Source organism: Eublepharis macularius, chromosome 2, assembly GCF_028583425.1.
Source record: "Eublepharis macularius isolate TG4126 chromosome 2, MPM_Emac_v1.0, whole genome shotgun sequence".
Classification (NCBI taxonomy): Eukaryota; Metazoa; Chordata; class Lepidosauria; order Squamata; family Eublepharidae; genus Eublepharis; species Eublepharis macularius.
The window spans coordinates 16,614,010-16,686,098 of NC_072791.1; the positions used below are offsets into that span (position 1 = coordinate 16,614,010).

The 72,089-nt window shown below is 45.5% G+C and overlaps 1 protein-coding gene and 1 long non-coding RNA gene across 2 annotated transcripts; both read right to left on the reverse strand.

The window, feature by feature from the left end:
• Positions 1-30,088: 30,088 nt before the first annotated feature.
• LOC129323790 (uncharacterized) lies at positions 30,089-34,200 on the reverse strand. Its single transcript, XR_008596487.1, has 3 exons — positions 34,127-34,200; positions 30,407-30,561; positions 30,089-30,299 (listed from the first exon to the last, which is right to left on the reverse strand). It is a non-coding gene; the product is annotated as an uncharacterized LOC129323790 (long non-coding RNA).
• An 11,797-nt stretch (positions 34,201-45,997) lies between these two features.
• LOC129325036 (40S ribosomal protein S12-like) lies at positions 45,998-46,396 on the reverse strand. The gene has a single exon (XM_054972535.1). The coding sequence runs from the start codon at positions 46,394-46,396 to the stop codon at positions 45,998-46,000; it is 399 nt and encodes a 132-aa protein (XP_054828510.1).
• Positions 46,397-72,089: the final 25,693 nt, after the last annotated feature.

Genomic DNA, 72,089 nt, shown 5'->3' on the forward strand with positions numbered 1-72,089 from the left:
TGCCTGTCCCCTTCACCCAGCCAGGATCAGGAATGGAGCAGGTGGCAATATTCGCCCCCTGCCTTTACCCAGCAGGGATCAGGAGTGGAAGAGGTAGCAATGCCCAACCCTCACCTTCACCTGGCCAGGATCAGGCACAGAGCAGGTGGCAATGCCCACCCTCCTTCACCAGCTGGGATCAGGAGCCCCGCATGAGGCAATGCTCGCTCTCCCTGCACCTGGCCAGGATCAGGAGAGAAGCAGGAGGTAATGCCTGCCTCCCTTCACCCGATCAGGATCAGGTGTGGAGCAGCTGGCAATGCCTGCCCCCCCCCCATCTTCACCTGCCTGGGATCAGGAGTGGAGGAGGTGGCAATGCCCGCCCCCTGCCTTCACTTGGCTGGGATCAGGCACGAAGCAGGCATTAATGCCCCCCTTGCCTGGTTGGGGTCAGCACGGAGCAGGCAGCAATGCCTCCCTGTTCACCCAGCTGGAATCAGGTGTGAAGCAGCCAGCAATGCCCATTCTCCCTTCACTCAGTCAGGATCAGGCATGGAGCAGCTGGCAATGCCCACCCACCCACCCACCTACCTTCACGTGGCTGGGATCAGTCACAGAGGCGGAGGCAATGCCTGCTTGCCCACTCGCCCTTTTCTAGAGCCCATTGTATTTTTCCCCACAAAGGGCTTTGTTGCTCGTAAACATATAATTCAATATTTTAAATATATACCATCAGAAAATCATCAAACATCAAGCAGGTAAGTACCAAATGTACCATCAAAGAATCTTAACACGCTCCTATAAACAAATGGTACATCAAAAATTAATGTTATCTGCATACATTTCTTAAAAGCACAGTGCGTTTAGTATACAGTTATTAACTGCAGGAAAGTCCAAGGTAGTCATGCCAAAGTTTTGCAGAACATAAAGTCCTTTTGTTGCAGGTCTGGCCAATGCCTTCCACCTGGGAATCAGAGGGACCGGTGCTGTGGCACAGTTGCACTCGGCTTTGCCTTTGTTTTGCCTTTGCTTTGCGTGACACAGAGCTGGCTTGCTTCCTGTGTTGCTCTAATCTTCTTCAGAAGTGTCAAACTTTATACAAGGTGTGTTACTTTCCACCGAGTTTTTTCATACTTGTTGCTGCTACCATTAGACCACCTCAAGAACTACAAAAAATTCCGGTGTACAGGAACTACAAGGTTCCACAATCTCTCAAAAATAATTTTTTATATTTATATTTTTTAAGTGCAAAATTCTAATATCATGCAAACAATAATCAGTACATATAACAACAAGGTCAATCAATATTCGTCCTAAACCAACTGGTAAAGTTCATCAATATGCATCCAAGTCCAACTGGTAAAGCTGTTTTGACATTTGTGTGATATACTGGAACTCTTACCTTCTCTGGTTGGATGATGATAAGTTTTGATTGCAATGCTCATGGATTGAGGAACTTTACCAGTTGGATTGGAATGAATATTGATTGACCTTGTTGTTATATGTACTGATTATTGTTTGCACAATATTAAAAATATAAATATATATTTTTGAGAAATTGTGGAACCTTGTAGTTCCTGTACACAGGAGTTTTTTTGTAGTTCTTGACTCATGTATCTGGTGGTGCCCATTCAGGTTTAGTCTTGTACCATTAGACCACCTGGCAATGGCTCTGGCAGCACCGCTGAGCTACAGAGTTGGTCATCTTCCACTCCAGTTGGTGAGTTGTTGGCTGTACCATGGTGGGGGATGGCCAGTTGGCTGCCCGTTCTGCTCTGTTCATCTGCTGGTGCCAGTAGAGGCAGGGACCAGGAATCTCCAACAGCTACTATAGTATTACTGTAAAACGACTCCTTTCATTTTTAATGACATCTAAATGAGGCAGGAAAATGTTGCCCATTTTCGGCTCCGCTTCCCAAGGCAACAGCTTCATTTCGCTTCATGGTAAGGCAACGAATACAATGGTTGAGATGCCTTCCGACAGTACGATTTTGTCGAAATCTCTCTCAGCTAAGTGGTATTGAGCGAGGGAGGGCCGGACTGTCAGCTGGCATCCTTCAATGATGATCCAATGAAATTACCCTCATCAATTTACACTAGCTACGGCCCGGACCTGCGTTTCCTGAACAGAAGGTTTGCAGTCACATGTCAGGGATGCTTTGATTTAACGCATTGCAAATAAAAACCAACAGGACCTGTGGTTCTATTAGAGCTGCATTTCCTGCTAATAGACTGGAGGTGTTTGGATATGTTGCTTGTAACGGAGAAGCAAAAGCCACACATCCTTAGGGTAATGAAAAGAGAGCTGGGGGGAAATCTAATTTTGCCTTTGTTGTTCAAAAGGCCATTTCTGGGGGGCAATAATTGCATTTTGACTGTATCGGAACATATGGCAACATGACTTGATCTTATCAAGGGTGGCATTAATGATTTTTGCAACCCTGGGCTATGGTGCCAGGACCGGGAATGAAATAAGGATGGCCCAGGGAACACAATCTAAAAATTGCCCAGTTTAACCTCTTTGGTGCTCTTTCCGTTAGCAGGAAAGTTTGTGATATGTAAGATATGAAGATAGCCATAATTTGGGGGTTGGCTCTTTTTTTTGTATTCCATATTTTTTTAATCTGTGATTTGTAAGCCACCTTGAGCCACGAGGCAAGGTGAGATATAAATATTTTAGTCCGGCGCACTGGAATGTGGCAATGACAGGTGTGTGGTGGACTGAGTAAGTAGAACATTCACTAGGGTGTGTGAGTATGCACAGGTGCATGAAACACTGCTGACTGCAGTGTACTATACAGTGCCTGTTGAAAGTCCTTTCTACTGCTGGCGGTAATTAAAAGAGATGGGAGGACTTACGGCACAGTAATCCACACCAGACCCAGTTAAGGAGGCAATTTGTTTGCTCTAAAACACTGTGGAAGGGGTTTGGCAAAATGATAACTCCAGGTCCTCCCAGTTCTTCCCACTGGAAGAGTGGCAAGGTCTGCCTGTCACCACTCATCACTCAATCGCACTTCATGACGTGCGGCTGAAAGTGTAAATTAATTGATTCCCAGGTGTGAATTGAAATCTGTTGCGTCTGACTTAATGTTAAGGGGAGTGAAAACTCTGGGATGGCTCAGTCACACTGGAAAAAAACATTGCTCCATCTCTGCCGGCATGTACGTGCAGAACTGCTCCTGCGAGCGACTGTCTCATAGGCTAGAAGAGGGAAAGAGCCATGCACACATTAATGAGGGCTCTGGTTTGAATGTCATTATCGAAAAGAAGAATGGCAGTGCAATGGATGTTTTATACGTAGCTGGCTTATTCTCCCTTTTTAAAATTTATTGCATCAATATCGTGCCTTTTGATTCAAGAGGTCCCATAATGCCCTTCTGGCCTACCCTCCAAGGTACTTAGGGCACCATATGTGGCCCAGCTTCTTTAAGGGCTGAAGAAGACAGACAGAGATTGGCTTATTTGAGGTCATTCCCATAAGCTTCACAGTAAAAGCCAGGGCTCTCCAGTCCCCTAGACTATGCCATAGAATGAGAAGTTTAAGGCACACTGCAGCCATGCATTAAACTGGGCAGTATTAAGGAGGGCCCCTATTAGGGTTGCTAGAAGTACCTTGACAAACAATGGAAGATTTTGAGAGTGGTGCCTGGGGAGGGTGGAGTTTGGGGAGAACATAGGCTAGGCCCCACCCTATGGATCGGTCTGCCTGAGGAGGTCAGGAGAACTCCCATGCTCTTGGCTTTCCACAAACAATGAAAAACCCGAATGACTCAAAAAGGCTTTCTACTCAGATAGGAGGGCGGTATTGTAGGGAAGGTGTCTCAGATGTTTCGCTTATGAGCTAGGAAACATAGACTTCACCATTATGTTGCCTTACATATTATCTGTTGCTTTAAATAGGTACTCTTATATACTATTTGTGCTTCATGTTGTCTAATGTGAGTCCGAGAATTGATTACATTCTGTTTCAGCAGTTCTTCAACCCCATTTTGGATCCTTGCTAATGCTATGTCTTTGTAAACCCTATGACATTGTTTATGAAAATGTCCTTGACACTGTATGGAAATGCCTGCCCTTGTCCTTTCTACTGATTGTACTAATCTCACACAATGTAATCTGCCTTGAGTCTCAGTGAGAAAGGCAGACTATACATGACATAAACAAACAGACAGACAGACAGACATTAAATCATTTCTGGGGGACACTCTAGGTATTTCCCCAATCTCTGTAATAGAGGTAATAGAGACAGAAGGATATTCCTAGAGCATCTCTATGGGTGCCATTTTTCAGCCATTTTTCTCCCAATCTTTAGGTTCTCAAGGGCAGGGGACTGGGTCTGAGGGTGGGCAAATGTCATGTTAGGTGCCTGTCAGTTCTCCCTTCTAGGGACACACTTTGTACAGAAACTATTTATTTATTTGTTAGCCGCCTTTCCTCCAAAGGTGCTCCAGGCAGGTTACAGAAAGTCCCTCAAGCTTTTCCTCGGTTAAAAAAAAAAATCGGTTGCCAGGTCCAAAAGTGAATGTCTTCACAATAATGTTGTGGCTCTTAACTAGACATGGGCATGAACAGCATTACAAACGGAAAAAACCCACGAAGAGCCTGTTCGTCTGTTCACGAACAAGCCATTCGTGAGGCTCCATTCTAAATGAACAAGCCTCGTTTGTTGCCTTCGTCAGCCGTTCATCAAGCCAGACAGTCTGGGGCCTTTCAGTCAATTCCCCGGCAATGGCAGGGACTGAACTCTGTCTGAACTCCTTTAGGCTTTCCTTCTGGCTTTAACACTTCAAAGTACTTCCAGCAGAGAGTCCCGTTTTTGCCACTGTGAAGAGAAAATGACAACAAAGGGGGAGACACATGCATCATGACTTTCCCGGGGTGCAAACTCTCTGAAACTTGGGGGGTCTTCGGAGGACAGTGAGGACTATGTCCCCTGCAAATTTGGTGGGTATTGGACATTGGGAAGGTCCGTTTGTGGGGTGTTTAAAGAGCCCTACCCCTTGCACATGGCAGGAAAGGGCTGGCCGGAAAAGGCCAGCTGATAGTTTAAAGGGATCTTTAAGGGGCCACAAACAATGAATAACTAACATGTTTGTGAACAGGGTCATGTTCATTACTGTTTGTTGTTCATTGTTCGTGGATGGCAATGAAGAACGAAGAGTTTGTGTGGGTTTTTTCCCCGTTCGTGCCCATGTCTACTCTTAACTTTTATTCCTCTACTACCCCTCAAGTGGGCAACTGATATCACTGAATGTTCCCCCCGCAAGCCACAAGCCAATAAAAAACGACATAAAAACTGCTCTCCAGACAAGGCAAGGTATATTTGGGAGAGATGTGTACAATATATGGGTCCCAGGCACACATTCATGGAGACCCTTTTGTCAGATGGCCATCAGCCTGTAGGGTATCTTGAGTCTGATTAAGAAGTGAATGAAGAGAGTTTATACAGGAACTACAACTTTGACAGAAAGCGGAGAGAAAGAATAGATACTAACTGCCTCGGTAAACAGGGAGAAGGGACTTCGGGGAAGAAGCAGGAAGTAGCCTATCTAACTCTCAGATTTGCTGCCCCCTGCAGGTATTCTGTGTCTTCTGCCTTCCCTGTACACAAGACATTGTATTTCCAACACAGCAAACTCTTCAAAGCCATGTTTGATTCCTACTTGCTGTATGCTACCTTTTAAGGACTTGTGGGACACATCTAAGGCTTCATCTTCAGGGCAGTATAAGACAATTTTCTTCCACCAGTTGTCAGAATCTATTGTAATTTGGGCTGCCTAAAATTTCCAAATCTCACCCCCCCCCCGTAATTTCTGAATGCCTATGAGCGATGGATCTGACATGTAGATCCTCAGGCAAACATTCATAGAGACTGTTGTCCAGATGGCTTTCAGCCAACTCCTCATTGTTAGGTTTGCTTCTAATGTTCAGTATGCCTCTTTTTTAGGGGCTTGCAGAATAAATCTGTGATGCGTATGAAACCATCCTATAAGGAAGTGCCGGCCCCCCTCCTGCTGGGAGGGCAAGGGGACCTGGCAACTCTAGTGGAGCCTGGGGAGGAACCTCAGCGGGGTATGAGGCCATAGCGTCCACACTCCAACGCAGCTGTTTTCTCCTGGAGAACTGATCCCTATCGTTAAGAGATCAGTTTTCATTCCAGGAGAGCACCAGGCCCCAGCTGGAAGTTGGCAACCCTAATTTATCCCCCCCAATATGGCATGCTCCACAAGATTTGTAGATCCCCCTGGGGGGGGTCTGTATACCCCCTTAAGAATCGCTGTCCTAGCCTTTTCTGTTACATTGAAGCACAGAAGAAGAGAACTTTGTCTTTTATACTTTGGCAGAGTACGAAAGAAGATTCATTCAGGCTAGAGGGAGGAAAAGAGGGATAGTTAATTGTCCCTTAAGTGAGAACAGTTCTACTCTGATCAGAGGAAAAATGAAGTTCTCTTTGTCATGGTGTGCCTTTCAGAGCATAGCTTTTCATCCCAGCTGGCTTGCGTGGTCTTGACAGGTACCAGAGAATAGGGAGGCGCTCTGATCTGATGCCGCTCATGCTCAGCGGCTGACGCCCAAGCGGCCGTACCTTTCTTTCCCAAGCCCCAGGCAAGCCACAGGAAGCAAGTGGTTAATTAAAATTGATCTATGAGGATACCTTGAGGGAGGGCTTGGTGTACTTCCAAAGCCTTAAGTAGGAGTTACTGGTGGAGGTTGTTGCATATTTCATTTTTTCTCTCCGGGCTATGCAGACTCTTGGTTAACCGTTTCTGACATATCGCTCATTTGCCCAGGTGGTGGCTGGGAAGTAAGTTGCTGGACTTCTCAGCGGCTACACCTAGTCTATCCATGCAGCAGACTGAGGGGATAATGAGGGGACAGAATGCTGAGCTGATAGAATGGACTGGACCACTTCAGATTATACTTTCCAGAGTTCCCCAACATAAATTATTCCCCGTGGAAACCTAAAACAGCATACAAACAGCTATACCGATAGGCTAATATTTTATTTGTGTTTCACATATGAGGCAGCATTAAGTAGGGTTGCCTGGTCTCTTTCCCCTCCCAGTGAGAGAGCAGGGACCTAGTGCTTATCTTCCCTGAGCTGCTGGGATTCTCCATGTGCTGGTGCGATGACATCACTTCTGGGAAGTGATGTCATCAAGCAAGGCTGAGGAGCATGTGCTTTGCAGAGGGCCAATTTGGGCCTCAAACAGGCAATTTTGGGCACAAATCAGGCCGCTGCAAAGTGCAGGAACGTACTTGGGGTAGTGCGATGACATCAGTGACAACATTGTGCCGGTCCCAGGAGCACACCCAGGAAGCCTGTTCCCCAACTTCCCCCCTGCCGGCCACGTAAGTGGTGGCGAGGGTGAAAGGTGGGAGCAGGGGATCCCCTGACCCCACTGGAGGAATGGGATCCCTAGCATTAAGATATAAAGTGGTACAGCCTCTATTGAATTCTGCTGCCTAATTTTGGTGCCCGGCTCAACCAGGCTTCTAACTGGGTAGGGAAGAACAGGGCTTAATTTGCACTGAGGCTTCTCAGCCTGAGAGCGGTGATCAAGAACAACTAGACTGGAGTGTGAAAAGGAATGTGTCTGAGCTATTCTGATCCTGCTGAGTAAACACAGCCCGCCCTTATATGCTTCAGCCTTATGCAGAACTAGAGAAAAGTCACAGGACTGCTGCCAAAAAAGGCAGTCCTGCGGCCAGTTCATTGCTCCCTTTAAAACATACCCATTGTCTTTGCATCACAATGGTCTTATATTCCCCTGCCTTTATGCCACATGTTTGTCTGCCATTGGCAGAAGCTAGGAATAACTGAATGACCTGGATTTTTTTTGGTATTTTATTTAATTTAAAATATCTGTGCTGCCTTTCTCCCAACATGTCATCTAACGTGGCTTACAAGCCGTCAATACAACAGTATAATAAAATCTATCGCAAATTTAAAACATTGACAAAATTCAAACAGAGAAACAGCTTTAGAAGAACGCATTTCCAAACAGCACATTAAACTTTACAGAAGGGGAGGTCACTGGGTTGCCGTTTTCAACGGGAGCTCATGTATTTTTTGTAATGCTAAGTGGCGCCTTAAGGAGCTGCAGGATTTACATTGTGAAATGACGTGGCTCTCAAGCAGGTATGAGTAATAGGTACATAAATTGCATTCCATCATACAGAATGGAAGGAACTCCCCCTGGTGCTGCCATTTTCAGTGGTAGCTCTGCGTCTTTCCAACTGCATAGGACCACCCTAAAGAGCAGGGATTCCAGTGTTGCATGTCATGGCTCTCAAGCAGACCTAAGTAATGGATAATGGGTATTTTCCTTCCCAAAGGGTATTTATCTTGTTAGTTTTATTGCTAGTTTTGTTGTGCTCCTGTTTTAGAACCGTTGCCCACAGCTGTAATTAAAACAAATCTCTCCACAATCTGTTTGGTTTCACCATGTTGTCTCTACCCTACCCGGACAGTCGGTGCTTTGCCTCCAGTTACACCCACGTGCTGTGACTGTGTCTGGGATGAAGGGAGGGAAATGGTGGAGTCCTCAAAGAGAGAACAGCGAGAACAGTTTCTCCAGAGAGGCCCGGTGGGACTCCAGCCAAGCCTTAGATCTCTGAACTGTGGCTGACGTGCCACTTTGAGATCTCAGCAGGCTCCGTGTCAGATGATTATCAAAACACTATCAGGAGGACCCAGGCAAGGCAAGGGAAGCCAGGCGTCTCTGAAGCGATGCCTGTAATTAAAGAGGGATTATGTTTTGTTTCTCAAAGTTGCACACTGAAACCTGACAGTTTCCACAGGTTCCTTTACCCTCCTGGCCTCCTTTGTGTTCCAAGATTGCAAGGATATTAAACTGCAGCTTTCAGCTGGTTTAATAATCATTCTCTCTCCCTGGGGAACTGCAGGTCTTGAGAGAGCGGGAGGAGTTATGGATCTAAAACTGAGATTTTTTCCGCATCCTTACCAACTACAGTTCCCAAGATTCTTTGGCGGAGATTCCTATGTATGTAGTAGGCTCCTGGTTCTATCACCAGTACCTTTACAATGGAAAAGAGCAAGAGTCCAGTAGCATCTCTAAGACGAACAAAACTTGTAGTAGGGTAGGAGCTTTCGTGAGTCACGGCTCACTTCTTAATATACGATGCAACTGTGACTCGTGAAAGCTCATACCCTGCCACAAATTTTGTTAGTCTTATATGTGCCACTGGACTCTTGTACTTTTCTATTGCTACAGACAAATACGGCTACCCATCTTGATCTAGTACCTTTACAAGTGCTCAGGTCATAGGTGCTGAGATAGACCTTTTTCTATCCGAGACCTCAGAAAGCCATTGCCAGTCTGAATAGGCCCACACTGCCTAAAGTGATTCCAAGATAGAGTTGCCATGGTGAACGTGGCAAACGGCAGGAGGGCTGAAAGAAGGGACATGGGGGAAGTGTGATGTTGATGGTGTCACCAACATTACTACATCACTTCTGGGTTGAGGGTAGTTCTAGGAATCACTGGAAACTCTGTGGTAACTATTGTGTATTTGGACTGTTGGAGCCACTGTAGTTTGGAGCCACTGGTTCTCCTCAGAGCTGAGAGAGCCTGTGAAGTTATAGTTACAGCCAGTTAGAGAGGCTGCAGTTGTTGTTCTGTGTTACTGGTTTATTTGTTAAATAAATGTTGATGGTTTGAAGCCCTGCAGTTGCCTTACGGTCTCGATACATATTAGTAACGTTAGCAACATACCTTGCAGGTGGGAGGTCTTTTGCCAGAGTAGGAGGCCTGGCAAGCCTATTCTAAAGGCACCGTGTCCTGGGCTGCATGATGATGTCACTTCCGGGAAGTAACATCATCATACAGGGCCTCGTGCCATCCCTGGGAGTGCTCCCGCGCTCTTCGGTGAGCTGATTTTAGCTCATTTGGGGCCCAAATTGGCCCACTGTGGTGCATGGGAGTGTGTCGTGCCACCAGGGAGCATGCCCTGGGAGGCACATTCCCCAGCTAGGAAAGCGGTGGGGGGGGGGCAGAGCGTGGGACCAGGGGAGTCCCTGCCCTGAGCGGGGGACTGGTCACCCTACCTGGGCATGAAAGTGGGGCATGGGGTGTGTGGGGGGTGGGGTCCTGATCCGGAGTTGTATCTTCGAGCAATTCTGCATCATGCTGGGAATGATGTCATTTCTGGAGCAACGTGGAAGTAAAAGGTAGCAGCACAAGCTGATTGGGTAAAAACCAACTACTAATCTAGGGTTTGGGACTGATGTTTACTCAATTGGCCCCTGGCATGACCCCGCAGTTCCTCGTCATGCCAGAAATGATGTCATTCCCCATGCAATGTGGAAGTGCTCCGGAGTGCACATGAGCACACTCCAGGTGGAGGGGGCGGGTCTTGCCCCATCCCCATGCCTTTCCCCCTTCTGGTCAAGTGAGAGATGGGAGGGAGAAGATGCTGGGAGTGGGGGATCCCCATCCCCACTGGGGAAATGAAATCCCTATCAGGAGACTTTAGAGGTGGGGCATGAGGAAAAAAAGATGCAGACAACATGTCAGCATCACTCCTGGCTAAAAATGTGTAAGTGATGCCACCGATGCTCTCAGATTTCACCCATCTCATAGAGGTACCCTTCCTATTTTTGCCTGCCACTCATTCATGCAGCATTGAGGTCAGGACTGCAGGAGCAGCAGATTGCTGGCATGGTTGGGTAAGGTGGCAACCCTAGTTAGTTAACCTGTCTTCCAGCCATTTTTGACGGAGGTTACTAACAAACAGACCAGCTTGTTGACCGTAAGAAAAAGACGCGGTGTAAAGTTTGTGAGCTGAGATTGAATTCTGAGAATTTTCCCCTGAGAAAGTGGTGACGAAACAGGAGAGTAGCTAGCATCCTGTCGGGATTCTGGGACTCTTTTGGGGGGTACACCCATGTCGAGACTACATAGTGGGATCCCCCGGATGATTAGACCATACATGCATCCAGGAGGTAACCAGTTTTGGAGAGCTACATCCTGCTGTACCTGTGGAAGAAAAAACTAATATAAAATAATATCAATTCAATTGGATAACTTGCACACCACAGAGGAAGAACTTCATTCACTTCCACCACCCCTCTACAGAATTGTACATGAACTGTCGGACTTTTTAAAGTACCATTGTGCATTTATTACAAAATTTTGTATACCCCGCATTACTGTTTCATTGATGTATATTTACTATTGAGCTATAGCCGATAGGATGATTTGTACCATCTCTTTAAATAAGCTCCTGGTAATATGAAATGTTGAAAAGTATTTGTGAATTTGCACTTACCTGTTTGCACTTGTGCTTTAGTAGTTATTAATATTGTTGCATGAAAGCAATTTGTGAAGTGTGTTAATTACAGGGATCAGGATCTTTGTTGGTTATATTTCTGACTGAGGAGCTGCACAGATAAGCATCAGAGAAACACAAAGTGAAAGGCACTTCCTTTGAGCATAGTTATATTTACACACTGACTTAAGAGTCATTTCCTCTACCAGGAGAAGCTGTTGAACACTAACAGTTGATGAGCCTTTCGACAGATAAATCTCATCAGCCTCTTCAAACTACAGTTCCCAGGATTCTCGGGAGAAAGCACCCCCTGTTGATTGAATCTTAGGTGGCATGAGAGGGGAAATGTCCCTTCCCTGATGCTGTCCACTTGGGATCCTTCATTCAAGGAGAAGTGAAAAGGTGCTTCCATCTGCATCCTGTTGGATAGGATAGGTCCTGAGCTGGAAGCAGCAGCATAAGAAAAAGTTTGTGTCATGTGCAGAGGAACTGCTTCTGGGATCTGCCTTGGACCCCTAGTGGCAGTGCTGGCACAGGAAGTGAAGACAGGCATTTCCCTCCCCTACTGATTTATCACCCTCCCAAAATGGTCACAGGAACACACATAAAGCTGCCTTACACTGAGTCAAAGTACTGGACTGTCAAGGTCAGTCTTGGCTACTCTGGCTGGCAGCAGCTCTCCGGAGTCTCATGTGGAGGTCTTTCACATCACCTACTGCTTGACTCCTTTAACTGAGGATGCCAGACTTTGAACCTGGGACCTTCTGCAAAGAAAGCAGATACTCTACCACTGAGCCACAGCCCTCCCCTTGGGTCACTTGGCTGGTGTCACCTAGTAATCTCTGGGAAGCACTGAAATTTCTATGGTAAAAATCATAGAGATTTTTGGAATTCCTAGAGCATTGTGACTCTTTTTCATGTTTGAAAACAGGAAGTAATATAACAACATTCTTAAAATTTTCAAGTATCTATGGTAAAACCATAGATAACAACAACAACAGTGTTTTCATATGCTGTCCTTCCAGACAGATTAGTTCCCACTCAGAGAGGTGAACAAAATCAGTGTCATTATTATCCCCACAATACTGCTGGGGAGGTGGGGCTGAAAGGAGCGGCTTACTTTAGGCTACCTGCTGAGCTCATGGCAATATTAGTAGTCGAACCAGCAGAGTGCTGATTTGAAGCCCAACCACTTAACCACTACGCTACAGCATAATTTTTGAAATTCCTGTAATGTCATGACATAACTTAGTGTTCCAAAACTTCGTGTTCCAAAACGTTGCTCTAGGAATTTCAAAAATCTCTATGGTTTTTTCGCAGAATTTTGAAAAATCCTACAGGGTCATGATGTCACTTCCTGTTCTAAAACAGAAAGCGACATCCAGATGTCTATTGACATTATGTGTATATGTGTCAAGTCACAATCAACTTATGGCAACCCCAGCAAGGGGCTTTCAAGGCAAGTGAGAAGCAGAGGTGGTTTCCCAGTGCCTTCCTCTGCAGAGTCTTCCTATTCAATACGCATTCAAGTACTGACTTAGCTTCCGAGATCAGACGAGATCAGGCTATACCATGCCACCACCTTCCCCTTTTGATTGACACTGCCCTCCCCCCATTTTCCCCCAGCTGCTCAACTGAGCAAGACCAATCAACAGGGAGCATCTCTGGGAGGTCCCCCACCAGAACTGGGGAAGTGGCAACTCTATGAACCAGCCCTGGCAACCACCGAGGTTTTCACCATAGTCTTGGCCATCGCTGGGCACAGCATGTGCTAAACAACCATGAACTTCCTGTAATCCTGTACTTAAGGAAGGCTAAGACATCTTGAACCCCTCCTGGCCACATTTTGCAGTCTTCACAATTCTGAAGACATAGGAAAAGAGGGCAGTTATCAGTCCAGCTCCCATTTCCTCATTTAATCTCTTAAGCACATTTACAGGCTTAGGCATTTTGAGTTGCCAAATCCCCATCAGCAAGTTTGAAAAGCAATTATTTTGAATCTGTGTGTGTGTGTGTGTGTGTATACACACACACTGCCCAGCAACTGCAAAATTAGAAATAGGATGAATCATTCTGAAATATTAATTGATAAGATTTATGACCTTAAAAACATTATTAAGAAGCTCGGTGTAATGCAGCCACTGTTTAATTCTGGCCATGGGGGACGTAGGAATTTAATGAAAGGGTGTTAATTGAGAATTCGCTATCTGTTGGCTGAGCCTTTAAACGAGAAGAAAGACCGTACGATCAGTTATGCATTATGCCCTGAAACTTCCTGAAAACTTGCTACATGATTTATAATACCACACAAATCCTTTCTGAAAAGGCCATTTTTAGGAAAAGTCTGATTTTTCTCCCCCTATCACGGTGCTCTTTCAGAACCACTGTAGCAAAGGTATGAGTGACAGATCTATTTCCTCTAGTCTTTGAAGCTCTAGTTTCATTTCTCTTTTTTGAAAGAATAAGCCATTGTCTGTAACTACCAAATGACATTTAGGAAAAAAATTTCTTCTGTAGTGGGTCCTGCATGCACTCAAACTTCAAATCTCTTTTTTTCCCTGGTTATCTTGACAGTAAAGATTAAGGATTTCCCCCCCCCCCCACACACACACACTCCATCATTCCTCACTCACCTTCATCTCTCTTTAGAAGTAGCCCAAAATTGGCTTGTTTTCAGGGGTTGTCTTGATAAGCATGTGTTTGATATGTCCATGAATGGGAGTCTCAAGATTGGATAGAAAAGCTTTATTCGAGTTCTGAAGCTATTCTTAAAAAGTTTTGCTCTTCCTGACTTAGGGTCAGTTGATGCGGTGCCTAATAGACGTGGGCACGAACAGCATTACGAACAGAAAAAACCCACGAACAGCCCAATCTGCTGTTCGCGAGCAAGCTGAGGCCCCATCCTAAATGAACAGGTAGTCTTAAAAGCCTTGTTCGTTGCCTTCAGTCTGGTGCCTGCTGCAATCAATCCCCTTGGCAACCGGAGGGAGGGGCTGAACTCTGTCTGAACTCCTGGCTTTCCTTCTGGCTTTAACCCCTCAAAATAGCTTCCAGCAGAGAGTCCCGTTTTTGCCACTGTGAAGAGAAAATGACAACAAAAGGGGAGGCCCATGCATCATGCCTTTCCCAGGGTGCAATCTCTCTGAAACTTGGGGGGTCTTCAGAGGACAATGACGACTATGTCCCCTGCAAATTTGGTGGGTATTGGACATTGGGAAGGTCAGTTTCTAACCCCTCAAATAGTTTCCACTGGAGAGTCCCGTTTTTGCCACTGTGAACAGAAAATGACAACAAAGGGAAGGACCCTTGGATCATGGCTTTTCCGGTGTGCAATCTTTCTGAAACTGGGGGGGGGGTGTCTTCAGAGGACAGTGAGGACTAAAGGGGGAGAGCCATGGATCATGCCTTTCTTGGGGTGCAATCTCTCTGAAACTGGGGGGGGGGGGCGGTCTTCAGAGGACAGTGACGACTATATCCCCTGCAAATTTGGTGGGTATTGGACATTGGGAAGATTCTCCTGGGTGCGCACTGGGCAGGCAGCCTGGCTGTGTGACTGCTCTCCCGGCCCTTTAAACTATCAGCTGGCAGTCGGCAGGGGGAATTGGCCCCCGCAAACATGTCCAGGAACAGTTCATGTTCGTCCATGTTCATTGTTCATTGTTTGTGGATGGCACCGAACATCGAACAGGGTATTTGGGGTTTCCCCCCCCCCGTTCATGCCCATGTCTAGTGCCGAATGCAAAGCTGCTGCTGAAAATGGCAACAGTGTGTTTAACACCCTCATCACATCATGTCCAGTCAGGACATAATGATGTTCCGAGCCTCCCATATTGCATTTTAATTGATTAGTGACTTGCCTGCCTGGTGCAAAGGTTGTGGACATCACATGCTATCTAGATAGACTGATAGCTAATGTCTGGGAGGAGTGAACAGTGATGACGTGCAATGGTACCAATGCCATTGGAAAATATAGTCTTGTGGTTGTGGAGTAAAAAATTACATTACTAGGCAGAAGGCTAAAAACTAGGATCTTGAAAGTAGAATTCTCAGAATGTAGGATGCAGGCACAGATTGAGAGCCAGTTTGGTATAGTGGTTAAGAGTGGCAGAACCCTAATCTGGAGAACCAGGTTTGATTCCCCACTCCTCCGCTTGAAGCCAGCTAGGTGACCCTGGGTCAGTCACAGCTTCTTGGAGCTCTCTCAGTCCCATCCACCTCACAGGGTGATTGGTGTCAGGATAACACACTTTGTAAACTACTCTGAGTGTGGCATTAAGTTGTCCTGAAGGGTGGTATATAAATCGAATGTTGTTGTTGTTATTAGGGGTCTCAATGCAAGGATGAGAAAATGGTGCTTTGAGGAAAAGTTTAAATTTTTTGGCAATGGGGAAGCTTCCGGGACAAGCCAAATCTGTATGAAAAAGATGGACTTCACTTGAACTGCGTTTCACTTAAACTGAATAGGCAGCCTGCTGCTGGCACCCAATATCCAAAAGGTGGCGGAGCAGCTTTTAAACTAACTTTTTTGGGGGAAAGCTGACTGCAGCTGGAGAGTCTCTGGTATGGAATGACATCCCAAAGGGTGAGTCTTGAGAAAATATTGGTGGGTGGGAGAGCACTAGAACCTGAGAACGGGAGTAGGGCAGTAAACAAGGGCCATATGAGGAAACCTGAAGGGTAAGAGAGTTGGGGATTCCTAGAGGGTACAGGTCCCTGTATGTCAGTGCTAGAAGTCTTTGAGGCCAGAATGGGAGCTGGAGTAGGCATTTCAAAAACTTGGTAGAATTGAGCAAAGCATCTATGGATATGAACTCTATAGACAGGACAGGGAGAGCTGTACTGAGAATGATGTTGCTCTGTATATCAAAGACAACATAGAGTCAAGCAGGGCTTTTTTTCAGCTGGAATGTGGAGGAACGGAGTTCCGGAACCTCTTGAAAATGATCACATGGCTTGTGGCCCCACCCCCTGATCTCCAGACAGAGGGGAGTTTAGATTGCCCTCCATGCTGCTGAGCGGTGCAGAGGGCAATCTAAACTCCCCTCTGTCTGGAGATCAGGGGGCGGAGCCACCAGCCATGTGACCATTTTCTCCGAGGGCAACCCACTGAGTTCCACCACCTCTTTTCCCAGAAAAAAAAGCCCTGGAGTCAAGTAAGCTAGAATCCGTTAGGGGAAGAAATTCCCTTATGGAATCACTGTGGGTGGAGATGTAGGACTCTATGAGTTTCTTAAAACTGGGGGTGTACAATTGCCCCCCTGATCAAAACCAGGAGGCAGTTTTCAAGACAGAGAGGGAAATAAGGGAGGTGACTAAAGGGGAGAATGTTGTAATACTGGGTGACTTCAACTATCCTCACACTTGAATGGACAAATATGTGCTTGAATCATACCATAGATATAAGCGTTCTAAACATCATAAATGTTTAAGTATTGGATTATACGTTGGAGCAGTTGGTCACACAGCCAAGTAGAAGTGTAGCACCTCTGGATTTGATTACAAATGTGTAAATGCTTTCTTTTAGGTGCCAGGCCAAAGTGTTCTGTTCACCCAGATTTTTAATTAAGAAGTTGATCTTTTAATACCATCTTAGTCTCAAAACTCTTATTTTCAACAGTCAGTGGCCTGTTTTATAGTGTATGTTTTTATGCTGGACTGAGTTTTTAAAACAGGATTTTAATTAATATCTTTTAATGCTTTGTGTTTATTACTTTTTAGTCTGTAAGCCTCCTTGAGAAGCAGCATAATTTTTTTTTGAAAATATATAAATGTTGCTGCACTGACTGGGAACTGTGACCGCAATGCCATTAAGTTCAGCATTTGTGTCAACAGAAAGCTGCCTCCAAAGTCCAAAACAATAACTTATGACAGGGGTCCCCAATATGGTGCCCGCTGACACCTTTCCTGGTGCCCACCAAGTGTTTTAAAAGAGTGGGTAGGGCCAGGTGGGGCTTCTGCTGGTATTGTTTGGCTGTGTAGCTTTTTAAAAACATTGCTTTGGCAGAAACTGCTTCCAGAGCACAAAGATCTTCACTGTGCAACCAAAAATCAACTGTAGCAGCCATTTTGTGGCTGGCTCCATCTTTTGTAGCAGCCATTTTGTGGCAGCCATTTTGGTGCTGTGTTAGGGCTGCAAGTCCCCCAGTGGGGGCGGGGGATCCCCCACTCCTAGCCTCTGTCACTCACCTTGCCGCTGGGATGGGGGGGGAAGGCCCAAGAAACAGGCCCTGGAGGTATGAAACTGCCATGGGCAGTGTGCAGCAGGAGTGCTCCTGCTGGAAGCGATGATGTCACTTCCATGTCTCTGTGGAAAACGTGAGGCAGATACTGCAGCCAGAGCCACTGTTTTTAGGTATGGTATCTGAAGAACTGAGGCAAATTGACGTGACTAAATGTGAAGTTCTAGGACTAATAGGCAGACTGAAAACTAATAAGTCTGCAGGGCCAGACGGCATACACTCATGAGTTCTGAAAGAACACAAATGTAAAATTGTCCATCTTCTAAACAGGTATATGTAACTTTTTTCTAAATTTGGCCTCTACCAGATGAATGAAAAATAGCAAATGTCACCCTGTGTTTAAAAAGAGGTCCCGAAGGGACAAAAGAAATTGCAGGCCTGTTAGCCCAATATCAGTTCCAGATAATTTAACTCTTTTATCCTGTGTCATTGTCCTGATCTCAGTTGCCTCAGCTCCCAACGTTTGCCTGGCCAAGAAAATGTACAAGTACCCATATAGAGGGACTAATCCTGCATCTCCTGCTATTGACCAAGAGATAACCTGTTATTTTTCTACTCATGTATTAATTATAAGGAAATGCAGTTTCATTATAAAGTATTAATTTTATTTGACGCAGTAAGTAGCCTGCTGGAGTTAAAGGATTTCCCCCCCATTAAAGATTCTAATTTTCCTGTCAACGCCCTGCTTTGGGTTTGTAACATATATATTTTTAAAGCCTTTAAATATTTTTAAAGAGATCTTTTGCTTTATGAGCATAATGTAAAAGGTTCCCCTGGAGTCACAAAAAATTAGCGTTGCATGTCCCATATCTAATTAACACTATGTACATTCCTTAACTTCTTATAATTTACTCTGGTATGATATGAATAAGTACTTGATTGGGAAAATAATGCCATCTAGGAATCAATGAAAAGCAGGGGGGAAATTACCACTTTTCTCTATATGAATGGTATTACTAAGCAATTCCAATTAAAGTGATTTTTTTTAAGGTCAGACAAGTATGAAAGGAACTGAGACCTAGATGGTTGATCTAAAGATCTGAGTTCAATAGATTCTTTGAAGTCTGACAGTCGGTGTGCTGTATGTTGAACACTGACAGTCGGTGGGCTGTATGTTGAACACTTTATAGTGTTCACCAGGTTTCTTCCTGTTAACCTGAAGTTATTAATGTAAGCAAGTGCTAGGGCAAATGCATTCACTGTAGGGTACTGGGAGCTTCAAGAAAAAGGCTTTAGTAGCAAGGTTCTGTACAGCTGCATTCCGATTGGCTGGTTGTTGAGCCAGCCAATCAGGATTAGAGATGGGCACAATCCAAAATAAATTAACGATCCAGCTGATCGTGGATCGGCGCCAGCGACGATCCCCAATAAATGATCCACACTGATCATCTCCTGTTCCCGATCCGTGGATTGTAGATCGTGGATTGTGGAGGCCAAAGCGGGGCGTGCTGCTATATCCAGCTATGTGGGAAGGTGGGTGCTGGTGGCGGCCGCTGGGCCTGGCGGGCACAGGGAGACAGCGACGAGTAGCCTCCCCTCAGGAGGCGGGGGGGTCTGGCCTGTGTTTGGCCGTCAGAGCTGCCTATCAGGGTTTGCAGGGATGAGATTGGAGTGCCCATGGCTACAGAACACCCCTTCCCCCTCCCTCCCCTGGCTGTCTTCTCCCAACTGGTGACTGCTTTGCTGCTCCATGGTTGGAAGGAAGCCCTGCTGATCAAGGAAAGCTGGGCTTCCATTTGGGTTTCCAGGGCGACAGAAGGAGGGCAAACACAGCTCAGGCATTCCCCTGGCTCCATTGCCAGGGGAATAGATTGCTGGCGCCTGAGTGTCTGGCTTCCCGATCTGAGCACAATCGCCCCGATCAAGCCCCGATCCAGCCCCCCCCCCGATCTCTGGATCATTGGCCATGGACAAGCACAATCCACCAGGTCCCGATCGTGCGATCGCCATTATCATGGGGTTTTTTTATCGTAATGCGGATCAAGCCCATCTCTAATCAAGATTCCCCTACAGACTAGTGAACTAACGAATAGGGTTTCTGGATACCGGGTGGTTGCTATTGGTTGAATTTAATTGTGGGCTGTTTTGGTGGGGAGTTAAGTGTTCTATAACTGCTGTTTTGATGTTTGTGCATTGAGTGGCGATGTTCCTGTTAATAAAAGAGTTATAGGAAATCACTTGAACTGTTATACGCACTATAAACCGCTCTGAGTGGGCATTAAGTTGTCCTGAATATATAAATGGTGGTATATAAATCAAATGTTGTTGTTGTTGTTATTGTTATTATATAATACATTCATACCTTTATCTAAGTAATAGGACTGCAATGCACACCATTGTTTATATCATTGGCTGCCTTCCAGATCATTTGCACTTCAATCGTGCAAATCAAGGCCAAGGTCAAAGGCTGGCAAAAATGGGCCCTCTGTCAAGGTCCATTGCCTGGCAGGCTCACTGACCAGAGATGCTTGACCCATCATGCCCCACCAGGGGTCTCTGGGGCTATCTCTGTGTTGGGAGAGAAAGAGTTCTTGTGAACTTTCCTGTGAAATTTCTAGAATTCTAGAAGGAATTCTTATTCACCTGGCCGGAGGCAAAAGAAATGCAAAAGACTCACAGATTGCTCCAGGGGTGAAAGTCAGCTGATACAGGTTGACTCTTCCCATCTGCTTCAAGCCACCTGAGAAAGATGGCACCATTTAGAATCTTAAGATACTTATTTCCCTATATTAATAACATTTGATTTATATACCGCCCTTCAGGATGACTTAACACTCATTCAGAGCGGTTTACAAAGTGTCCTATTATTATCCTCACAACAATCACCCTGTGAGGGGGGTGGGGTTGAGAGAGCTCATAGAAGCTGTGACTGACCCAAGGTCACCCAGCTGGCTTCAAGTGGAGGAGTGGGGAATCAAACTCGGCCCTCTAGATTAGAGTCCCACGCTCTTAACCATTACACCAAACTGGCTCCAGCCTGCAGGAGGGGTATGAATGTGTATGTAATGGGATGGCATACCTAGTGTGGAGGTTCCAGTTGAAGTTCTCTTACCGAGGGCTCCCCAAAATGAGCTTGCCCTGAGGCAGCAACCTTGAGGAAAACAAATTTCAAAGTAGAATGCAGTCCTAACATAGTCCATACAAATAAAGTGTAGCATGCGAGGCCACTCATTAGAAGTGAGTAGACTCACCTCCACTCATGCTGGCCTTGGCTACCATGTTGCCGGATGTGCTAGATAGCAGCTAGCCCGCTCATTCAGAGGCAGTCCCGTCCAAGTCTCCCCTACAAGCATTTGCAAACTTTATTACCTCCCATACCCATTGCCTGTGCTGCAGTTTCCCTCTGATGGTGGTGCCTCTGATTGTGGCATAGTGTTTAAGTGGTTGGGCTGTGAGTCAGCGCTCTGCTGGTTTGAATCCCACTACCGCCATGAACCCAGCAGGTGGCCTTAGGTAAGCCCCTCCTCTTGGCCCCCAGCTGAATTGTGGGAATAATAACAACACTGAATTTGTTCACCACTCTGAGAGGTCGCTAATCTGTTTAGAAGAGTGGTATATAAGCACAGTTGTTGCTGTTATTATATGTCATCATTATTACTATTATTATACTGGGATTGCTTGTGTGATGAACTGGGTCTCCAAAATCAAGGCTTCCTTGATAGGCCAAACAAGTATTCTTGGAATGAAGAAATTTCAAAGGAATCCATGAGGCAGTTGAAACAGTGAAGAGAGTTTGGCTTTTCCTATTAGTTCATGCATTGAAGCCCCAAGGATTCCCATATTGGATAAGGAAGCCTACTAGGGCACTGCCCCTCTTACTAGCTCTCTGGTTAGGATTGCCAGGTCTCCCTAGGCATTTGCTGGGAGGTTGGGAGGGCGAGGAGAGTGCATGGGGTGCAGGTACTTACCCTACCCCTCTCTCTCGTGTGCATCAGTGCATGGCACAATGATGTCACTTTTCATTACTCTGAAAACAACGTCATCACACCCAGGCTGATTCTTTAAGAATTGGCTGAAAGAACATAGAAATTTGGCTGAACTTGCGCAATTCTATTTCACCAGAAGTGACATCGTTGCGCACTGCGTAAGTGTGTGCACAGCCATTTACCCTGGTTGCCTGTGGGATATCTCCAGGCCTTCCTCCTCCCAGCAATTGCCAGTGATTGGTGGGCAGAGAGGCAAATCACTGGGAATTTGCCTGTAACCTATGGCTACCTGGTAAGCCTATCTCCGGTAGCAAAGGTTGCCACAAGATCTCAGCTGTCAAGTGAGAGATGGATTGACGGTTCCCCATTTCACGTAGCTACTGGGCTAATTCACCAATCTCACATGAGTACACATGAGGCTGCCTTATACTGAATCAGATCTTGGTCCATCAAACTGGTCCATCAGACTGGTAGCAGCTCTTCAGGGTCTTAAGCAGAGGTCTTTCCCATCACCTTCTACTTGGAAATACCGGGGCTTGAACTTGGGACCTTCCCCATGCTAAGCAGATGCTCTACCACTGAGCCATGGCTCCTCCCAAACACACATGAATACGTGAAGCTGCCTTCTACTGAATCAGACCATTGGTCTATCAGGGTCGGTACTGTTTGACTGGAAGTGGCTCTCTAGGGCCTCAGTTAGAGATATTTCATATCACCTATTAACTGATCCCTTTAAGAGGAGATGCTGAGGATTGAACATGGGAGCGTCTGCGTGCCAAGCAGATGTCTACCATTAAGCCACGGTGCCTCCCCATCTCTCTATTGCATGTCTCCTACCAGAACCATGTATCATTTTATGCAAGGCTGTCATCTACTACCAGAGCTCATTAACCGGTAAAGTGCATGATTCCTATTGACAACACTATTGAAGTGAGATCTGGCACCTGACATCTGGATCAGCCAGTTTTCTGTTCAAAGGATGAAGGGCTGCATTCGCCCCAAGGAACAGGGAGGAAAGCTTCCTGAATGAACGAACGAATGCACGAATGAACAAATGAACGAACGAATGAACGAACGAACGAACGAATGAACGAACGAATGAATGATGGGAAACTTCCTGAAATGCTGTGGTCAAGTTATAAGTATTAGATAAAATACAATTATTTTTCTATAATTGGCAGGAAAGGTAGAACATTTGCAGTGCCTTGCACAATCTGTGAAATACAGTGATCGGAAAACAGGCATCTTGTCACTCCTGGGAATGCTCTGTTTCATTTGCCCTTCAAAAGGACAAAGTATTCAGTTTTCTTCCCTTCCATTTTAACTATCCAGCTTCATGTCTTTCTTTCCCTTCTCTTCTTTGGCTTTCATATATTTGCTAATAAGATGTTCCCACTATATATCTATATTAAAAAACCGTTGACCCTCAGTGTTCTTGCTATGGATTAGGAGGAGCTTTCTCTTAAAAAAAAAAAAAGATTAATTGAGGCTTTCATTGTATGGAGGTGCAAATAAATAGCATTCAGAAGCTGGAAAAAGCCCTGCCAAATCCCAATTTAACAACAAAGAGATGTCTATTAATTGGGAAACACCTGCCTCTTGTGTGGAAAGGAAATATGGCATGGTAGAAAATGGATTCACTGGGCAACTGAGCCAGGATACAGCTTGCTGTTGATATAAATTCATCCTTTTTCATAAAAGGAAAGATTGGTATCAGACAGATGCCTGCCTGCCACAATAAGACATGCCGCCTATTGCAGGAGATACGCCACTTGTCAAATCACATCACTCATACTCTAAACCCAACTTGACAGTTCCTGAATCGAATACATCGGCTATTGAATTAAACTTGTCTCTGAGGAAATCATATCAGGATTAAGTCTAATATAGAAGAATATACAAATTGCTATACGAATCTGCATGCTGGTAAAATAAGGGAATGCCAAAGAGCATTAGTCTGCATTATAGAAAACTTGTGAAATGCCAGGTTTTTCATGACAATTAGGCTGTGGGCGTTGGTGTGCGCATTTGGGGTGGGGTGGGGGAGCTTTATATTGTAGAGATCCTGGTGGGAGAAAGTTGCTGTATGTGCCATTGTGTGCTTTGCCAAGCTACGGTCAAGGAAATGGGCACATTTTGTGAGAAAGACAGACGATGGATGGATGGATGGATGGATGGATGGATGGATGGATGGATGGATGGATGGATGGATGGATGGATGGATGCATGGATGGATGCATGGATGGATGCATGGATGCATGGATGCATGGATGGATACTTTGTAACCACTCTAATACCATCCCATAATGCAATGCTATATTTTCCCAAAGGGATGAATATGGACCATTTATTACCTGTTGCTTTAAGTATGACCCTACTGGGAAGCTCTATGTTGTTAAATGTCAACCTTAGAATTGCTTGTGCTCTGTTTCAGCATTTCTTCAACTCTGTATCAGTTTTTGCTAAAGTTATGTCTTTGTAAACATGCATTTATTTACCCTAGGGCATTGTTTACCCTATGTAATTTCACCCTATGTAATCCGCCTTGAGTCTCAGAGTCGCTCTACACAAGACATCTTACACGGGATGCTCAAGTGGTTTACTTTCTATGTGGTCTTATATTCAAGTGTACTCTGTCTCCCTAGCGGTGCATGTGTATCCACAATGGGAGAACAAGTGTAAGATCTTTCACTTGATCCTACTCGTGTAAGATGTCTTGTGTAGAGAGATTCTCCATGAGAAATGCGGACCCAAATAAAATAAAATAAAATAAAGGGTCACTGAAAGAATTTACTGAAGTGCAGCTAAACTTGTCCTGAGGCCCTGATAAACCGAGTGTCTAGGGGAAGGAGGCAGATATTGCCACCTATATCAAATATAGATATGCTTGACTCCGAAGGACTCTTTGATGATAGAAAGTGCCATCAAGTCACAGATGACTCATGGCAACCCTGTGGGGTTTTCAAGACAAGAGACAAACAATGGTGGTTTGCCATTGCCTGCATGTAACAACTCTGGACTTCTTTGGTGGTTCCCCCATCCAAGTATTAACTAGGGCCAACCCTGCTTAGCTTCTGAGATTGACACGATTAGGCTAGCCTGGGTCACCCAGATCAAGGCAAAGGGCTTCACAGCCCTGGAAAGTCCATTTCCCCCATGGAAATGTCCTTGTGCAAATATTTAGCATTGCTCCCATACCAATTACGGCATTTCAGTGCAGCCCCCTGCCTTCCAGTGGGGCCTGTGCAAGGGGATGTATGCATTGAATCATGCATGTGGAGGTTTCAGAGAGAAGCAAGCAGGTTTGTGACCGTCTGAATTCCAATCTTGCACCCAACTTCCTCGATATTTCTTGAAAGAGAAATGAATTTCAAGGAGAATGTTACATGGGCGTATGACAAGGTGATCAGGGGATGTGACATGTCGCACGCTAGGGTGAACTAACACCCATGGTGCTGAATAATTTAGCAGCTGGTGGTGGGACATTTAAAGTTGCCCCAGACTGACAGGACAGGAGATGTTTCTCTCCAGTCTGTAAAATCAAAAAGAGTCCAGTAGCACCTTTAAGACTAACCAATTTTATTGTAGCATAAGCTTTCGAGAATCAAGTTCTCTTCGTCAGATGCATGGTACAGAAACTGGTCAAATATAGAAGAGGAGGGGAGGAGAGAGAAGATGCAGTTAGGGGGGGAGAGGGATGGAACCCAAACATTCCTTTGCTAGTAAATGTAAACATCTCCTCTTGGAATGGAGATTAATTGGCTTGTGTGAGGCTTCAAAGGAGTTTGCCGTTTTGGTTTGTGGCAGCAAAACAACCAGACCATCCAATTCCAATATAGTATAAGCCTTCGATAACCACAGCTCTCCCCACCAGATGCATCTGACAAAGAGAACTGTGGTCCTTGGAAGCCCACGCCAGGTGCCACTGGGCTCCCCCAGACCCCGCATCTGTAAAGGAAATCTGTTACCTGTGATAACCATTCATAGTCCCTATTCAGTCCCAGCTTGACAGAGTCAAATTTGCATATGAATTCCAATCCAGCAGCCTCCCGTTGGATTTTGTTTTTGAAAGGTTTCTGTTGAACTACAGCAACCTTTAAGTCTTTGATGGAATGTCCTGGTAGATTGAAGTGTTCTCCCACTGGTTTCTGGATGTTTCCATTTCTAATGTCAGATTTGTGTCCATTTATTCTTTTGCGTAGAGGTTGGCTGGTTTGTGTCCTACTTAAAGGGCAAAAGGCCCAGCTGACACTTTTATTGTGTTGTCACAGCACTGCAAGGCATATGTGAGTGTGTGGCAGGGACCCTTCTGCTGCTAGAGATGTGACGAGTGTTTATAATTCCCCATTTACAAGTGTTTTTGACTGGCATTACATTTAAGAACATGAAAAATGATTCATGGGCTCATGCCAAAGGTTCAACAAGCACAGTTGAGCCTCCCTCTGGAAGCGCAGAAGCCAGTCATGGAGCAGCAGTGGCCTCTCCTATTGTCCCACTCTGTCAGCCAGAGATTAAAGGGCTATTACATGACATGCTTTTAAACAAGTCACTCCCTTGCAGCCCCACAGCTGTTGTGGGGAACAGCATTTAGAAGCCTGCAGGGGCCCAATTCAGCTCAGGACTGTGTTATAATAATAACATTCAATTTATATACCGCCCTTCAGGACAACTTAACACCCACTCAGAGCGGTTTACAAAGTGTGTTATTATTATCCCCACAACAATCACCCTGTGAGGTGGGTGAGGCTGAGAGAGCTCTGGAAGAGCTGTGACTGACCCAAGGTCACTGACCTCCCTCCCATTTTCCAGAGCCAAAACAAGCCTGGGGAAGGGGCAGTATTTGTTCCATTCGGGAGATACATGAGCACAGACCTGACGTGTTGAAAATTGTACTGTATAGTTTGGTCCCCTGCTTGGTGTCTCAAATGAATTAAACAAATTTGTGGCAGATAGGGTGACCGTGCTCCACTTAGAAATCTGCTGACACAAGTGTTCTCTACCCCACAGCTGCGTTAACATGACTCTTTGGGAGCACAGCTTCTTGCATGACGAGTGAGTAATATTTTCAGTTAGCTTGCGAACTGATGGCCAAACTCCATTATTTAATTAATTAATGCATTTATTCTTAAAACAGTTCCCTCTCCCCTCTGTATCCCTAATTAAAAGGCCCAAATAGTTTCATGTTTAACTCTGGCATGTACTGCATTAAGGTTTTGTTGCTCCAAAGCTGTGTTAACATGACTCTTGTGATAGCACAAATCATCTGCATCAGTGATCAATATCTGGCCCTGGCTCCAAACAAGCCTATGAAAGGATGACTAGATTAGGGGAGCGAGATCCATCTTGCTGATCTGGATTTTATAGCCAGATTTATGTTAATTTGGCATAAATCCAGCTATACCAGATCAGATCACAGAATCTTGGATCAAATTCTGGAAGCTGGATCAAAATGCCCAGATTAATCTGAGATAATATGGGTTAATTCAGGAAATGCAGCTTCAGCCTATTTGCTGGCTCCTTCCTGGGCTTCCAGAATCTTCCTGGACTTTTGGAAGGGGGTGTAGAAGGGAATGAGGCAGGAGGGAGGAGGGAGTGAGGCAGGGAGGGGGAGTGAGTGACCAATTGGTGCCTGGCCAGCAGGGATTCTTGAATGGGATAGAGCCTTTTTGAAAATGCCTGCAAGGAGTTAAAAAAGCAGGCCTTATTTTGTTATCCCTAAAACCCAGATCCAGATCAACCAAAAAAGTTTTTGGCACACCCCTAGATTCGATCCCAGAGTTCAGTACTTCAATGAGGGCTCCCCCTGCTGCTGAATTCAAACTGCAATCCTAAATAGGGTTACTCCAGTCTAAGCCCATTGAAATTAATGGGCCTAGACTAGAGTAACTCTGGTTAGGACTGCACTGTAAAAGTCCCAGATAATTTCATGCGTGCCTGATTAAGAAATAATTCATTCATTCAGTCAATGCACGGTCCTGTGACAATTTTCATTTCATTGGTGAGATAATGGCTTCAATTTAAAGAGTATCTTATTTTTTAGAATAGGAACGTTTTTGGTTTTGAAAGGATCAATGGCAGCTTCTTCTTCCGTGAAGTCGTTGCTTCAGATTGCACCTGCTTCAAGAAGCTGTAAGTTGTACCACTCAAGATTCCCCCTCCCCTAGCTCATGTGGCTGTTTAGACCATGGCACCCTTACCTTGCTGTCACTCTTTCACTACTGTGATATTGAGGGTTAGCGTTCAAAGGCATTTAGGTACTGTGAAGTGCTGCCAGTGTTTTCTGCTGGTCAGGGCCAGCTCTATAAGGAGGTTAGGTGAGGCGGTGGCTGTTGTTGACCGAGTTTGGGGGTAGTCCCCTCTGCTTTTGCTGCCACCACTCTCTTGCTGTCCCCACTGTCCCTTCTGCCTCAACTTGGTCCCTGTCCAGGAGCCAGAGCAAGTCAAGATCTTTCCCTCCTTGATCTTGCAGGTCCTTTAAGTGCAGTGCAGCCACCTGTATATGCCCAATAGATTCCCTAACTCTTGCAAGATACTTCACATGAGAATTTGGTAATCCCTGTTGGGCTATCACATGTTGTTGCACTGTATTTAAAGATGCCTTGAGAACACCAGGAAATAAGGCAGCCTCACCTTAACCAGGAGAGTCACAAGGTTGCCTGCTTTGGCGGGCAACCTCCCACCTTCAGCCTCCATCCCTCAGCCTCCATCCCCTGCCACTGCTTGAAAGGGTAGTGGGGGGGGCAATGGAGAGGAGGCAAAATGGCATCCAGTGACACCATTGTGTCGCTTTTAGCTTTTAAACATAAAGTTTTGGGGAAATCCTATAACATCCTAAGTAGACATGGGCAAGAATCGAACTACGAATCAAATTTCATGACAAATTGGGCTGATTCGTGTTTCATAAAACATGTTTTGTGGGGCTGTGGTTTTCATGAAATTCATGACTTTGGGGGTTGATTCATTCGATTCATGAATGATTCGTGATGCCAGACAGACTGGTGCTGATCCATTGATTCCCTAGGCAACATAGGCCTGGAATGTGCAGATCTTTTGTTGCCAGTGGAAACTCCAATCTTAGCCCACATAACCTTGATAGGCAGCTCTCCCTGCCAACTGGAGAACTTCCATTCTGCCCTATACAGCAAGGAGCAGAGGGGTAAATCCCCTAGGCAACTGAAGAGATGGGCCTTCTGTAGAGATGGGCCTTCTGTAGGCAACTGAAGAGACGGGCCATGGGAACACCAATCTCATCCCTCCAAACCTTGTTAGGCAGGTCTGTCTGCCAACCAGAGATTTCCTGTTCTGCTCTATGTGAGCATTTCTTATGTAGGCACAGCTTTCTGCATTGTGCTTTTCAATTCCAGTAGACAGAGGGAGAGGGAGGACTTATTGCTGGGATTTGGAGTGAGAGAGTGGAATTGGGAGCTTTTGGCTGGATTTGCTGCTGCTTTAAAAGAGATTGAAAAGCCTCTTTCTTATTTTCTGCTCTTGGCCTTGCTGGGAAGGTTGTTGGGTGAGGGTGCCTTTTTTCCTCCACCTCACCCAACCCCAGTCTCAGGGCATTGCCTGGCTCTGGGGCCTAGCTTGACTGAAGCATACCTTTTTCCCTTTAATTTTCTTTGCTTATATTTGTATTTAGAGCATTTATTCTTGCTGGCTTGTTGGGTCAGTGAGGGTGGAGGAGAGCCTGCAGAAGTCTCCCTGTGAGTTTGGCATCTCTGGGTATGAAGAGGGCCATTGAAGTGCCCTGGTTTCTGATGAATCACGAAACTGACAAATCATTTCGTGAAATGGGACAATTTTTTGAAAGTTCGTGATTTGTGGAATGTGATGAAACATGAAACACGCATTTCGTTTTTTCCCATTTCGTGCCCATCTCTAATCCCATGATGCCACTTTGGTTACACAGCCAGAAGTGATGTTGCAGTGTTACTGGACACTGTTTGGTTCAGTCTAGCTGTCAATAATTGTTAATAGGTGATATCATTCCTGTGGTATGGGCGGTCACCAGCCCGCCTAACAAACAATTTTGTATGGAAAGAATATATCTAGTAACAATTTAATATATAAGGGTGCGGGTGGAAGAAGAAAGCTGGAATCGCATTCATAATTCTGTTGAAAATAGCAAAGTTACCGAGAGGGAGGAAAATCTCATTGTGCTTTCCTGAATTCTATCTTGCTTTTGCCACACGAAAGGAATTTTTACAAAATAATGCATGAAAAGTTTCCCCTGGCACTAAAATAAAGCAGTTCTGAGTGAATCAAGAGCCCATCAGCTGAATAGTCAGAAAGTGCCACCTTTCAAAATTGCTTCTGAGATTAAAAACCTATTAAGGGGAAGAGAATGGAAACAAAACATACATTCATGGTTGTGTACAAAAAAAAGGTGCATGCTGTATTATTGTGACACGCCCCCACACACATCAAACAGCTATTAAACCAGATTTCAAGATCTCTTGTTCTGATTACAAATACTCTGTATGGATTTCCCTTCTCTGAAGACATGAATAAAAATGCATTGCTATCTTCAGAATTCCGGTCGAATTGTATGCAGGAGATCGGCGTGCTCTTTTCGGTGTGAAAAATATCAGGGTTTATTTACTTCCTTTCTCTCCCCCCCTCCCTCTCCCCTTCTCACATTTTCTGGATCTAATTCTTGGCCTACAAATGAACCATTGTAGGGATCTGAAGCTACAGTCACGCTCCACGAAGCCCAAAGGATGTGAGTTTTCGAGGCGTCTTGTACAAAGGTCAACCCTTGTTTGTGTCAGCCAATGTGCTCCATCAGGGCAAGGTGGGCCCACCGCTTTTCCTTCCTGTGGGCAAGTCTTTGCAGCGAGGACTCCCTTGTTGCTTGCTTTAGAGGAAAACAAAATGAAAAATAAATACAGCAATCCCTTTCCTGCGAACTCGAGATGCAGTTTCAAGTCCGGGCACGGATAACCAGGGTCAAATATCGCTTACCTGCATTTGTTCCCAGTAGGGGTTGCTTGAACTTCTGCCTCGCTGGTAAAGTTAGCAAACTTCTAAAGAACTCAGATGCTGTGAGCGCATGGCGAAGAATTGAAATGGCTTTTGCAGAAATAGCTTGAAAGGCAGCTTTGTTAAAACACGCAGTTCTGATGAATGCAAGAGAAAGTATTCATTACTAGTGAGTGGACCAAGCATAACACTTCACAGAAATGGAAGTACGCACTCCTCCCCCGCCCCTACACAGCAATTTCCCATCACTCTTATCACTACATTTTTTGTGGGCGAGAAGGAATTGTCTGTGTTTTTACTTCCTCCCTACTTTGTCCTATAGCTCAGGGCAGTTTACAGTTAGACTTACTAGTAAATTGAGTATTGAAATGAGATTTCAACCAAAACGATTGTAGAGTTGGAGTATGTTCCTTTTGAGATAAGGCAGATGGGTCGGGAGCTTTTTAGCTGTGGGAAAGATGGCTAAGATTGGACATGATGGAAGTTAATAAAATGGTGCAAAGGGTAGAGAAAGAGGAGAGAATACTGGTTCCTCTCTATTCTACCTTAATATTTCAGGGTCACCCAATAAGAGCCAGTTTGGTATAGTGGTTAAGAGCGCAGGACTCTAATCTGGAGAACCAAGTTTGATTCCCCACTCCTCCGCTTGAAGCCAGCTGGGTGACCTTGTGTGAGTCACAACTTGTAAGAGCTCTCTCAGCCCCACCCACCTCACAGGGTGATTGTTGTGGGGATAATAATAACGCACTTTGTAAACCGCTCTGAGTGGGCATTAAGTTGTCCTGAAGGGTGGAATCAAATGTTGTTGTTATTGTTTTTGTTGTTGTTGTTATAAGTTGGTGGGCAGTAGATTCAGGATGGACAGCAGTATGCTTGCCAGGTGCCCACTTCTGGTGGGCAATCTTCTGGTGGGCAATCTCTTGCCAGCTAATCAGCAGAAGAGGCAGGCGAGGGAAATGGGGGGCATGGCCATCATCCCTGTATAATGACATCACTTCCAGCTAGGGTTGCCAACCCCTAGCTGGGGGGAAAGGCGGGGGACCACGACTCCCAGGGCTGTCTCCCAGGCAGCGTGGTGTGTTTCTATGCACTGCAGTGGCCCGATTCATGCACATGCTTACCCCAATAAGTTTCCACCACCCCCAGCTCCCTATCTCCCACCAGTTGCCTGGGAGGACTTGGTCACCCTAGATAATAATAACAGTGCACTTATATATGGCGCTTCTAGACAGATTAGTAGCTCACACAGAGCGGTGAACAAAGTAAGTGTTATCATCCCCACAATACAGCTGGGGAGCTGGGGCTGAGAAGAGTGGCTTACCCAAAGCTCCTATCGAGCTTATGGCAGTAGTGGGATTCAAACTAGCAGAGTACTGATTCATAGCCAAACCACTTAACCACTATACTACAGCAGAGGATACTAGCCATGATAACTAAATGGAACTTCTATGTTTAGATGCAGTATATCTTTAAACCACAGTCTCTGGAGGGGCAAGTTTTGGCCTCTGCCTCCTGGGTTGAATATACAGCTGCATGTGACTGTTTTATTCCATTTCTCAGATATTTCCTTCTTGGGAAACAAAGGCTTTGTGTATTTGGGATAACTGAGAAAATGGATATGCAGTGTTCTTTCTGCAGTGGTGAGATTTTGAGCTGGCTGCTAATTGTTCATCATTAAGCATTTCAAAGCACCTCCAATTATCATTTGATTACACTGTATAAGTGGCTTTTGTTTTTCTATCTGCATTTTGCCAACAGAAGTAAGGCAGTTTACCTTGAAGGCCTCTAGAGGCTTCAGTCTCTGGTGGATATTAACCTCTCATTGTCCAAAGTTAACGTTGTCAAGCCTTCGGGGCTTGGGAAAACTGGATAGCCAGTGACTTCCATTGGGACTCCCAAGTTGCTGGCATCTACCATGAGACTTGTTTTCATGTGGTTAATAAATACTCCAGGATATCCCTCAGACTATGCGCAGAACAAAACTCCTTTAGTGCCCCCCCATGACATTTTTCTGCATTCTCTAGCAGCTTTAATTTGTATAGAGGCCAATGGAGTCATGTCACAGACATGACCTCAGCAGCCCTTTCAATAATATTTGGGATGCTTGAACACAAATAACAGAGTACTTACCTCCCCTATCAAAATACAAAATCAATCAGTAAACAGGTCGATGTCAGGCCCATGAAATCAACATTGCAAACTAACGCAAGCTGATTTGCCTGCCAAAGATCAAATTAACTACACACATTTGAAATAGCCTTTGGAAAGTTGGCAGGGATAGGGTCAGAGAACTTTCTTGGGCTAAAGAACTTTCTTGGGCTCCAAAGATGTTAGGGTTACTTGTGAACGTTCTTTAACAAAGTCGAAGGCAGGTTCAACCAAAAATGGGTTTTGTGCCTTTGACATGCTCCTCTGGTGCACTCATTGTTCAGAACACAGTTGAGAAAATATTTACAAAATGTTTTATAGATGGCCTCTAACTCCTATTAAGATAGCTAAAATGTCTTTAAATATGTCAGATAAATGTTGGAAATGCGACAATAACCCAGGTTCATATTATCATATGTGGTGGACATGTAAAAAAGCAACAGAGCTCTGGAAGATGGTACACAAAATGACTCAAAAGATACTTAAGATTTCATTGCCTTTGAAACCAGAACTCTTTTTATTAAACCATATGTTGGTTCCAGTTGATAAAAACCAAAAACATTTGATTTTGAATATAATCACAACAGCCAGGATACTATATGCGAAACTTTGGAAAACGACAGTCACCCCAACGCAAGAAAATCTGATTGAAAGGATTCTTGAGACAGCTGAAATGGATAAATTGTTGAGTTTATTGAAAGAGATGGACAATACAATATATAATGACATTTGGGACACATTCTATAGCTGGATACAGAGGAAATCTGAAGAAACCTAGCTTTTAGTTAGGATGAAGACTTTTATGGACATTATTTAAAATGAATGGAAAGATTTGCAAATAAGTGGCTGATCTGCAGAACACATTGAAGAAATATATTAGATTGTACGGTGCAATGTATTAGCGATATATAATATGAATTTCTTTTCCCCATCCCCTATATTCTGTACCCCTTATCTTTTAGTAAAAAATAAAAAATTATATATATAAAAAAAGAACACAGTTCAGCGGAGTGTTCTTGTCATTTGGTGTTTGGTTGTGTGTCCCAAACCACCTTCTGCTGTCTGTGATCTTTAGCCATTGCTGCAAACACCTCTGCATTTCTTTGTGGCAGTTCTCAGCGGTCCACTTTCTTTATTTCTTTTCCCTCACTGCCCTCACCATCACTTGCCCACACTGCCCATATTCAATTTGTTGTCAAACCGCCCTGAGCCCGTCTGACGGGGAGGGCGGTCTAAAAATGTAATTAATTAAATAAATAAATAAATAAATCCTGCTTCAAAGACTGTTTTGCCAATGGCACCGATGTGATGATGTCGTAAACAAAATCAGTGGGGCACCACATCCAAAAAGATTGAACAGCAGCCTAGGTAAATGAAACCTGGGACAGTGAGGGCAAAAAAGAAGAACGAAAGTGGTGTCCAGAAGCAGCAGTAAAGATAACAAAAGGATGTCAAACAGCGAAGAAATAATGAAGTTGGGTTAAGCCCACTTTAGTGGTGCCCCACTGATTGTGTTTACGACATCACCTTAACCTTAATTAAGATTAAGCTCACCTTAATTTTTGGATAGTTGTGCCTTTAGGGTGAGTCAGATCATCAGAGATTCACTGTAGAGAACAGAATCACTGTGTGAGGAAGTTTAATACAGGTTTTTTCTATCCCTCCACTTGGCTGGTAGGATGTTACCTCTCTCTGGAATTTCCAGACTGATAGCTACAAGCTGTTATTCATCACGGAACGAGAAAGGTAGAGTCGAATGTTCAGGGAAAGTGACATACACACAAATTGAGTCATCACAGTGCCCTGTTGCCGAAATGGCAACAACAGCAGATTGGGAACGATTTTGTTTTCAGATGAAAACATCACACACACACACACGCCCATTCAGGTCGATGCTTTTAATAATTGCTACAGTTTCAGCTTGGAAAGCAATTTATTCCCTCCCTCGGTGGGGTGTCACGGATACACATGACGGTTACTGTATATCACCAGGGTGAGTCCAAGGTGAGTCTAGACTATTTCCTGCCAGGTAACTATATTGCTTAACGGGTCCTTGTAACAGCAGACTGGAAAAACCCCAAGAAATGAACCAGTCTCCACTCCCAGAATGGACAGCAAGCATTTCCCAGTACATCTTTCTCACTCACAGGTATTTGTGATATTTCTTAGGTCTTGGCCTGGGAATCTCCCGTTGCAAATCTGAATGGGACTTGTAACAATCCAGTCTAAGCAATTGCTTCCTTATGCAACAAGCCATTGGCCTCGTTTACACGTGGACCAGGGAGCAATCTGGTTCTAGGACAAATCATGCACACTCCAGCTTGGATCCAAATGAATGCTTTCAGGGGGCGTAAGGACTTCTACTTGCAAAGTGTGATTTCTCCCTCCCACAGCCTGAAATCATGTTCCATTTCTGCCAGCGACAGTATTTTGGGAGGCATTTTGGGCTGCTGTGGGATAGGAGAGGTGGGGGAAAGAAGGAACGATGGGCGGAAGTCTTGGGATCCACAGAAGAGTTAATCTGGATCTAACCCTCTGATATGTATCCAGAGAACATGTGATGGAAATATTCCATGTGGACTCTTGTACCAGCAGAAGCCAAACTCACACCACTGCTGCCTTCTTTTCGACTTCTCCCTCTGTTGGTTTCTCTCCCTCTTTTCATTTCAATTTTAAGCTCCTTAAGCCAAGGACCCGTTTTGCTTATGTTACTCCACAAAGCACCATGTACGCTTAAGATACTAAGGAAGAAATCGAACTGTAGTTCGTATGATGTGAAACTTGGAGGATACCAGCTCCTGCCACAAGGTGCTCCTGAAGAGGGAAGAAGTGTCCCAAGAGGCAGGTGTTAGGAGGCAGACATGGTGGTAGCAGGGCCACAGCGGCAGCCTCACCCACAGGTGCATAGCAGTGGATGGTGGAACCTTATCCCAACAAGTGATGTCATCAGCTGAGCCAGCAGCCATGGTCCTGTGCCTCTGTCGCCCCCTCCTGACACTTTCTGGTAAGGGCAGAAAGTGCCCCTTCAGTGGCACTAAGTGGTAGGAGTTGGGATTCTTCCAGTAACCTGCTATGTGAATTGCTGCTGGAAGGAAGGAAGAACGAAAGAACGAAAGAACGAGAAAGAACGAGAAAGAACGAAAGAACGAAAGAACGAAAGAACGAAAGAACGAAAGAACGAAAGAACGAAAGAAAGAAAGAAAGAAAGACTTGGAACCAGCAAAGAAATGCAGTATACTACTTTTCTACTTATCTTCTGGAAAGCAAGGAATATGCAGACCCAATTGTTCTTTTCTTTTGGCTGCCGCAAGCTCTAAAGCAGTACCTAGAGAGTGCCTTGCCTGCCCAGAGATTGTGCTTTCAAGATCCCCACTGGAACAGACAAACAGAGGCAAAACTTCCTTGCCAAATTTTGGCTATTTAAGGAAAAGGTCAGTTACATGAATCCAAAGATGAGAGACGAAAGTGATCTCATCCTTCCAGGATAATATCTAAATAGGCTGCAGCTATGACTCCATTTTATGACATGGGATGTAAGGCCAATCAAGACTCAATGCTGAAATGGTCACTGATTGGATCCACTGCTAATTTCCACGGATGGAAAGGATTCCTGTCCTCAGAGCATGACTTCCTTACCCACTCCCACTGCAGAGCAAAATGGCTCCTGAAAAGTTGATTCCAGAAGCTATCTAGAAACAGTAAGAGGGGAGAATCAGAGGTCTGCCGCAGCAGGGAGGAATCAGTGGGAATCGCCCACCCCTTTGTCCCTGGAAATCCTGCATGGGATCCAATCCCAGTACCTGTAATTTACTGGCAAAATTACTGGATAAGTTCTTGGTGGACCATTGCCCTGGAGGGCCCCTTGTTGCCACATGCAAGCTAAACTAAGCGTCAAGCTACAAGTGACGCAGTCCACGTGGTGGTTCCGCACAAGTTTACTTGGGAAATGTAGTTGGAGACTCCTTCCCATAGCAACTGCGGGAGCAGTGAAGCTCCAGCTGCTCAGGTCCTCTCCTCTCCCCCATCTGCTCCTGGGCGCTGGGGGGCTCCGCGAGGAGGCTGAGCTGTGGTGTAGAGTCCCGGCTGGCTGGCAGCTGGGCTGTGGCAGTGGCGGGGCTGCTTCCTCCTGCCTGTCTGCCTGCTTTCCCTCCTCACTTGCAGGAGCTGGGGCTCCCATGCATGCAGTTGAACAGATGCACCTGCTGCAGGGCGAGGAGAACAGCGGTAGGGTGAGGATGGAGCCGGGCTGGTGCAGTGCTGCACTGTGCTCCCATGTCAGGAGGCACCTGGCAACCATGTTCCGGCCCTGCACAGCTCCAGGGGGCCATGGGAGGAGGGGCACATGCCTTCCTCCGCTGTTTCTCCCTTGCAGCTGCCCATCCAGAAGGTACTACTGCACTCCCACCACTGCTGCCACCCCCCCCCCCACCAGGCCACACACACAAGCCACCACGCACAGGCACCGGGCGCATAAAGGGCAGCTGAAGCTTTGCCACCACAGCAGCTGCTACAGGAAGGAGGGAGTCTCCAACTAGACTTCCCAGCTAAACTTGCAGGGCCAATCAAGTGCACTTCACGTGAACTATGTCACTTGTAGCTTGACTCTAAGTAATATACCTAGGGAGGCCAGGTCTCCTTCTTTGGAAGGAGAGAGAGCCATTTTTGTCCACTGCTGTTCAACTGAATAGTGTGTGTGTGTGTGTGGGGGGGGGGTATTGGTGTTGCACCAACATCATCATATCAGGTGACATTCTAGCATTTCCCCAAAACTCAGTGGTTAAACCAGAGCTTGGAGGGAATGCTAGAGCATTGCCCCATGCTATGACAGCACTTCTGGGTTGCCTTGGAGTAATATCACTGCATAGCCCCTCCCCAACCACAGTAAGTCTCTCTTTGGTTGCTGTCCTTGGCAACCCAACATAACCTGTTATCACTGCCATGTGGCTCAGCTTGTTCCAGGGCTGTTTTAACACCCCAGCCTACACCTGTCTGTCATTCAGATGTCTTTAGTCTTTCAAAGGTCCAAAGGAGTGGCCAATGTGGCATTCGGACATGCCACAGATGTAATAAGGTGTTAAGACAATCTAATAAATGCTGGAAGTGCAGGTGGAGAAATACAGATCTATATCATGTGGTATATGCTTGCTTGGGAATTTGGCAATTTGGAAATGATGAAAGGACCAGAATCGATACCATTGATTTAAATGCCAGCTTTAAGTACCTAGATATTTAAATCTGGTATTTAAGTATCTCTTGGATGCGATGATATTCCAGTCACCTTGAGTTTGAACAAGGGGAGCTGTGAGCATTGATACAGGGCAGCCCTTGCAGCTAAATGAGGCAGCATCCCTAATAGACTTTCAGATTTTACAATTTTGGCAGAACTTGAATGCTGTTTATATGGGGCACAAAACTACATGATGGTGGAGAGTGCCATTAAGTCATAGCTGACTTGTGGCAACCCCTGGTGGGGTATTTATGGGAAGAGATTAACACAGGTGGTTTTCCATTGCCTGCCTCTGCAACCCTGGTCTTTGTTGGAGGTCTCCCATATATAATGGGCATGGATGTGAGGGCGATTTGGCTGCAACATCTGTCACCCCATTGATTGCCAGGGTTGTTGTAATGGGCATGAACTGAAATATGAACCAAAGTTCATCATGAACCAGGCTGTTTTTTTGGTTTGCGAACCGGCAGTTCACCAGAGCTCATTTCTGACAAACTGTGACGAACTACTATGATTTTTAGAGCAGTTAATTTGGTTCATTTTTCGGTTTGTCACTGCAAACAGCCTGGCGCCGATCAATCAGTTTCCTAGGCAATGGGTGGAGGGGCTTTCTGCAGACCTTCTGCTGCCCTGGAAGTGACATATTCATGAACCAAATGAAGTGGTTTGCGAACCGGACAATTTCATACTGGTTTGTTGTTCGTGGTTCGTGAAATGCAACGAACCACGAACCGCAACGAACCGCCATTTTCCAGTTTGTGCCCACCTCTAGCCACCCATCAAATTACTAACCATGGCCAACCCTGCTTAGCAGCTAAGATCTGATGAGACCAGACTTGTCTAGGCTATCCAGGTCAGGACGCAAAACTACATAGAGAACATTAATATGATCTGGTTATACTTTCTTGAACTATGGGTTAGAGATATAAAATATTCAGAAATCTTGAAATGACAGGAATTTCCCCCCTGTTTGTTTCCCCTTTTTTCCTCATTGGATGACCTTTGGCCGGCCACTGTTTCTGAGCATAGCCTACCTAATAGGGATGTTGTGAAATACAAGGGGGGGGTGAAGGGTACTGTCTTGTGTACCTTGGAGGAAGGGTTGGATAAAAAATAATACTTGGAGAAGAAGAGGAAGATCTTTATGGTGAACAGATATACATGCATAATTAAGCATATATTTGTTTTTAGTCATTTATTCGCTATGATCTGCCAGGTCAACACCTTTTCTGGGATGCTAGGCTCCTCCAGATCATGAATGGTCCACAATAAACATTAGAGATGCTGTGAATTTCATTGAAAATGTGTTCAACGATCAAACTGAATGTGTCCAACTGTGATGACCCCCAAAAGGATGAGCTGCCAAGCCAGTGTGAACTCACTCTTGCTGATATGGCCCAGTGCCCTGAAACGGCGCAAAAGTTGTGACAAGCCCCTTATCAGATGCTGGCAATCCCAGGGTGGGAAGGTGAGCAACTGTCTCGCCACCTACATCCATGAGAATGGCAGCAAGACTCAGAGCGGGACCACAAGTGATGCCTGACACAGGTTGGACACTAGTCAGCTTCCCTCAAGTTTTGATGGGGAATGTAGGCGTCCTGGTCTCGCAGCTTGGCTCTCTGACTGCTGTCCAATGGACTTTTCAACTGTCACTTGCCCAACATTCCGCCAAGCTGCCTACATTTCCCATCAAAACTTGAGGGAAGCTGGCAAGTGTCCAACCTGTGTCAGGCGTCACTTGTGGTCCCTCTCTCAGGCTGCACCTCCCCACCAAATGTCCAGTACCCTGATAGAGCACCTGGCAGAGTGTGAAAGCCTGGGGAACTCACCGTTCCATATTGGATGAAGGCAACCACCATGCCTCCAAAAACCCCAGTCCTTTACCTCGCCTTATCACCCAGCTGCAACGTGGCCCGCTGGGAAGTCTGGCAAGCTCCTTTTTGATTGCCACTGAATGACATGAAAACCTGCAGAGCAGGTTGGCATCAGGTTTTCAAAACAACATGTAAAAAATGCTGTGACCCAAAACAGATTGCAAGCCCATTCATGTTGCTAAAGAGTACTTAGACAAATGCTAAATGGTAGAAAGGTTTATTTATGACCAATTTATATGATTTGGAACTAATTTAACAGTCTATTTAACCAATTTCCTACTGATTAGAGCAGTGGCAAAGCAAAGAGAAGGGGAAAGTAGAAATCAGTCAGTCCATGGGAGCGTATGCCTGTGCAAACCGCAATTGCACTACACTGCACTGGTCAGAAGGACTATGTGAAGCAACCCTCTAAATAGCCATAAACAGCCATAAATCAGCACCCTGTTCATAAGTGGCAACAAATAGGTCGTAAGCCTGTGTTGGAACATCCTCCACAAACATTAGGATCAAGACATTCCAGTTTCAACTATTTTCAGGGTGGAGTTTCCAGAATTCAAATAGACAGTCAGTGGGCTGGCTGTTCCATTCCTGCTTCCTTATTGTAATGACTCCAGTTACAGTCCAGTGAGAATGTGCTTGTGTTTACATGTGGTTGCTACTAATGCAGGGCTCTTGTGCTGAGAGTATTTTGCTCTTGCTCACCACTAAGGGAGGGAAGGCTCCATGATATAGCCTAAGCAAGGGTCAGTTCTTGGATGGGGGACCACCAAGGAAGAGTCTGCAGAAGGCGGCAATGACAAACCACCTCTGCTTCTCACCTGCCTTGAGAAAACATGAGAGGTTGCCATAAGTTGGTTATGACTAGACATGGGCATGAATGGGGAAAAAAAACGGAACACCCTGTTCGTCGTTCGGTGCCATCCACGAACAACGAACAATGAACATGGACGAACGTGAAGTGTTCCTGGACATGTTCGTTGTTCATGGGGGCCAGAACCACCCCCATCCCAAATCCCCCACTTAGCCCCCCTCCCCTCAAACCCACTTACCTGGCCCTTTAAAGATCCCTTTAAACTATCAGCTGGCAGGCAGAGGGGGGATTCCCCCCTGCCACCTGCCAGCTGATAGTTTAAAGGGCCCTGTCTTGGCAAAAACAGCAGTGTCTGCTGGCAGCTACTTTGAGGGGTTACCAACTGACCTTCCCAATGTCCAATACCCACCAAATTTGCAGGGGACATAGTCCGCACTGTCCTCTAAAGAACCCCCCAAGTTTCAGAGCTATTGCACCCCGGGAAAGGTATGATCCATGGGTCTCCCCATTGGCTGTCATTTTCTCTTCACAGTGGCAAAGATGGGACTCTCTGCTGGAAGTACTTTGAAGGGTTAAAGCCAGAAGGAAAGGCCGGAGTTCAGACAGAGTTCAATCCCTGCCTCTGGTTGACAAGGAGATTGATTGCAGGTGCCAGACTGTCTGGCTTGATGAACGGCTGCCAAAGGCAACGAACGAGGCTTGCAACGACCACCTGTTCATTTAGAATGGGGCATCACGAACAGCTTGTTTGCGAACAGCAGATTGGGCTGTTCGTGGTTTTTTTCTGTTCGTAATACTGTTCATGCCCATATCTAGTTATGACTTATGACACATATGTACATAACTAGCAAGCCCTTGAGCATAGACAAATGCAATTACAGGATTTTATGACAATCGGGATTTTATTATTGTATTTATGAAAATAATTAACAAAGATGAGAAAAGGCTTAGCCTCAACTATTTTCTTCTAAATAATGTAGCCTCAATCTAGGCCCATTCCATACAAAATAGCTGCCTTGTGAAGACCACTTGCGTCAGCCTCTATTTTTATTTATTTGTTTGTTTATCATCTGCCCCCTATTAATGCAGTCACCAGATCAGGGCTTTTTTTCAGCTGGAACACGGTGGAACGGATTCTGGAACCTCTTGAAAATGGTCACATGGCTGGTGGCCCCGCCCCCTGATCTCCAGACCGAGGGGAGTTTATGCCATGGTGCAGAGGACAATCTAAACTCCCCTCTGTCTGGAGATCAGGGGGTGGGGCCACCAGCCATGTGACCATCTTCTCCGAGGGCAACCCACTGAGTTCCACCACCTCTTTTCCCAGAAAAAAATCCCTGCACCAGATTATTATCAACTGTGGCCCCACCCCTTCTGTTGTGCTTGTTTATATAATAATTGGGGAATTGGAGGGGGGCCACCATCTGAAATGCTGTTTGCATGTATTTATGGTTGTTTTTTTGGTTTTTAACTGTATTTATATGTTTTAATGCCTATTGAACATTTTATTGTAACCCGCCCTGAGCCTGTTCGTGGGGAGGGAGGGCTATAAAGCGAATCAATCAATCATTTATTTTATCTAATTTATAACCTGCTTTCCCCACAATTGGGTTCAATTGGTTACTGCCTCATAGATTTCCATTGGGCCACCAGGGGCAATCATTGTGGCTGAAGATGGATTCAGCAGCAAGAACCAGATGGTTTGTTTTATGCATTTGTTTACAGCACAAGTTGAGCACCTTTCCACTTAGGTCCCAAAGCAGTTAAGAAAATAAAATAACGATAAAACTATTATTAATGTTATCAATAGTTTTATTATTAAAGTTTTATTGTAATAGTTTTATTATTCATAGCATTAATAAAATCAAAACAGTAAAGCAATAAACCCAGTAGTGGTTATAGTGTTGGACTAGAATTTGGGAAGCTTAGGTTCAAATCTTTGCTCTGCCATAAAAACTCACTGGGAAAACTTGGGCTGATCACACTCTTTCAGCCTGACCAACCTCATAGGGTTGTTCTTAGGATAAAATGGAAGAAAGAAAAATGATGTAAGCCACTTTGGGTCCCCATTGAGAAGAAAGGCGGGGTATAAAAACAAACAAACAAAACACAGATAACTATAAAATTAATAGAGATATACAGAGATGTTCTTTTTTGTTTATTTTTTCTTTTCATGTTTTCATCAGTTTTTGTTGCTAGTGCTCACAGTTTGTTTCTTTGATGGCATTTCTACAGTGTTTTATCTCAATTTGTATGTCACTGTTATGCAACCAATGGGAGGAGGCAATCTTAATCTTAATGATTTCTATTGAATTTCTTTAGTCATATAAAAGAAGCTGAAGTTTTGTCCCAAGCAGGGAGAACTCATGTTAGAATCTGGAATGCTGAAATCATTCCGTGGTCTTGGCCACGGAATGTGGTAACATCCCTAAATGTCGTCTTAAGACAATGGTAGTCCTTGCTTTTATGGACTCCAGAAAGCAAATAAAATCTGTGCAAACAATCAGTTCAAAAGGAACTCCTTTCGGGCATGGGACAAAATCTCCAAAGACATCTCAAGACAGGAAAGATGGGCATTTAGAGGCACTTTTACAGCATGTTTATATTACAGTTTATTTATTCTAATCTACAAAACTTAATGCAAAGCCCTTGCTTGCATTTTACATTTGCATGAAACCCACACACCTTAATTTCCTTCTCTGCTCAACCCTTCAAACATAGAAGAACAATACCAAATAGAAAATAAATCTGCCATGGATGTAATTTTTATTCTCTCTGCTCTTTCTCAATTTCCTTTATTATCTTGTAACATAGATGTTCTTTGATATGGTTCCTTTCTGTCCACTGCTCACTCATTTTACTAAAACTGAGGCTCAGGTATTTAAGAAGACGTTGTGTATCTGTTGGTCTTGCTATTTTGACATGAACTTCTTTGCATAAACTAGGTAGCTGCCAAAACATACATGTTAGGGCCAGATTTGTTTTGGTCTCAGGATGCATCCATTTCCCCCCTTATCCTAATGTATCCCTCATTTATCCTAATTAATCCAGACTTTGGTATTCCCCATTACTATGTATGGATGTGGAAGTTAGACCGTGAAGAAAACTGACAGGAAGAAAATTGATTCATTTGAAATGTGCTGGAGGAGAGTTTTGTGGATACCACGGTTGGCCAAAAAGACAAATAAGTGAGTTCTAGATCGAATCAAGCCTGAATTCTCCCTAGAAGCTAAAATGACAAAACTGAGGCTATCGTACTTTGGTCACATAATGAGAAGGCAAGACTTGCTGGAAAAGTCAATAATGCTAGGAAAAGTGGAAGGCAGTAGGAAAAGAGGAAGACCTAAAACAAGACGGCTTGACTCAATCGTAGAAGCCACATCCTCCAGTTTGCAGGATCTGAGCAAGTCTGTTAATGATAGGACTTTTTGATGGTCTTTCCTTCATAGGGTCAGCATAGGTCGGAGGCAACTTGATAGCACATAACACACATAACACAATTCATCCCTGGCTCTTGATGTTTTTGAATTACCTGGTTTTATTGTTTCGTTTTTTCCTTGAACGGTCATTTTCTGAATTTTTCTGTAGTGCAATGCAGTACACATGCATAGTTAACTGCAAAGGATGATTCCTTCCTTCCTGTTTTGTGCATTATTAGTGTGAGTGAGCATATTGATAAAACACTACAAAAAAACAATCACGACGTGTTCTACGTCCTATATCAAGATTTGTGTTTGCGGTGTTTTAACGAGCAGGCATACTCTCATCAGTAGAGAAACACACAAGAGGAATGTTGAGATGGTTATCCTTCAGATTATCAGAGCAAGAGTGCTTTTTTGCAGTTTTTTGTCAGCCCATACATGTGCATAAGTAACATGCAGAATAACTGTGAATGAATTTAAGGCACTGAAAAGTGTGGCAAATGGCACTGAATGTCTCCTAGTAAGATAGGAATGAAAGAAGAATGGAGAGAAGCAGATGGAAGTCCCAAAACGTGAAAGGAAGGTTAAGGGGGGATCTGCTCATCCTTACCAAGGGAGTTTACATGATCGACAAGAGGGAGAACAACTTATCTATCCCACATCTACCTTGAAGAGAAAGATGCAGTCTGGGTGCAGCTGCATTGCTTAAGTGGTCTTCTACAGAATCGATTGGAGAGACAAATTTTGCTTTGCTGGAGTAATTCCATAGTGTCCAACTCCCACAGCTGGCTTTTTCAAGTCTGCTGAAGAAAAACACTCTTCGGAAGAAATAATTGCTCTGGAAAAACCAACCTGAAGCAATGTCTCTCTTTTTCAGGCAGTTTGGTCTTGCCTGCCTCCCAGGTTCTTACAGGAAATGGGGAGGGAAACCGAGTGCTTTGTTTGGTACTAATCCTCACTTGCTGGTGTTAATGTCTAAAACATTCAAAAGGAGGTTAATGTTTCATTGTATTTCCTATTGCTTCCAAGCATCCAAAGGGCCAGGGTTCAGGTTTTTATTATTATTAGCATAATGTTTTTGCTGGGTGATCCTATTCTTGAGAATGAATAGCTGCGGACCATGCTGGGGATATAACTTTGACGGGAGTGCATGTGTGTGTTTTCCTTTTTGGTTTGTCTATCCTGAAAGCTGCGGCAAACCAGTTGGCTATTTGTATGGGCAGCATCCTTGGAGCTGAAAATCAAAAGGAAACTGTGGAGGAAGATCAACATTCCCAGCCTCCTGCTGGCTGCACACATGTGCTGTTGGAAGGAGCTTTGTTTTGGAAGAAGAGGTGGCCCCCAACGCTCAGCTGAGATCGAGGAGGGGTCATTGGGAAGGAAAGAAACACAGAGGTAATAACACTGAGCAGCTTTCTGTAACAAGCTTCCATGGAGAGAGAAGTCAGTGGAGGGGGAAGATTAAGCACTGTGGGTCTTTGTTCATTCTGAAAGCTGAAGAAGAGCTTTTGGCAGCTTTTGCTCTTGAGTCCAAATGAGCATGCCTGGGGATGAAAGGTAGAGAGCATGTGAGAACATGGGATCCCCACACGAGGCACATGAACACATGAAACTGCCGTATGCTGAATCAGAACATTGGTCCACATAAGACTGGCAGCTGTTCTCCAGGGTCTCTGGCAGTTTTTCACATCACCTGCTACCTGATCCTTTTAGCTGGAGATGCCGGGGATTGAACCTGGGACCTTCTGCATGCTAAGCAGATACTCTATCACTGAGAGAGCCAGTTTGGTGTCGTAGTTAAGAGCAGCAGGACTCTAATCTAGACAGCCAGGTTTGATTCCCCACTCCTCCTCTTGAAGCCAGTTGGGTAACCTTGGGTCAGTCACAGCTTCTAGGAGCTCTCTCAGCCCTACCCATCTCACAAGGGATAATAACAACATACTTTGTAATCCGCTTTGAGTGGGCATTTGGTTGTCCTGAAGGGCAGTATATAGATTGAATGTTGTTGTTGTTGTTCTTGAGCCTCAGCCCTTCCCTGGCATGAGTTAGATGTGTGAATTTTTTTTTTCAGTCTCATAATATTTTATTTGTTCATTTCTTGCCCTTGAAGTGCTCTTCGATGACATCTTTGGCCTGAGATTCTTTGCCGTAGTCTTTTACAACCGTGCAACTGCAACCCACCACTTTGCAAGGTTTTCCTTCTCTGTCGATCTTGCAGAGACCAACCCACTCACCCAGTTTCTTGTTGTCATCAACCTTTATCAGATTGATTTGGTGTTCAGCCCAAAGTGCTTCAACAAGCTTGACATTCGTGGGCTCATCACAGTTCGATGCTAGAACACAAAACTGGGCTTGGTGTTTGTCTAAGGCTTTGGCAGCTCCACAAATTCCATGGGCTAAACCATCATGGATAGGTGCGGTCTTAAGCACTTCTTGAAGGGCAGTGTTAACATCCATTGCATCTCCAGCAGTAATGCCTTCCTCGACCATGGTTGGTGGTAATGCTCCTGTGCTGTTAACCACAGCTTAGAATTAGTATTAGCTCTATCAGAAATGTGTGTAAGACTGTGAATTATGGGAATTGTAGTTTTTACCTTAGTCTACACTCCCACCAATGGAGAGAGGGATATTTGAACCTTTTATTGGCCTTTTCCCTGCTTTAGTGTGATTTTACAATCTCTTTTCCTCCCTTTGTACTGAGAATCTCCCATGAGGAGGGGGAAAAGATGACTGCTTTTACCACACCTCTAAATAAACTTCTGTTATAGATACACAGGAAGCATCCGTCTCTTGGCTCGACTGTGAGTTGTTTTGGGTCAATTGGAATGGAACCCCTTGGGTCAGCAGGCAGCTAGAGAGGAGTGGTAACCTGGAAATCAGGAAAGCTCCCGCCCGGGGTTGCTCACAGCCTCCCCGAGCTGGTGCTGGAAAAGCAGATGTGTGAATTGTTGATAAAGGTTGTTTGATTTAAATAGTTATGACCTGCTTTTCTTCCCAGCAGAGACCCCCAAAGTGGCTGACCACATCAGTCTTCCTCCTTATCTTTAGAACAACCACCCTGTGATGTAGCAAAATCAAAAGGAGTCCAGTAGCACCTTTAAGACTAACCAACTTTATTGTAGCATCAGCTTTCGAGAATCACAGTTCTCTTCGTCAGATGCATCTGACGAAGAGAACTGTGATTTTCAAAAGCTTTTGCTACAATAAAGTTGGTTAGTCTTAAAGGTGCTACTGGACTCCTTTTGATTTTGCTACTACAGACTAACACGGCTAACTCCTCTGCACCTGTGATGTAGGTTAGGCTATGAGAGAGTTAATACCCCCAAAATAACTGGTAAGCTTCCATGGCAGATTTGGGGTTCAAACTCGGATCTTGCAGACCCTAGTCTAACACTCTAACCACTACACCATGCCGGATGGATTGACAAGGCTTTCTGAGCTTCCAGTCAAAGGAAGATGCCCCATTTTGAGAAAACCCTTCCCATCACTAGCTTTTCTAGCAGGAATGAACCGTCTCTGAATCAATGCTCTCTTTAGCTACATAAGAACATAGGATGGCCCCTGCTGGACCACACTGTTAGCAGAACGCACAGTAGGCAGAGAAACGTGAGGTGTAGAAGCTTGCATTGTGAGCGTGTGTGGGAAAGAGAAACAAACTTACACTCAAGAATCTTGATGAAGCTTAAGAAAAGGGAATAAGAATTCTTTATTGTGTGAACTCCATACATGATAGGATCCCTAGCTAGCCATATAGTCTAAGAAATCTTTATTGTGCGAACTCCGTACATGATAGGATCCCTAGCTAGCCATATAGTCTAAGAAATCTTTATTGTGTGAACTCCGTACATGATAGGATCCCGGTCTAGCTATCTTGCAAGCTGTGTGCTGCCTGAGGAGTTTTAAGCATTTCTGTGAGAGAAATATTGAGTCTAGAGAAAGCAGGCTAGCTGTGTGCTGCCTGAGTATATTGAAGTATTTATGAGAGAAATACTGAGTCAGAGAATGAGGCTAACTGTGTGTGAAGCCTTAGAAGAGATCTGGGTGAATGAGTTTCAATGAAATAACTTTAAGAACCGAGAACTATTTTATGAAACTGATACGCTTCTTGAAAAAATAAAAGTTTATTTTGTTTTTATTATATCCCGGAGTAGCTGTCATTGCTGTATCCCATTCCTATCCTCAGGGCCACATAGAGCCACGAAGGAGCCTGACGCTTAGGAACGTTACCAAAGGGAAAACTTAAATAAAATATATTGGAATATAATATTCCTGGTGGCAACAAACTACCCAGAGGGTGTTAAGGGAAAGATAAAAGGCAAAATCTACCCAAGAGAAAGCAAGGGTCATAACAGTGACGAAGAGAGGAACATGAGGTTTCATGAAGTCCCTCCTCTGTCCTCCTCTGAAATCTGTGTAAGGGACAGCATTCGTCTTTCTCTTCTTACACACACCAATGGTCCCTTTAGTCCCAAATCCTCTTTCCCACAAGGGGAATCCAGGTGCCACTATACAGCGAACAAGTAGGGAACGGAGGCCCCAACCTTCCTCTGCTCTTGTCCTCAACAACTAATATTCAGAGAGATCCTGTCTCTGAACACAGAGATCTGTGGCTTAAAGTCTGTTAATAGAGCACCGTTGCTTCTCTGTTCCTTCCACCCCAAAGCCTCTAGCAAAATCGACAAGATACGAGAGAGCTTGTCAAAATTGTCCATGCTAACTGAACAAGCCTTTCATCAGTAAAAAACAAGGAAGTTTCCCCCTTATCAGTTTCAGCAGAGATCAGAGGGGAGGCAACGAAGGCCATGGGGTACGCTGTAGAATCCCACGGCCATGGAAAAGGGAGAATTTAATAACAGAACCACAGGGTGCCTGAGAATAATGACATTAACCTGTGCATAGGGAGGATAAAATTTGAAAGAAGCATGGAATATGTATCGCTCTTCCTGGGAAGAAATGGTGTAGGATAAAAAGATGGAATGCAAAAACACAAGAATGTTGACATGTGGTTGCAGATCTACCTTCCCGAATGGAAATCGGGTAATTGGGTAAAAAATGGATACGAGTGCATTTGAAACTGCATTTCTGTCTGTCCTGTGCGCTCCTGGGAGAGGCCTTCAACAGCATGTGAAATCACATTGCTCCCTAAGACCCGATTACCGGACAAGCATTCAAAGCCCAGCCCTGCCTGCGTTCACCCCCAAACATCTGATTGCTTAGCTTAGGCGAGACAGCTAATGACGTTTTCTTAAAGCCAATGTACGTCACTGGAGGGGAAAGATTTTTTGCACGGGCTCATGCATTCATGCACTTTGATCCTCTGGTTTCTGTGTTGCTGTCTAATTTCCTTTCTGTTGAGCAAGCTCTGGAAGGTGTTGGAGCTTGCATGTACAAATGACATTATTTGCTAAGGCATCGCTTCTGAGAATGTGGAATTCGCCTGCATTTCCAAAGGCTTTGAGTGTCAAAGCCTGTTAATCGGTAGTGAACTTTGAGAGTGCCGTCGTCCCTTGCAACAGTTTAAAACATTTAATTTTATTTTGTAGGAGTCCGCATTTAATTATTCCTAGAATCTTCCAAATAGCCATTCAAGGGGTACCATATTCTTCATATAACAGGCTATGTGATAGCAGTCGAAAAGGAGATTCAGCAAAAGAAAAACGAAGATTGGACCAAAATCTCCTTGTGGAGTACATGAAGCTGTCTCATACTCTATCAGACCATTGGTACATCATTGTCAGTTTGTCTGTTTTGGTGCATTGGTCCATCATTGTTAGTTTTGTATTGGAGATATCAACTCATGGGAAATTTTTTAGTAATACGTTTCAGGTTGGTCTGTAATAGAAGAGCAAGATCTGGGTCCAAGTAGCACCTTAAAGACCAACGAGATTTCCAGTGCTCCCTTTTTCAGATACCACCTTGAAGACCAAACAGATTTCAGAGGTATGAGTTTTTGAGTCACAGCTCCCATCATCAGATACTAACGAGGGGAGCTCTTATCCTTGAAAGTTTATACCCTGGAAATCTAGTTGGTCTTTAAGGTGCTACTGCACCCGGATCTTGCTCTTTAAGTAATAGCAAAGCTTTTGTAATTGTAAACTCGCCTATAATTGTATGAAGTCTGTCCATCTGTCCATCTGTTCCTTGCTTTTCTCCCCCCTAGGGATCCAAAGCAGCTTACAGTAGCGTTCTCTCCTCCTGTCATATAGGGCTCCAGCATATCTGCCATGCCCTCGGTGTATTGTGGTTGTGAAGGCATTGTGTCTCTGAGTACATGCAGAGTAAAACCGGCGTTCTCTTATTTTGTTGCTAACTGCTTATCTTCCAGGCAAGGTGTTTTGGTTACCAGTTCCTGTTGAAGCCTGGGAACCCAACCTTGGACTTAATACCGAGACTGAGCAGAGCTCCTTTTCCCCTCCTCCCTTCTTCCCAGGCAATGCAGGCCAAAACCTCCAATGGCAACTCCTTCCCCCCCAGGGGTGTGTGTGGAGACAGTGTCCTATAATTGAACCTGCTTTACTACCTTTAGGCATTCTGGTCAATTCCATTGTTACAGCTTCTTGAACTGGTATCTTTCCTTAATAAAATCATCATACACCGGAGTGATGCAGCGAAGTGATTGGGGAAGTACCTGGCAAGACCTGACACCTCCTCCATTTTATTCTCACAACAGCAACTGGTTAGGCTGAGACTGTGTGACTGGTCCAAGCTCATCCAGCGAGCTTTCATGGCAGGGTGATGATGACTCATACTTTGGTTTCCCAGATCCTAATCTGACATGCTAACCACTACACCATGCTGACTGCAGAAGAAGCATGAGTGTAGGAAGGAGAACATCAATCATGGTTTACTCACTAAAGCACAGAGATGTGGTATCTGTGGAAAAGCACTCCCTTCCGATCTAAGGCTTCTTTAGCCAGCGGAGGAATGCAACCTGATGATGTAATTTAAGTCACTCAGTCAAAGTTGCAAAACTCAACTTCTTGTAAAGGTGCTTGCTTGCTAACTGTCCATGGGTTACACTGTCAGAAAAATAATGTTTTGTCAAAATAGTTGTGTGTACCAATTGAAAAGCTGTAGGAAAATGATCGGAAATATATTTCCTGTCTCATGGCATATGCAAAGAGAGCATTTTTAAAAAAACAGCAATTGAGTGGGACTGACTTCGTACAAACCCAGGAGACCAGTTCTGGGTTATGTTCAGTGCAAGGAACCTCCTTTTTCAGGTGACAGCTTCAGCAGAAATCCAATACAAAAATTCTAAAACGGGTGAGAAAAGAATCAATGAGTTGTAAAGATGAATGGGCTCACATCTCTGGTGACAGCATTCTGGAAGTGATCAAAGTGCGATCCAAGAACTAGTATAAAAATGCATAAAGAAAAGGTGGGCACAATTTGAAACAGCTTTGGGGATATTGTTGGGAGTGGGGGCTACCAAGGGAGTAAAAGGTCCGCCCATTCAAAACAAAAGCAGGACACCATTCTTTTATTTTGCTTTGCTTTGTGACTCTGTCCCGTATTCCAGTTGGGTTGGCGTGAAGCATGCTGCAATGATGCTGTGGGTTGCATGCACACTAGACATTTCCGTAGATGCAAGGATCTATAAAGAATTATTTTACTTTCTCCCCATCCCACAGCAGCCCCAATTGCCACCCCACAATCCTGTTCCTAAAGACCCGAAGAGAAAGGATTTGAGAGGCATTTGGGACTGCTATGGGAAGGGGAGGCAGTCATGAGCTGATGTAGCACAGTGGTTAAGTGGTTCGGCTGCGAATCAGCAGTCTACTGGTTCGAATCCCACGACTGCCATGAGCTCAGTAGGTGGCCTTGGAGAAGCCACTCCTCTCAGCCCCAGCTCCCCAGCTGTAATGTGGGGATAATAGTAACACTAACTTGTTCACCACTCTGGGTGAGGCACTCATCTGTCGGAAAGGGTGGTATATAAGCACAGTCATCGTCATCAACATTGTTGTTAAAATTGTGCCCGTGGAAGCATTAGCCCGGATCCAACCCATGGTATCATCACAGTGTGCCTCTCGATTTATTTATCCAGGTATTTTAATAGAGCTTTTGGCCCCACTGGGCAATTAAATGGCTTACAAAAAAATTCAAACAAACAAAACAAATAATTCCAACTCTTGTGCTGGTCCAGAATCCCCCAGCCTGGCTCATATCAGGACCTCAGGCTTAGAGCCATGGGCCCATTGCGTCTTGCCCTTTGACGTGCCTATGGCCACACCTAGGCTAAACTACCTGCAGCAGATCAGGAAGAGAAGCTCATCTCAGTTCCCTTTCAACTGACACCAAGATCATCCCAGACTGAATGAGCAGGTTGTCGGCATCACAAAATTCTATGAGCCACTCTCCTGCTTCGTTTCGTGAACCTAATCCAAATTTTCCAACTATGTTTGATTCTGCTTTGTCTCCTACTTTTGCATTCCAGTTCCCTATGATTATCAGCATATCTTGTTTAGGTGTATGGTCCATTTCTTCTTGGACACTTGCGTAAAAGTTTTCTATTTCTTCCTCCTCAGCAACTGTAGTTGGAGCATAAACTTGAATGACGGTTATTTTAACAGGCTTTTCCTGAAGTCTGATTGATATTACTAGGTCAGACTTTGCATTGTAGCTCTTAACTGCTTGTGCTATGTCTTGCCTCACTATTAGAGCAACACCATTTTTCTCTTGATATGGAGGCTCAGATCCACCGCAAAAAAAAGAAAAAAAAGAAAAAGCTGAACAAGAGGGGCTTCCAGTGAACACTTCAGACTTTTGCAGAGCCCCAATAGAGTATACTACAACAGCCCTTTTTAGCATTTGCAGCAGAAAATGATCCATCACTTGAAGTGAAAATGATGTTATCTTGAAGAGAACACGCTGCGAGTCAGACAACCTGGCACTGATGTAGTCTTTCAGTGGAGGATTCAGCGCATCACTTTCATGAGCAGCAGGATTTGAGTCCAGTGGCATGTTAGAGACCAACAAGATTTTCAGAGTGTAAGCTTTCGAGAGTCAGAGCTCACTTCTTCAGACACCAGAAAGAGAAGGAAGCTCTGATTCTCGAAAGCTTACAGTCTGAAAATCTTGTTGGTCTCTAACATGCCACTGGCATGTTATACAACAATAGTCACATGAACTGATTAAAGAGTAAAGACGTGAGTCTGTTCACTTGCCAGGCGAGTGTCATTCGTCACTTGTAGCTTGGCTCCTCTGTCTTTCACCCTTCTTCATTGCGATGACTTTCTGTTCCTGTCCCAAAGGAAGAGCTTACCATTGTAGCAATTTATCAGTTTTTCTATCTGTTCCTGGGGGTCTGCCAGGATGTGTGGTGGTCAACCATTGTCCTGCCTCTGCCAGAGTCTTTAGCATAACCAGGAGCTTGAGTGCTCTATGCCTGGACCTCCCTCCAACCCCCTCCTTTCAGGTTTCCAGCTGGCTTCCAGCTCATGACTACAGTGTACTGCCAATGACTAAGATATTGCGGAGAATTCTTGAGAGGAGGGCATTCCTCCATAGCCCACAAAGGCAATTGAATCTGGGTGGTTTCGTTATGGTGACTGAAGGGTTACTGTGAGCATGGTTGGGGTTTATGCCAAGGCCCTTGTCAACTTGTAGACCATTGAGATGACCTGGCCAGTTAATAGCATCTTCTGCTCCATCAACAATGGCTGTCTCCACCAACTGTGATCTGCAAGTGAGGAATACTTACATAGGACATCTGAAACAGAAAGAGATCATTGGTCCTTCTAGCTCAGTTTTTTCTAGTGTGAGTGGCAGAAAATTCCAGGGTTTTAGGTTGAGAAGGTCCTTTCCCAGTGCCTGCAACTGTACCTGAAGATGGCAGGAATTTAATTTCAAATCTTCTGCATGCAAATCATGTGTTCTCTCACTAAGCTATGGGCATGTCTATTACGTGCTGCCAAGTCGCTTCCAACTTACGGCAACCCTGTGAATGAACAACCTCCAAATGATCCTATCATGAACAGCCTTGCTCAAGTCTTGCAAACTGAAGGCCGGGACTGGCTTCCTTTATGGAGGCAATCCATCCCATGTTGCAGCTTCTACTTTTCCTACTACTGTCAACTTTTCCTAGCACTATTGTCTTTTCCAGTGAGTTGTCTTTTCTCATGATGTGACCGAAGTATGATAACCTCAGTAGTCATTTTAACTCTAGGAGAATTCAGGCTTGATTTGACCTGGTGGTGGTAGAATGCCATTAAGTCATAGCTGACTTATGGCAACCCCTGCTGGGTTTTTTGAGGCAAGAGACTAACAGAGGTGGTTTGCCATTGCCTGCCTCTGCATAGCAACCCTGGTCTTCCTTGAAGGTCTCCCATCCAATTACTAACCAAGGCTGACCCTGCTTAGCATCTGAGATCTGATGAGACCGGCTTGCCTGGGTTATCCAGGTCGGAGCTTGATTTGATCTAGAACCTTTTGGCAGTCCATGGTAATCGTAAAACTCTCCTCCAGCTCTGCATTTCAGATGAACCAACACTGATCCATAGCCCTTCCCTAAAGTGGTGCTTGGTCCTCTCCCCCTCTATGTCCGCATGCTACTTCCTATATGAGCACCTCATCTCGACTGCAGGACTCGGTCTTGAAACATGTGTTTTCAGATATCTGGAATATGTGTCTATGGATGTTATGTAGTATTTGTGGGTCCACATTCCCCAAAGCAATCTCTTGGAAAAGCTATCCTTTGTGTGCCAGTGAAGTTCACCCAGGCCGTTTCCACGTCTCCCCCTCCTGAAAAATAGCACAAAACTTATAGAATGACGCGCCTTCATGGCGCAGCTTTCCATCATGATTTTGCTTCGTGGCACATTTTCTGACTTCATCGCACTATGAAGCAAAGTCATGTCGGGAAATCGCGCCATGAAGGCGCGTCATTCCATAAGTATTGCACTATTTTTCGGGAGGGGGAGAAGACATGTGGAAACGGTCCCAGTTTTGCATGCGCCAGCCAGGACTGCTAACAAGTCATATGACAGTAGAAAAGAGCAAGAGTCTAGTAGCACCTATAAGACTAACAAAATTTGTGGTTGGGTATGAACTTTCGTGAGTCACAGCTCACTTTGTGAGACTAACAAAATTTGTGGTCGGGTATGAGCTTTCGTGAGTCACAGCTCACTTTGTCAGACTAACAAAATTTGTGGTCGGGTATGAGCTTTCGTGAGTCACAGCTCACTTTGTCAGACTAACAAAATTTGTGGTCGGGTATGAGCTTTCGTGAGTCACAGCTCACTTCGTCAGACTAACAAAATTTGTGGTCGGGTATGAGCTTTCGTGAGTCACAGCTCACTTTGTCAGACTAACAAAATTTGTAGTCGGGTATGAGCTTTCGTGAGTCACAGCTCACTTTGTCAGACTAACAAAATTTGTAGTCGGGTATGAGCTTTCGTGAGTCACAGCTCACTTTGTCAGACTAACAAAATTTGTGGTCGGGTATGAGCTTTCGTGAGTCACAGCTCACTTTGTCAGACTAACAAAATTTGTGGTCGGGTATGAGCTTTCGTGAGTCACAGCTCACTTCGTCAGACTAACAAAATTTGTAGTCGGGTATGAGCTTTCGTGAGTCACAGCTCACTTTGTCAGACTAACAAAATTTGTGGTCGGGTATGAGCTTTCGTGAGTCACAGCTCACTTTGTGAGACTAACAAAATTTGTGGTTGGGTATGAGCTTTCGTGAGTCACAGCTCACTTTGTCAGACTAACAAAATTTGTAGTTGGGTATGAGCTTTCGTGAGTCACAGCTCACTTTGTCAGACTAACAAAATTTGTGGTTGGGTATGAGCTTTCGTGAATTACAGCTTACTTCTACGGAACTGTGACTCACAAAAGCTCATACCCTACACAAATTTTGTTACTCTTAAAGGTGCTACTGGACTCTTGCTCTTTTCTAAGGCTACAGACAGACTAACATGGCTACCCATCTTGATCTAAATCATGTGACGGGGCAGAATTGCCCCACGTATCAAACATGCATCAGTGCGAACCGCTCTACAGAGCATCGGAGCTGCCCGTATCTGTTGGATGTGTCAGTTCCATTCTCTTTTTCACATTTTCACTCAACTGTGTTATATCAAGCTGTGCGGCATCCAGTGAAGGAACAGCAACAATGCTGCACATATCACATCACTGGCCGCATCACTTAAAGGCGATGATTCCATGTGGCAGGTTTCAAAAATATTTGTCAGGCCAAGAGCACTTGCAATGGAAATTTATTTGCAAAAGAATCGTTTTGCAAACAATTTGCTAGTCAAGTAGCATCAGCAAACAGCAAGGTCAGCTTATTGTCCCCGAGTTCCTTTAAATAGCAAACCCTCACAGCGGTAAGAGAACAGCATCAGTGACATTTAAACAACAATCCGGGTTGAGTTACAGTGCAACCCTGTGCAACGTCAATAAATTTTGACTGGAATAACTCTGCAAAGGATCGACGGTCAGCAGGGCTTTTTTTCTGGGAAAAGAGGTGGTAGAACTCAGGACCGCACAATGACATCACTTTGGGTCAGCTGGAACAAGGGGGATTTTTTGAAAGTTTAAATTGCCCTCAGTGAAAATGGTCACATGGTCGGTGGCCCCGCCCCCTGATCTCCAGACAGAGGGGAGTTTAGATTGTCCTCCATGCTGAATGGCGTGGAGGGCAATCTAAACTCCCCTCTGTCTGGAGATCAGGGGGCAGGGCCACTGGCCATGTGACCATTTCCAAGAACTCCATTCCACTGTGTTCCAGCTGAAAAACAGCCCTGGTGGTCAGTCTTTTTCTGGATGAGTTCCATAGTGTATACCAAGGGGTACCAATCACCACTTTCCCTGCCACACTGCTAAGGATGAACACAGCAGAAGGACTGGGTGTGCCCCTGGGTGTGTAAACTCAAAGATCACAACTGAACAGTGAAATTACTCTGCTTTGGAGCTGTTGAGAGCTGAGATGGGGTATAGACTTCTTTTTAAAGCCTTTTTAATTTCACTATGAATTTCTTTTTTAAGGGTGTGATTTTTGTTACGGAGAAAGTTTGGTCAAGGTTTGAAATCGTGTTGGAAACAGTTTTTGAGTTATGTAATTTTGGCACCTGAAAATCTTGCCCTTACTTGGAAACAAAAAAAAAGTTAGGAGGTTATTTTGTGCCTGTACTGCCCAACCATCCACTGCCAAGACAGCAGGAGAAGAGAGAGCATCAGAGTGGCTCAGCGGATCCACGGACGATAATCCTTTAAAGGACCTTTAAACTTTGAAGGGCCATTATTTTCACCTAGGATGGGTGAACTGGGAGGGAATAGAGGCAATCAGCACCTGCCCCTTGGCCATTTCTACTTTTATGGAACACACCATGCTACTCGCAGAGTAGCTACTCACAGAGTAGCTACTCAAAGAGTACAACGCCACACAACAGGTAGTATCCACCTGCCCCTTGGCCATTTCTACTTTTATGGAACACACTATGCTACTCACAGAGTAGCTACTCAAAGAGTACAATGCCACACAACAGGTAGTATCCACCTGCCCCTTGGCCATTTCTACTTTTATGGAGCGCACCATGCTACTCACAGAGTAGCTACTCAGAGAGTACAATGCCACACAACAGGTAGTATCCACCTGCCCCTTGGCAATTTCTTCTTTTATGGAATGCACCATGCTACTCACAGAGTAGCTACTCACAGAGTACAATGCCACACACACCATGCTACTCACAGAGTAGCTACTCAGAGAGTACAACGCCACACAACAGGTAGTATCCACCTGCCCGTTGGCCATTTCTACTTGTATGGAACGCACCATGCTACTCACAGAGTAGCTACTCACAGAGTATAATGCCACACAACAGGTAGTATCCAACTATCAGTATATGGATGATTTTCCATTTCCTCTCTATACCTGTTGTATCTTCCAGTCCTTGGAATTTCATTTCTGGGGCCATGGCATCCATGTGGAGGAACAGCTGTATGAGTCAGTGGGCTGGAATGAGGAGAAACAAGGGGATGAAACTGAACCTGTTCTTTAGTGGAGCAGATGTGTGTGGAAGGAGAGGTAATTTCATCCTCTTTTCCTTCCTCACTCCACCCTCACTCCATTCACCTATTCCTCTGTGTGAGTCCTGCAAACCTGGGAATGGGCTTCCCAGGGTCTGAAGGAACAGATAGGAATGCAGAAAAATTCTATGCATTCCATGCACAGAATGGTAGGATACTGCCCAATGTATTTATTTATTTATAAATAAGATGTATGAGTTACTTTCTTGGCCTCTCCCTAGCACCTGATATTATACACAAATTGCCCATACAATCTTATGGTTGTCTCAGTTCGTGCATTCCCATATAACTACACAGAGGACCTCACTTGTAACACGGCAACCCTATATACTGCCAGAGCTGTGTTTCTTCAGCTGGCAGCTGTTGCAGCCATGCCTTTAGGCTGCTACAACTAAATGGCGCTTCATAAAACTGCACCTTTTGGACTCTTCTGGCTCTTAGTTACATCTGAACATTTTTGGGCCCTCCTCTCTCTTCTCATAGCTGGGATATTTGCTGGTCAGTTCTCTCTGTTCTATGTTTTTGTTATGTGCCATTAAGTTGTTTCTGACTTTTGGCAACCCCAGCAAGGGGCTTTCAAGGCAAGTGAGAAGCACAAGGGGTTTGCCATTGCCTTCCAGGGCAGAACCTTCCTTGGTGGTCCCCCCTCCAAGTACTGACCCCTGTGTTGTTTGTTGGGCCAGCCCAAGCAGAGTAGTCAAAGTCCAGTCCAGAGTCAAAGCATGAGTTCAAAGCCAGTGGTGAGTCCAAAAGCCAACATCAGGAGTTCCGTAGGTCAGTTACTGGTAAGTTCAAGGGCTGCCCAAGAGCAGAGTCAAGGCATGGTCTGAAAGTCACAGAGCACGGCAAAGTTCTGCAGTGCCGCCACAGCAGGAACAGGATTCCAACGTGTTGCTTCCACGCCTCCTGGTCTTCTGTGGCTGGGTTTTATAGACAGGCTGGGCTTGCAGCCGGCAGTTTGGGAGCTATCCTGTGGTCATCCCTCATTGCTCTCAACAAGCAGCTGGTGCCTGGCCAGGAGGCGTGCACTTTGCCACCTCTCCTGCAGCTCCACATGTTGCCTTTGTCTGCAGTGCTCTCTGGGTGAGGCTGGAGGTTTGGATGTCCTTGGCTGCGCTTCACCAGTGGTGCTGGAGCTGGAGGGTGTTGGTGCCTCTCCCTCAGCTGCTGGCTGTGGACTCTGATTAGTTTGATCACTGGCTTCAGTTGAGTCAGGGCTGGCTACACGAAACCCCTCTTCTCCTGAGGAGTCCTCACTTTCACTGAGCCCAGACTGGCCCATGACGCCCTGCTTAGCTTCCGCAATCTGACAAGATCGAACTATACCATATCAGGGAATGGCCATGTGCTGTTGGAAATAAGCAGGCTTGAGAGGCCATGGTGCTTGAAGGACCATGCCCTCTGATATTGTCCAGCCAGAGACCCCAGGTGCCCAAGGGTGGCAGGCAACCTCTCAGTGGTTTGCCCATTTGCCAGCCGATCGCTCACAGCAGGTACGAGCTTTCAAGCCGCCCAGGATCACTCGCCTCTGGCAGGCACCCCAGGCACAAGTGTGGTGTGTGTGGGAGTGCTCCTGCACTCTGCTTGGGGCCTTATTGGTGAGGCTTCACTTCTGGAATGTTCTCACTCTTGAGGCTTGCCTGGCAACTACCATACTATCTTTCAGGTGCTAGGCCAAAACATTTTGCTTTACCCAGGCTTCTAAATTAATGGTTTTTTTTAAAAGTTGTTTTATGGCCTGCTCCTAGCCTGAGGCCTGTTTTATGAATAATGTCTTAGACTGCTCTATTTGTTTGTTTTATGTGCAAATGCTGGCAATCTGTGGGAAGTGGACAGGGGTGGGGATGTATATATGAGATGTTCTGACTCAAAGTCACTTTTACCATAGAGTTTTGGAGAGTCCTAGAGTGGTGCACTGACATGATGACATTACTTCTAGGATTCCACCAGAAGTGATGTCATAGCATTGGAATGTTGCAAACCTCGCCACATTTTTCACTGCAGGGCAAAGCAGGCTGCCTCCCACCCTAGTGGGAGACCAGGCAGCTCTTAGTGGATCCAAGCCAGTATGAGAAAATCTTTCTAATAACCTCTAATATGTGATCAAAAGCTAAAATTTGGAAGCAAGTTCATAAGTTGATATTTCAGGATAGCGACCTATGTTTGGTGTAGTGGTTAAGAGCGTGGGAATCTAATCTGCAGAATCTAATTCAGAGGCACAGCATGGGGGGGCAGGGGGCAGCCGCCCTGGGTGCAAAATTTTGAGGGGGCACCACGTCCACACCCCCCGGGAGTGCCCCTTTGGTGCTGCCACCTGCCTCAGCACCCAGCAAGCTAGGCACCCCGGCAGCACAGCAGGCAGCCCGCCTCCCCACCCCTTCATCGGTGCTGTCGCCCGCCTCAGCACCCAGTGAGCCGGGCACTCGGGCAGCATGGTAGGCAGGGAGGCAAGCAAGGAGGTGGCCTGCCTCCACACTCACCTCCCCACCCCTTTTCTGCTGCCACCCACCTCCTCGCTCACCTTCCCACCCCTTACCTCTTTGCTGCAGCCGCCCGGACCACTGCCGTCAGCTCGGAGCCCAGTGGCATTGCGGGCAGCTGTGGCAAAACGGTAAGGGATGGGGAATGTCCCGAACCACGGGAGCGCTCCCAGGTGAAGGGGGCACTCCTGCACATCCTGGGCATCCTGTGCGATGACTTTGTAAACCGCTCTGAATGGGTGTTAAGTCATCCTGAAGGGCGGTATATAAATCTAATGTTATTATATGTGACACATGCTGCCACATTCGTGGTATTCAGGTTCCAACTACAAAAGAAATAATCTGGCAGCATTCTGTTTTCTGGGCTTCTTTTGGACAGGGGCCTCTCGTTCTGGCTCCCAGTGAAGGCATCACCACGTATCAGGGATAGCAGGCCAAGTCCATGCTGGAAATGGGACCCCCATTCACGTTGCTAAACAAAGGCCACAGTGGAAGTGGGGAGAAACTCCTTTGCGCGAAAAAGACCGCAGCAGGATCCTCAGCTGTGAATGCTCTTTGTATTTATGCAGTGCATGTGGGGAAGCTGACTCCTGTCAAGTAGGGCACTTGATTTCTATTACAGATTGATGATACACACGTCCAGAAATACTGGAAACGTAATACCGAATAAAGAAGACACCAATGGAGAGTTTTGTGTGAGTGCAGCTACCATGTGAAGGGAGCCGTGGCCTGCTGTAATGATTTATAACACACCACACAATATATGGGGTAATATCCTCAGAGCAGAATTGATACATATTTGTTTCTGGATATGTGGATTTGTTTTTTGTAAAAGTGTGTATTAAGGTCGCCAGGTCGCCTTATCGTCCCGGCAGGAGGCTGGTGACCTGGCGCTTACCTTGATTGTTGCCCCAGTATGCTTCACCCAAATGGGCCTGATTCAGCCCATTGTGACATGTGGGAGTGATGCCGGGAGCCCCTGTGCTTCATAGCAGGCCAATTTAGGCCCCAAATGGGCCCGATTTGGCCCCAAACAAGCTGAAATCAGCCTCCTGTGGTGCGCAGGAGCATGCTGTGGTGCCTGGGAATGCACCCTGGGAGGTGCGTTCCCCCACCTTTCCCCCCCACCAGCCAGGTGAGTGGTGGTTTGGGGTGGAGGGTAGGAGCGGGGGATCCCCCACCCTCAGCAGGGGACTGGTAACCCTAGGTATAGGAGTAGTAGTGATTTAAACTAAGATTCCTTCTTTCTAGTCCAAGATATTGCTGTGAATGGAATCTACCTCAATCAATTGTGAGTTCTATCTTTTCTACAATTTTATTGCCTGAGGATTAATTACGGCACATTGGGGGAAATGCTTCTGATTGTGTAACACTGCTAACAATGAAATAACACCCCCCCAAGAAATTTTTCAACAAAGATTTGGCATGCCTACACATGGCAGTGATGTCTTTTTTATGCACTTGGCCCAGAGCTAGGGATCCAGGGTTCCCTGGTGGGGATGAGGGATCTCCCGCTCCCACCCTCTGCCCCCCTCCACCACTCACCTAGCCCCCGGGGGGGGAGGAAGATGGGGGAATGGGCACATTTAGGGTCCAAATTGGCCCGTTGTGACGCACAGGAGTGCTCCCAGCCCCTACGTAATGACATCATTTCCTGGATGTCCAAAAAGGTGAGTGTGAGGTCACCCATCTCACCAGGAGGATAAGGGGGCCTGGCAACCCTACCCAGAGCCCGTGTGGCCCCATTCTAGACCCCATCATACCACATTAGATATCTAGAGTTCAGGCTTAAATAGACTTGCATGAATCTTTCAAATCCAATGAGCAGCACTCCGTTTATTCCAGACTCCAGAATAAACTCCAAAAAAACATCGTGCTTCAAAAAGATATTTTCACACAGGTCGTCTTCTTCTTTTTTCTGCTAAGAAAAAAAAATGTCTTGTGACACACTTTCCTGATTAACTGAGTTGTTATGCTGTAAGTAACTCATTCAGGTGAGACCACTTATGGCCTTGGGATGATATGTCTAAATTAAAATGATTGTTGCCTAATGATATATTGAGTCTGACAGGAAACAATGGATCACTCATCAAGAGAGCTGATAAATTCCCCCAGACTCTTAGCTGTCCGTCAGCCAGCTGATCGTCTTGAGACATGTAGTACATCAGGGCCTCTTCAGATGTCATTGTTTTTACACAAGGAGTTCATAGATCTAATCAGTTCCTGAGGGTGATATTCCACTAGATATCAGAGCCATTTTTCTGTGCAATTCAAATGGCAATGTGGAATTGCAGAAGAGATTTTATTTCTCTCCTGCAATTGCATCTTATGATACTTCGTGATTTCCTGGCTCATGTTTGGGTTGGAGACATCACAAGCTATGGGACTGCCTGTTCCCATATTTAATTTATTTATGTCATTTATAGTCCTCCTTTCTCACTGAGACTCAAGGCAGATTACCTAGTGTAAGATTAGTACAATCAGTATCAAGGACATTTCCATAAACAATGCCATAGGGTAAATAAATACAAGTATTAAAAGACAGAGTATTAGCAATGAACCTACCCAACCATTCAGGTTATCTTCAGAGGTTCTTCTCCTGAGGACTTCGTCATCTGAGGCTAGACAGGTAGCAGCCCAGAAAGGGCCTTTGGTCATGGCACAGAAACTTTGGAACTCCATCCCTAGGGAAATTTGTCATTCTCTCTATTGTCATCTTCTGTCAGCAGGTGAAAACATTTTTGTTTGGCTTGGTGTTGCCTCACTAACTCTTATTAGCCTTGGGTGGAATGATAGCTTAGAAATATTTTAGAGAGAGAGAGAGAGAGAAAGAAAGAGAGAGAGAGAGAAAGATAAAAGAGATTTTGTGAGAAAGACAGACAATTGATCGATCAATCAATCAATCAATCAATCAATCAATCAATCAATCAATCAATCAATCTGTCAACAGACAGACAGACAGACAGATAGTGCTTATGATGTCACTGCTATGGTAACATAAATCTCTGTTTCCATTCTGAAAAGTTAAAAATGTTTCACTTTGTCAGTTATCTTATTTTAGACATTTCTTTCTACTGTTCCCTTCAGTTCTGTGGGCTCCGTAATCCAGGTCTCCCTTGCTAGCATGCACATATCTTCCCTATAATTTAAAAACGAAACACCAACGTGATTTTTTGGGAGCAAAAATATGCCATCAGTGATCTGGATTAGAACTAGTACTATTTTAGCACATACCCTCTGGCGACATAATCGAGAATGCAGTGCTCCGCTGAAGTGCTCCGTGGCAATTTTTTTTTTTTTAAGAAGAGCCATCAAGTTGGCTGGTACCGTAGCCTTTCACTGACATAGATGGCCAAGCTATTAATGTTGCATTGCACGGTTTGCTGGACAAGATGAAAGCAACACTTCAAAAAAAAAAGGCACATAAGCGATGGCGTAGATTTGCCTTGGTTTGCCTGCTGTACCCCCAAAAGGATCTATGCAGGGAAGTGGTAATCCCAGAAAGGGCCTCTTCTAAATTACCACACTGCTGTGTGTTACCTGCTGCCTTCTTTCCCTGGCTCAACATCATCTGTGTTCCACACTAAAGTAAAATCAAGTGGATTTGAATGATAAAGCTCTGCAGAAACATGGGCCGGACTTGTAGTATAATCTTTAAAGAGGAGAACGACGATCGACTTTGCAGTGAAACCCTAAGTGTGTGTACTCAGAACGAAGTCCTAATACCTGATCTGGACAGCCCTGGCCAGCCTGATCTCATCAGATCTCGGTGGCAGCTAAACAGGGTTGGCCCTCATTAATGCTTGACGGGAGACCATCAAGAACGTTTAGGGTTGCGCTGCAGAGGCAGGCAATGAAAAACCACCTCTGAAAGTCTCTTGCCTTGAAAAACCGATGGGGTGACCATGGCCGAATCCACACTTCCTTTTTGTTTCCACACCTTTTTCGCAACCACGGTGCTGTTCAAGCAGATACTCACATGCTTTCCCATTTCGTGTGTTCCCCGCCATCACTGCGCCACAATTGCGCCTCCTTTCCGTACCACGTGATAATGGCGGAAATCTGTTTTTGCCCACCCCCCTTTTTTAAAAATGGGCTTTCATAGCGCATTTGCACAATAAAGAAAGGTCGGTATACCGCAAAACCTACTTTATTTTTTTTTTAAGAAATTTTATTGGATTAGAATATATAATCATTCAATACAAACATTCCCCCTTTGTAAATATCTACTTCTAACCCCCTCCCTTTCCTCCCCCCTTTTATTTGACTTCCCACAGTTTTCCAACCCTTTGTTTAAGCAAAACCTACTTTAGTGAGCAGTGGTTTGTGCGGGAAAAGAAATGGTCCCTGGAGCATGCGCATGTCACCAGCCAATTGTTAGAAAGTGGTCTGTGACGAGCAAAAAATGGGCCAATCAAAGTTGAGGGGGAGGGAACCGTGCCATTTCTTAAAAGTCAGAATATCAGTATAGCGCAAAATTAACTTTTTTTTTTAAAAAAAGGGAAGTGATGTGCGCCGTCAACTCTGATGACAGAGGAGGGAACTGCTCACTATAACGCTTTACTCAGTGTCATGTGGAGAACTGATTGCGCCATGAAGACGCACTGGGAGGGTGAATGTGATGATACACAGCATGGTAGCGGAATGAACCCAACTGCCATGACTGCGCAAGATAAGCGGATGGTGAGTGCGTGTGGCTTTGGCCCATAAGTTGGCTGCAACTTGACAGCATCTTGCATGCACAAGTCCTACTGAGTGGTAGCCTGTTTGCAAGAGCCCTGTCTACGCAGGTAGATTCCCTCCCCTTATAAAATATTATTATGAACTTTCTGTCTGATCACTGTGAATGAGTCTATTGCAACAATTTTGCCTGAAGTTACTTGGGACAGGAATACAGGATATAACAAACAAAAAAAACCTCTTAGTGTTCCTTTAATGGCTATGGGTGTTCTCTGGAAGAGCAATTTGCCTTCGGGGGTGAGATCTGAAATGAACACTTGGATTGTGTATGAAACACGGAACTGTAAGTTCTCCTCAAGAAAGAGGCAGAGGAAGGAAGATGAGAGTTGGCTGAAGGGAAGCATCCTGGAGGGCAAAAGCTCCTTCTGGGGCTTGGATGTGGGTTGGCACAGGTGGTAACTGCCTAGCATTAATGTTGCTTTGTTCTCAAATAAAGGGGGGGGGAACAGTACTGGAATATCTCTCTTCATTTCAGTTGGCATTTTAAAAACGAGGCTGTCAAACAGGGGTCTTCAGGCTTTCGTGACCCAGCGCTGACTGAGTCGCAAGCACATGGCGGGTGCCCAGAGGGGAACCAGAAAATGCAATAAAAATGATGACCAGAAAAGACCAGAGGGGAACCAGGAAAAAAATGTTAGCCCAACATCTGTCCCAGGAAAATTAGTAGAAACTGTTGTCGTAGACAGAGAGGAACAAAGCCCACTGAGGGGAAATCAGCAAAAAGAAGTCCTGCCTCACCAACTTTGTGGAGTTCTTTGGGAAACTGAACAAGTGTGTAGATAATGGTGAACAAGTAGACATTATATACTTGGACTTCCAGAAAGCTGGAAGGCGTGTCAGCAAAGACTCCTGAGTAGACATGGGCACAAACAGCATTATGAACGGAAAAACCCCATGAATAGCCCGTTTGTCTGTTCGCAAACAAGCCGTTCGTGAGGCCCCATTCTAAATGAACAAGTGGTTGTTGGGAGCCTTGTTCATTGCCTTCGTCAGCTGTTCATCAAGCCAGACAGTCTGGCGCCTTTCAATCAATTCCCCTGGCAACGGAGGCAGGGACTGAACTGTGTCTGAACTCCTGGCTTGCCTTCTGGCTTTAACCCTTCCAAGTACTTCCAGCAGAGAGTCCCATTTTTGCCACTGTGAAGAGAAAATGACAGCAAAGGGGGGGCATGGATCATGCCTTTTCCGGGGTGCAATCTCTCTGAAACTTGGGGGGTCTTCAGAGGACAGTGAGGACTATGACCCCTGCAAAATTGGTGGGTATTGGACATTGGAAAGGTCAGTTTGTAACCCCTCAAAATAGCTTCCAGCAGAGTCCTGTTTTTGCCACTGTGAAGAGAAAATGACAACAAAGGGAAGGACCCACAGATCCTGCCTTTTCTGGGGTGCAACCTCTATGAAACTTGGGGGGGGGTCTTCGGAGGACAGTGAGGACTATGTTCCCTGCAGATTTGGTGGGTATTGGGCATTGAGAAGGTCAGTTTGTGGGGTGTTTAAAGGGCCTTGCCCCTTGCATGTGGCAGGAAAGGGCCCTTTAAACTATCAGCTGGCAGGCGGCAGGGAGAATCCCCCCTGCCACCTGCCAGCTGATAGTTTAAAGGGATCTTTAAAGGGCCACAGACAACGAACATGTTTGTGAACAGGGTCATGTTCGTTACTGTTCGTTGTTCGTTGTTCATGGATGACAACGAACAACGAACAGCTTGTTCGATTTTTTCCCCATTCATGCCCATGTCTACTCCTGAGTAAGCTTAGCAGTCATGGGGTAAGAGGACGAGTCAGGAAGCAGAAAGTAGGAATAAACGGACAATTGTCTCAATGGAGTAGGGTTACCAGCTCCAGGTTGGGAAATTCTTGGAGATTTGAGGGATGAAGCCTGGAGAAGGCAGGCTTTGGGAAGGAAAGGACCTCAGCGTAAGATAATCCCATAGAGTCCTCCCTCCGAAGCAGCCATTTTCTCCAGGGGAACAGATCTCTATGGCCTGGAGATCAGTTGTAATTCCGAGAGATCTCCAGCCACCATCTGGAGGCTGGCAACCCTAAAATGGAGAGAAGTAAGCAATGGGGTTCCACTGTGATCAGTATTGGGCCAGCACTATTTAATTGGTTCATAAATGATCTGGAACTGGGGTTGAGCAGTGTAGTAGACAAGTTTGCAGACAATACAACATTACAACATTATTTAGGAGAGCTCAATGAAAATATCAGCCTATGGTGCTGCAGCAGTGAAAAAGGCAAACACTATGCTGGGGATTATGCCAGAGAGGGAGGGAGGGAGAAGAGCAAACACCTGCCTGCCTGTGTGAGAGAAGCCAGCCTCTCAGCCCCACCCTTCTCTGTGCCTGAGGTACTTTAAGAACTTTGCCTCCTCCTGAGCTGCCAGAGAGGGAGGGAGAAGAGCAAACACCTGCCTGCCTGTGAGAGCGAAGCCAGCGTCAAAGCTAGCCTCTCAGCCCTGCCCTTCTCTGTGCCTGAGGTACTTTAAGAACATCTTGAAGTGCCTCAGTTGCTTGAATTAATGTTGTGCTCGCCTGTTGTTGTGGGGAATGGAGAGTAAGTTGGATGATGGTGGACATAGGGAGGAGGGACAGCATGGAGTTAGGGATCCCAGTCCTCTGGGGACGTGGGAGGTATGACAGTGGGAGCTGGTCTCAGTGGAGAAGGGCACAGAGATATGGAATGGCTCGATGCCCTTCTAACCTGCATCCCATCCTGAGAAATGCTGGTGATGAAGCTAGGAAAAAGAACCTTCCTTCGACACTGATGTTGTGCAATGCCAGGTCCATAAACAATAAGACCGCAACGCTGCAAGATCTCTTTGCGGTGAGTGATGTGGACCTGGTATGCGTGACCAAAACCTGGGTGAGGGAGGATGAAACACTTGCCCTGGGAGAACTGACACCCCCCCCCAGGATATTTGGTCCTCCACCAGTCCCAAATAGGAGGTCGGGGGGAGGGGTGGCAATCTTTGCCTGAGAGCCTTTCTCTTTCAGGCTGCTCCTTGCCCCTGAGATCTCTGGCATTGAATGTGTAGGCCTGATGTGGGGTGCTGAAGAGAGTTTGGCTATCTGTCTGGTGTACCGACGACCTAGCGCACCAGAAGATACCCTGTCGCGCCTCCTAGAGATGATAGCGGGGTGGGCCTTGAAGTACTCCAGACTGATGGTGCTGGGGGACTTCAACATCCATGTCTATGATGCCTCCTCTGTGCAGACTTGCAGACCTGGTGTCTTCCATGGCAGCACTGGGACTCTCCCAATTTGTGTCGACCCCTACACATCAAGCAGGCCACACTCTAGCTTTGATCTTTGGGATGGGGTTAAATGTAGATCTGGAAGTGGTAGAACTGGTGCCATGATCAGACCACTCACTCCTGAAGGCTTGGCTGGGGATACCCCCCACTCTCGCAAGGGCAGTGAGCTGATTTATGCTCACCCGCAGAGACTTATGGACCTGATTGGGTTCCAGAATGCTTTTGGGATCCAATGCTCCACGACGGTTCGTTAGATGAGCTGGTGGAGGACTGGCAGTGCCGGCTCTCCAAAGCCATCGACAAAATCGCCCCCCATCACCCTCTTTGCCCCCGTGCAAGACGGGCTCCCTGGTATACAGAGGAGCTTCGACAGAAGACGCAGGAGCTAAGACGGCTTGAGCGAGTGTGGCGAGTGGCGACGATCTTGAGACGAAGAGGCAAGATCATCTTATAGGACATTTATGAAAGCCTATGAGGTGGCGGTGAAGGCTGTGAAGAAAGAGTTTTATGCAGCCTCCATTGCGTCAGCTAGCTCACGCCTGGCAAAATTGTTTAATGTGATTCAGTCATTGGTCTCCTTGCCAGAGGGAGGCCGTCAAATTTTGAATTTGGATATTATCTGTGAGGCTTTTGGGAGCTTTTTTGCTGATAAAATCTTGTCTCTCCACCGCAACTTGCCAGCCACAGTTGATTCAGTGAATGAGCTGGAGACCCCTTGGCCGTCTTTGGGGCCGATATTTGATCATTTCAGCCCACTCTTTGAGGGGATTGGATACACATATGTACTCTTTGGGGAGGAGATTGACAGGACCCTGCGATCAGTTAGGCCCACCACATGTCACTTGGACCCATGCCCATCGTGGCTGGTAAAGGCGAGGGGCTGCAATCCTCACTAGAGGACCTTCCCCCTATGAAGAAAGGTTAAAGCACTTGGGGCTCTTTAGCTTGGAAAAACGACAACTGAGGGGTGACATGATAGAGGTTTACAAGATTATGCACGGTATTGAGAAGATAGAGAAAGAAGTATTTTTCTCCCTTTCTCGCAATACAAGAACTCGTGGGCATGCAATGAAATTGCTGAGCAGTTGGGTTAGAACGGATAAAAGGAAGTACTTCTTCACCCAAAGGGTGATTAACATATGGAATTTACTGCCACAGGAGGTGGTGGCAGCTTCAAGCACAGACAGCTTCAAGAGGGGATTGGATACACATATGTACCAGAGGACCATCAGTGGCTATTAGCCACAACGTATAGATGGAACTCTCTGTCTATGGCAGTGATGCTCTGTATTCTTGGTGTTTGGGGGGTCAATCAGTGGGAGGGCTTCTAGTGTCCCTTCCCCACTGGCAGACCTCCTGAGGACACCTGGTTTTTTGGCGACTATGTGACACAGAGTGTTGGACCAAATGAGCCATTGGCCTGATCCAACATGGCTTCTCTTACGTTCTCTTATGTTCTCATGTGCCCAACAAGTAGGGTTGCCAACTCTGACTTGAGACATTTCTGGAGATTTGGAGAAAGTGCCTGGGGACGATATAGTTTGGGGTGTGGAGGATGCTCAGCAGGGATGTGATGCCATAGAGTTTGCCATCTCAAGCTGCCATTTTCTCTAGGGGAACTGACCTCTGTAGTCTGAAGAACAGTTGTAATTCCATATGAACTCCGGGACTCACGAGGTTTCCTCTACCACCAGGAAAGTTGGCCACTACTGGTTGATGCTTTAGGAATCTGTGTCCAAAATGGAGGGGAAGGGCGGAATAAACTTGTCAAAATTGATCTTTGCAATGAGGCCTGTCATTCTCCGCCCGAAGAAACTTTTTATGGCTGGCATTTTACTCTCTCATTAAACATGCTGACGCAGTGCTTTTCAGACCGCAAGATTAATGATGCCAAGCTCAACATTATGTTTGTGTCCCAAGGGTCACAAACAATCTCTTCCCTGTATTATTATCTGCTTTCATCTTAATGGCCACCGAGGTATCTGTTTACATGGGCATTAGCATAGAGGCAGGTTTAAGTAGATTAAGCTCAAAGCAGGATAGATACATCTGCTGGCCAAAGCAGAATTGCTGGAAAGGAAAAGAGCAGAGAGAATACAACTGTGAATTTTAGTTAGCGGTTGATCTGTATCAAACTTCTTCACAATCAAGGTATCCCCAATGTATCAGGGCTTGTAGGGAATCCTAAGAAAGTCTACTCAGAAGTAAGTCTCATGTTAGTCAATGGGGCTTACTCCCAGGAAAGTGTTGTTAGGCATGCAGCCCGTATCCTATTGCTTGACTCAGCTGTTGGTAGTTCCTTCCCCTGCAGCAAGGAGTCTTTCTCTGGTGTAAAAGGCTCTTCCATAGGAAATCACTGCCGCTAGCTGAGTGCAATAGAACTGCCATGTCATGCCAGAAGCATTCCAGCCAGAAGCACTGTCTGAGAAAGACCCATCAAAGGCTCCATTCTAGTGGATGATTCTCCATTACACTTGCATTCCTGCTGTTGCTGATATTTGTAGAGAAAAGGGGGGATGATGGGAGAAAGAAGGGAAGGAAATGGCATCTGACCTGGAAGTGATATTTCAGGTTACGTTCTAGGAATCCCACCCCACACCAATCTCTATGATTTCTACCTAGAAGATTGTCCAGAAGTGATGATGTTACTTTTGGATCAGATACAACCCTCCACAGGCTCTGCCCCAGATGTCTCCCAGGGGTTTCAGGCAGATTCCTGGCAACTCCACTTAATCTTAAGTTATGAAAAATTTGCTAGCAAAGAGGGCCTTCACAAGCTTAGGATTGCCTTTAGCCAGCCCATGACAGGCAATGCCCCACCATCAGCCCCAAACCCTTCACCCTTGACAAAATTGAGGAACGGGAGGAAAAAATGGCCAGCAAATGGCTTCCATGGAAACACATTAAGAATTTTCTCATGTCCCTGTGGTCTTAATGATAGAGATTGAGGGGAAATCTTTGTGGAGTCACCTGGAAGTGACACCACCGCCCTCAAAATCTCCCAGCATTTGATGGGACAGTGCTGGCAACCCTACAAATGCTTGATTGAAACAGGACAGCGGCAAGATCTTGCACATGCCCTGCTAGGGCAGTTCTGGTCTGACAACCAATGGCAGACTGGGGACTGGGGTCATGGAGGAGTTGCTGTTGGTGAAGGTATGATGTCCCTTCTGGGAAAACTGGACTTGGCATTGTTCCTTTAGGAATCCCCAAAACTCTGTGGGAAACCCATAGAGTTTTTGGTGATTCCTAGAGAAGTCTGACATCACTTCCAAGTTTTCCCCAGTAGTAATGTCAGTCCTAAGAATCACTAAAAAACTATAGTTTTACCATAGAGGTTCCAGCAATTCATTGAGAGGTGTGATATCACTTCCTGGGCCGTTTCCAGACGGCTTACCTGCATCCGCTCCATGCCGCAACGTCGCGGATCTTGCCGGGGAAAACGCGAAATATCGCGTTTTCTCGCGCGAGTTTTGCGCGACGTCGCGCAAAACTCGCGCGAGAAAACGCGATATTTCGCGTTTTCCCCGGCAAGATCCGCGACGTTGCGGCATGGAGCGGATGCAGGTAAGCCGTCTGGAAACGGCCCTGGTGTTCCCCGGAAGTTACATAAAGCTGTGGTCTGTCAGTATCCCCCTATGTCACCACTTCCTGGACTCCTGTTGGCTGGCAATTC

Excerpts from the sequence above, each read along its gene's own strand:
- LOC129325036 (XM_054972535.1), bottom strand. The coding sequence starts at position 46,396 with ATGGTCGAGGAAGGCATTACTGCTGGAGATGCAATGGATGTTAACACT.